A 72,089-nucleotide genomic window follows, 5' to 3' on the forward strand; every position below is an offset into this window, starting at 1 on the left:
GAGATGACAAACTGACAGAAAAGGAGATGGGATTTTCTAAATAGCTTGTGGAGCATTGTAGTAAAGTTTTACACTTTACTTCACTGTCTTTGTACACTGCTGTCATTTTTTTTTTGTAGAGAAATCTTCCCACACAATTTCGATATTCCTATCTTTGATGAAAGGAAAGATGATCTTGTTTTTAATTCAATTCCACAAATTTGTGGAAGATCTTCACTGGTAGATTGTCTCTTCTGAGAATTGTTGATCTATCATTAAACAATTTATATGAACATTGTTTGTCATAAGTTTTCTGTCAGTAAAAAAAAAAAAAAAAGTAAAAATATGATACTCCTTTCTTGTTGCACGGAGAATTGTGATTATATAATCAGCAGCTGTTGTATGATGCTCATGCATAATAGTCCGGGTGGCATGGAGTTAATGTATCTTATTAAGCTCTCAGAGACCATGTCTGAACAGATATAAGGAAAATTTATCTCTTACAGCAGAAGGGTTAGATCCAATTGATGATGAAGAGATGGGAATTTTCATATCATGAGAGACACATGATTTTCTAGTTTCTCTGTTTTTATCAGATACTTAAAAATTATTATTTCTGAGTTCCTCCAAATAGTTTATCTATTTTACATATAGCAACAGATGCTCCTTTTTTTTTTTTCTTTCTGTCCCTAGTAAATGATTCTACTTTTGTTCTTTATTCAAAAGCCTAATTTTTCTCCCCTCACTACTGCCTTTTAATTACTGCAAGCTTGATTGAAAGAAAAACAGAATAAATGGATTTCTTTCTCTTTTTTTTTTTTCCTTCCTTCCTTCCTTCCTTCCTTCCTTCCTTCCTTCCTTCCTTCCTTCCTTCCTTCCTTCCTTCCTTCCTTCCTTCCTTCCTTCCTTCCTTCCTTCCTTCCTTCCTTCCTTCCTTTTTCTCTTTTTTCTCTTTTTTCTTTATAATAAGCTTATTCTACTTCGTCCTTAGTGACACAATGTAGCTAGCTATTAACAGGCTTTATGTGTGTAAACACAATAGCAAGAGAGACAAGGAGTCCGAGGACATTTGATGATAAAATGTATAGCATATGAGAAAAAAGAAAAATGACAAAATAAACAGGTATTATATGAAAAGGGAAAATTAATTGGTCTAGAAAACTAAATTCACTGTTTGTTGTGGACTGTCTTAATGTTTTAATAACTGCCAATTTCATACACAGGCTCTGTGCAGTTGTAATGAGAATTTCATCCTCAGCTCTTACAGAGAAAAGATAAGGAAGCAAATATACTGTGGCCACTGAATGCCCTAGTACTGTGTTTTATTATGTTTACTTTATAATCCCATCATCCCCATGCCACCAGCATGCTTGAGGGGTAGTGGAGGCAGCAGTCGGCACTCCCTGTTGGCTCCCTGTCTTTCACTGCTACCCTAAGGTACTTAAGAATGACAGTATAAAGAATTTCTGTGCAGATGAGCCTGTAGATTTGGGGAATTGGCTGCTTATAGACAGGGATTCTGTTGGTAGACTTAATTCCTTTAGCAAGGGTGAAGAACCATCTGTGGGGATTCTTGTCATGTATAAGGAAGTTAGTCATGCTCTCTGCGGAGTTGAGTTTCTTGAATTTTAATGAAACCCATGTCAATCTGTCTCTTCTATACCCCTGTGCTGAAATCAGTGGTCAGCTAGTCAACAATCACTACAGTAAATCACAGCAGATAAGCCATGCAAGACAACATGAAGAATTTACAGACTTTTCCTTTGTGCTCCTTTTCTTCTCATTCTTTTCTTTTTCTTTATTTTTCTTTTTCTCTCTTTTTTTTTTTTTCTCCTCCCCTCCCCTCCCTCTGTCCTCTCTTTTTTTTTTTTTTCTCCCTTCCTCTTTCTCTCCTCTCCTCTCCTCTCCTCTCCTCTCCTCTCCTCTCCTCTCCTCTCCTCTCCTCTCCATCTGATACTTTTAAATTAAATTAGAGAACTGCAATTAAAAAGTTCCTTTGATACACTTTTGCCCTATTTTGGAAATTTCTAAAGCTAGTGTGGTCTTTTTCCCAAGTATTGGGTATGGAATTAAGGGCTATGCTAACCTTGGAACAATATTATATTAACAGATTTAACATATTGTAATAGTGAATTATCTAAAGTTAAAATCAATCATGCATAATAAGAAATGTAAACAAATTGAGTCCAATAAATACAAACTTATAAAAGAATAGCATATCCAAAATAAATCATTTCAAAACTGACAATAACTTCTCTTCCGTACCCTTCCCTACCCTTATCTCTTCTTCCCTCCTTTTCCCCTTCCTCTTCCCCGTTCCCTTCCCCATGCCCTTTCCCTCTCCATTTTATTTCTTTGCATTTTTTCCCTTCTATTTTCCTCTAAACATTCTTTCTTCCTCCAAAAACTCAAAAATTATATAGAGTCACTTGTATATGTTTTTTGTTTTGTTTTGTTTTGTTTTGTCTTTTTTTTTTTTTTTTTTTTTTTTTTTTGTTTGTTTGTTTGTTTGTCTATGTGGATAAATATTTTGCAGATTAAGTAGAGGGAATATAAAATGAAAAATTTTAGAGAGATTTTATCTTTCCCACTCTAGCTATGCTTTCTATTGTTCCTTTCCATGCTTTTAATTTCTCTCCAGTAGCTGAAATATAGAGACTGGTTTTTACTGTTCTAATTTTAAAAAACTATATATACATATAGATAATTGATAGATGATAATGAATCTATAAGCAAAGCTTATGGTAGGAAAAGAGATAATTGTAAACCACAGTATGATGGAGCAATCTACTCTCAAGTTTTAATGGATATTCACATGAAGCTGTTAGGAAAAGAACACAGTTTAATATGCTGCTTTATTAAAATTGTTTTTCCACTGTCATGAGAGAGAGTTTTCAGATTCCAGCAGTAAATATAACACAGTGACATGTGCCTTTGACATTTTTTTCATTTTATTTTTCCTTTATCTTTTCATGTTGTTTGTCATGGCGATGTTTTTTGTTTGTTTGTTTTTCTGTCCATTTCTTATTTACTTGAAAAAATAAAAGTCTATTTAATGGTTATTTGCAGAGCCTTTGCTAATATTCTTTGAGGGTTATTTATAATTGAGAATACAGATTTACATTTGGGCACCTGTTTGTGCTAAATGGGGGGAATACGTTGAAACAAAAGCAGAAAAGATCATTCTTGAATTGTAGAAACTAATCTTTCCTGCTTTTGACACCATGACACATAATATCTTTCATATTGAGTTCCATTTTAGAAGCCAATAAAAGACATTTAGGGACAAAACATCTCAAATTGTTGAGAGCTCTGTTCTAATTCTGATCTTAAAGCTTTATTTATTTATTATAGTCATTTGGTTTTGTGATAAGTTGGATTTCAACCTATGTGAACTTTTTATTTCCTCTCAGATGTCTACTCCTTAATGTATTTACTGACAGTATATCTAGTGTCAGAGTTGGTTTCATTAGGCTAATCAGCCCATTATCATGTATGTGTTAATCCATATAGCTAGAGAGACTACATATTCTTCAATTTTTTCTCAGTTCATCTAGGTATGGAACTGCTACAGAACAGTGCTTTACTTGTATAGTAAAGACAGTACAAAAATGACATATCAGTGTTCCAACTTAATCTTTTTCAATCAGGAATGACTACGTAGTAAACAATCAAGTGAACAGAGTCCATAGGTATTTTAGTCTAATATTACTATACATGCTCAGCTACAGAATACCTGCTGAATGCAATATTCATAGGACAAGAGTGAAAAATGCTGCAAGATGAGATGAAGAATAATCACTTGCATCTCAACTAATGGATTATTTGCCAAATCATCACCCTGGACATTAAATTGTAGTAATTCCATTTTACTACTGGATTTATGAGTTCTTGAACACATCTGTCTTCAATTTCTGGTCTGTTCATGCTTTAACACGAGGAATGAGCGTTTGTTCAAATTTTTTCATTTTGAAAACATTTTAATCTGCCTTTCAGACAACAGCTCAACAGCTACTGTTCTTTGAGTGAGGTTTTTGTTTTTTTTTTTCCTTGTTTGTTCTGACATTGAGTTTCTACTCTGAAATAGCTAGAAAAAAAAGTCTTAATTTTTAATACATATATTTATATATATATATAAATAACCTGTATTCATATATATATATATATAAACAACCTGAAAGAAGCATTCAGCTTGCAGAAAAATGTTTATATTTCCTAACGTTTATTAAAGCCATAGAATCATAGAATGGTTTTTGTTGGAAGGGACCTTTAAGATCATCTAGTTCCAGCTCCCCCAGTACAGGAAGGGAAACCTTCCCTGAAACCAGGTTGATCAAAATGCCATCCAATCTGGCCTTGAATGCTTCCATGGAGGGGGCATTCACCAGCTCATCGGGCAACCTGTTCCAGTGTCTTGCCACCCTAACAGTAAAGAATTTCTTTCTTGTATCTTGTTTAAATCTACCCACTTCCAGTTTTAAACCAATTTCTCTTCTGCTGCTGCTACCTGCTGTCATAAAAATCCTCCTTCTAGTTTTCCTGTAGGCCCCCTTCAGGTACTGGAAAGTCAGTATAAGGTCTTCTCAGAATCTCCTCTTTTCTAGGCTGAAGAGCCCAAGCTATCTCAGCCTGTCCATATAGGGGAGGTGCTCTAGGTCTCTGATCATCTGTCCCCTCTGGTCCAGCTCCAACAGTTCCATGTCCTTCTTATGTTGGGTGCTCCAGAACTGGATGCATTACTAATGATGGGGTCTTACAAAAGCAGAGTAGAGGGGCAAAATCCCCTTGACCTACTTGCTAGACACGCTTCTCTTGATGAAACCCAGGAAACAGCTGGCCTTCTGAGCTGCAAGCTTACACTGCTGGTTCATGTTGAATCTCCAAATCAACCAGCAGTGTCAAAACCTTCTCCTCAGGGCTGCTCTCAAGCTATTCTCCTCCCAACCTGTATCTGTGCTTAGGATTGCCCTAACTCAGGTGCATTACCTTGCACTTGGCCTTGTTGAATTTCATGAGGTTCACTTAGGCTCTTAGGTTCTGCTCTAAGCTACTTATATTGAACAGAACAACAACAACAAAAAGTGAAGTAAAACTGGCAACTCAATAGAATAAAGCAAACTGTTCAGAAGGCAAAAATTTTATCCTGCTCTTGTTAGTTTCTAAAATAGACCAAGAAAATTGCCACATTTTTATAATGCTAATGATTCATGAGGTGAAACAAATGGTGTTGAACGTGTAGTTTTGTTACTGATGAGAGCAGCTGTCAGGCTGAAATACTTCTCCTATGACCATTCTTTTCAAAGAATTTTCTGTCTTTTACAGAGAGTAAAGCTCATATTGTTCCAGAAGATGAGATGTCCCCTTGAACTTTAATAACTGGTGTAGCAGTCAGAAACTATAATGCTTAACAAATTAAGATCTAGAAAATGTAGACTGAAATCTCATATGCAAAAATACTACCAAATTGAAGTTTTTTGAGAAACAAACCAAAAAAAAAAAGAGCAACCAAAGACTCAGAATATTGATCATGTGTATTTTTATATGCTGTAATTTCTTTGCTGTTGAAATATCTTACCCAGACATGAATTATTGCTGCTTCTGTTCTCAGCCATAGACATATATATATTTCTTTTTTTTTTTCTTTTTTTTTTTCTTTTCTTTTTTTTTTCCTGATATCAGCTTTCCAAAATATTAGCTAGATTATTCACATATACCACATACACTCAGGACCTGTCTGCATCATAGAATCACAACCAATGTCTTGGGTTGGAAGGGACATCAAATATCTCCAAATTCCAACCCCCCCCTGCCACAGGCAGGGCCATCAACCTCCAGATCGAGTGTAGATTTTGTTGTCTGCATCCTGCCAGTTTGTATTTATTTATTGTGCTTAGTATGAAACATTCTAATCTGTAGATAACCTTTGTCAAAACTGATCAAGAATTTCTTCCTTTCCAAAGAATGGTTATTAGAGAAGCACCTTTCTAGTATTGTTTTAAAATCTCTGTAAAAACTAATGGAGCATGTTTTTTTTAAATTGAAGTTGCTGAATTTTTACAACTGAAATATTTCTTGTTTTTTTGAGAAAGTCTTAATCATGGAGGAAAAAAAATAATGTATGGATGTTTTCTACTATAAGGAATTACAAATGTGGTATGTAATCACTTTGTTTAGTTTTAAATTGCATATCTTGCAAATCTTAAGGAAGTATACACTTACACTACTGATCAAGTAATACTAATCAATTCGGTCTTGTTTATAAAATAGACTAAACTCCTAACTTGAGCATCTCCAGTTTCTGCAATCAAATTTGCATCAAGAATGGATGATTTGAAATTATGTCAGCATACTGAGTTAGGAAAAGCACTGAACAAACATGATCTGAACCTTCTATCTGTAAAAGGAGCCACGGTCAAATGCCTTTGCTTATAATCTGATACTTCACCAAAAACAAAGTGGACCAAATTTACATCTGGGAATAAAAAAGAACATTGAATGAAAATGAGGAATTTTTGACTGAAGTTTTAAAAAGGGAATTCTTTTACTCATATGCATGGTAAGCCTTTTTGCTTAGCCTTTTCTTTCTATTGTCATGACCACTGTTTCTGACAGTTGTTAGCCTATTGAATAAATCATTGTGTTCTAAATACTAAGACTTAATTAAATATTTTCTCTCTGCTTTTTAGTTGCTGGTTTTTTTTTTTTCTTTTATTTTTTTCTTTCTTTTTTCTCTTTCCTTTGTTCCTTCCAAATCTGGTTTTACTACAGTCCCATTCTAATGAATGAATGAAAAATAATGTAAAGAAAAGAAGGCATCCATATTGCCATTTAAACATGGTAATATTGAAGGATTTTGCACATAAATTTTAAACTGCTAAATCCATGTACTCTCACTTAGATACTAAAGCACCCAATCTAATGCATATAAAGATGAAAATTTTCAGTGTTGTGGATTTCAGCAGGACACAGCCAAGTTTAAGAACACATTTGAAATTTCATTTCTCTGTTGGACTGAAGATCCTTCACCTGGACTGAGCAAGGTTGTTCCAATGCTGGGATTCCAAACTTCAAATCAGATCTAGGCTAAACTTCACTTTAGTTTAAATGAGTGAAGGTTGGAATATTTGAACTACATGATAAGGGTTCTTATGCAAGAGGATGTTCTAGATTCTTTTATCTATAAGAGCTTAAAATTTCTGTTTACTCTTAAAAAATCTCCTAAGGACTTCTTTATAAACAGTGGTTTTATTCAGCAGTGTGGTGTGACTATAATTAGAGTTAAGATAGATTTTTTTTTTCTTCTTTTTGAGCCATAATGTGGTAAGAATTCTAATATTCACAGGCACAGGGTGTGAACAAGCAAGGATCAGCATGATTAGCATGATTACGCATCATAATAACCTTCCCAGAGATAGGAGGAAAACTAAACATCCTAGTCCAGAGCTGAAATAGAAGACTGTAGAGGAGCAACTGCTTTGTCTGGAAACAAAGAAGTTAAAAGTAAATGGCAATAGAGTCAAGAAAACTGTTTTTCGTATTTACTTGGAAAAGAAAATGACTTCGGAGATGATGGGAGATTCTCCATGTGTTTTCTTTATGCAGAGTAGTCCTTCTCTAAAATGAGTTAGTTATGGAACAGGGTGCTACATTTTGTCCTGCTACCAGAACAAAGCATGATTCAAGAAGGAAGATTTCCTGTCTGACATACCATGGCTTTGGTAGTTTGAACTCTGGTGCAAAAGGTAATATCCATCACCATTTCTGCCCTTATATATGAGAAGTTGGATAGAGAAAACTCTTTTTATTCTATGGTACTGGCTAATAAAATGGTTTTGTTAATTTTGGGGGGCTCTCTTCTAAAGCTTAACTTAGCTTAGGTCACATGACAGAGCAGTAATGGGAAAACAGATGAAATTATATCTGATTAAGACCAATTCAAATATATACTTCTGATTTCAAAATAAATATTCATGCAAAACATGGTATTCAGCATAAATGCTAGCAGAACATATTACTTTAATTACACATAATATTAACAAAGTACATAAGTCCAAAAAAGACAGTGATTTGATAAAAAATTGAAACCATAGATTTCACAGTATATACCATTCTCTGAATAGAGGTATGTGCACATGTGTTTCTTCGGCTGACATAAAAAACAATCTGCTTATTTTTAGGTAACTAGAAATCAATTTGGACATCATACTGAGCAGATCAGTGTGAATATATAGTTTGATTAAAGTGGCAAAGAGAAACACAGTGTGTAAAGAAGTTTACTTGATACATCAAGACATGATAGTGGGCAATATATAATAATCAAACACCAGCTTAAATTTCTTAATAAGGTAGGAAATTTATTTTTCAAAATTTCCTCATTTCACTTTGGAGCCATTGTCACTGTGGTGTTCTTGCACAGGTGTTGTGGAGAGTGATGGTGGATTTTGCATTGGATTGATGTGTTGTTTGAGGGCCACTAAGAGGGCTGGAGCACCTCTCTTATGAAGAAAGCTTGAGGGAACTGGGCTTGTTATCTTGGAGAAGAGAAGGCTCCAGAGAGACCTCATTGTGGCCTTCCAGTACTTGAAAGGAGCGAATAAACAGGAGGGGGAATGGCTGTTTATGAGAGTGGATAGTGATAGGAGAAGAGGGAATGGTTTTAAACTGAGACAGGGGAGGTTTAGATTAGATATTAGGAGGAAGTTCTTCAGTCAGAGGATGGTGACACACAGGAACAGGTTGCCTGAGGAGGTTCTGGATGCTCCACCCCTGGAACATTCAAGACCAGGTTGGATGTGGCTCTGGGCAGCCTTGTCTGGTGGTTAGCAACCCTGAGCATACCAGGGGGATTGAAACTTGATGATCATAATGGTTCTTTTCAACCCAGGCCGTTCTATGATTCTACGATTTCATTAGGACTAGAAAACTATCTTGTTGCCTTAAAATAATAATAATAATCTCCAAATAGAAAATCATTTTCAAATAGAAACCGAAGTTCAGATTCGTTCAAGTGCACCATCACCCTCAGAACCTCAGACAGCCTGCTGTCTTTATTTTATTTTATTTTATTTTATTTTATTTTATTTTATTTTATGATCCATTTGTCTAGTCCCATTGAAAGATCTATAGAGGAAATTACTGGGGCAGAATGTAGATTCAATTGTGCATTGTGCTAAAGGAGCAAATGATTCCTGCTCTCATCATTTGGATCAATAATTTGCTAAAGCACTATTAACAAGAGTAGCAACTTTACCAGGTTAAAGGGTTTTTGTACTGAGTAATGACTGCCTGGAGAAGGGAAGTACAGAGGGAGTAAATCCTAGCAGCCTTTTACTATTGAGGTAGCAACATGCAAGTGAATCAATAGTGGCTGTGGTAAGGTGGTGCAGTAAAGATGCTTTATTTGTTTGACAAAGCAGGTTGGCAAGAAAGCTGCTGAAAGTGTCCATACTAACAGTCAAATCTAGTGCAAACACAGCTGAAAATCATAGAATCACAGAATCACCCGGGTTGGAAGGGACCCCAAGGATCATGTAGTTCCAACCCCCCTGCCTAGCAGGGCCACCAAACATACACATTCAGATCAGGTTGCCCAGGACCCCGTCCAACCTGGCCTTAAACACGTCCAAGGACGTGCAAAACAAGCAGCCTTCACTTTCTTGGAAGCATGAAATGGTGTTTTAGGCATAACATCCCAACTTTTCCTTGCATCTAGGTTGTGAGCTGCCTTGACACTTCAAACATTTGTTTTGTCATCTCTCCTCAGCCATTTATAAAGAAATTTCTCAGAGGACGTCAGTAACTGCCATTAGGCAAGCCCATCTCAAAGGACAAGCACGAGGGAACACTGAAGACCTCAGTTTTGATTCACACCAGATGAGACTTCTTCTTACCCAGCTTTGCACATCTATCTGAGTCAGCTAATGGAAGTCCCAGTGCTTAACTCCCTCTGTAGCTTGAGAGACTCCTGCAGGGGTCTTGCTTAGATCTACATGGCTCTCTGAAGCAATCTCCCTCCATTTAGTATACAGGGAGCCTATTGAGACTAGCCTATCAGTCAAGCCTTTCGCTTAGCTTACTAAATTTGGAACTCCTGAAGCTAAAACCCACAAATGACAAATAGTTAGGTTTTCAGTGGATAGTCTAAAACTTATTAAAGGATGCTGCCTTAATTCTTTGTGTTGTTTTTAAAAGTACTTCAATCACAATTTCACCCAACAAAAATATGGTAGCAAGCATGAATTATAAGATTTTTTCAACAAAGTCTGAATAATAATATAGCCTTCTAGCATCTTTTCAGCATCATAAACTTTGCCCATACAAAGGACACAAGAAGTCTTAAAAGTCCTTTAATTAATAACATTTTTATGCATGTCAGTAGTAGCAGTACACATAGCAGTAATAATAAACAACAATATTATGCACACATAAGAAAAATGCCAACAAAATGGTTTTAAGAATGGCCCTTGGCATGAGGAAAGTTAACAGCATTTATTATTATTATTTTTTATTGTTATTATTATTTACATTTGCATTTGCATTTGAACTTGTATTGTTGTTGAGCTTAAGAAATAGCTGCAGCTGGATTTAGTTTAACTATAAGTTGTACAAGCATAGGACCTGCTTCAATACACTTACAAGCTAAGTATAAAACAAACGCACACAAGTGTACACATGGGTTTTCTTTTTGCTTGTTTGTTTCTTTGTTTGTGTGTGTGAGAGTGGGCATACATGTACTTTCTGTATTAACAAAACAAGGTGATGATCAAACTGCAGTAACCACCTAAACAGAATCAACAAGCCTAGAATCTTAGATTTGTTTAAATCTAAAACTCAGAGCAAACAAAGCTATGAAATTGATAAAATTCCCTGAAATTCACTTGAACTGAGCCAAATGAGATTTACATAAGACTCCTCTAAACGGCAAGAGGTTTATTCCTACTCAAAATCAAAAACAGAAAGGATCTGACCTGCTTTACAGCCAAATGTGGGATGAAATCCCATTGCAAATATTTCATAGGAAAATTGGATCAGAGACCACTCATCACCAACTCTTCTGCTTAGCAACTTTGTTGATTCTAAGACATACATTAAATATTTTGGGGATTTCAGTCCTCAGTGTTTTGTTTATTTATTTATTTTTTTTCCACTGACAGTCAAATGACCTCTACTGCCAAGACGTTGATCTGACATTAAGACACACAACTAACTGTAATTCACAGTTCTGGTGGTGAAAAGTTCCAGACAGATTTTAAATCAGTGTACATTTTAGGAACCAAGGAATGTACATACAAGAATGATTTTATCTAATTCTGGTCTTCTTCCAGGATTTCTGAAAAAGAAGGGAAAGAGAAGGAAAACAAAGGCTTCCCTCCTGATAATCTGCTATGACAGACGTATGCCCATAAATAAAAATGTCCACTGTTGAGTCTGGATACATCTCTGCAAATTAGATATCTAAATTATGAGAAAAACTGTTCTTAACCTCTTCTAATGTCAAAAAAAAAAACCACTTCTGTAGACTTTATGCAGTCTGGAGATGTCTCACTCCTTTTCAGAGGCTGCAGCAAGCCTATGGACACTTGTCACAAAATTCCTCGTTACACATCAAACAGAGAAGTCCTTTTTCCTTTGTAATCATAGCTCTGGTGCAGGCTATTTGAGTTTGAAGATTATCTAACAGCACACTCTTAGTTATATACATAAAATACAGCACTGACTATGGATTAGAAAGTGGCTGCCAAGTGCAGCACTCAAACACCTGGCAATATTGATTTTACACTTTTCCCGTGATTCTACATCATGTTCCTTTAGTTTCTGGCAATCTCTATAACTTTTATACTGACATAAATTGTGATAAAAAAGGAATCAAATAATCCCCTTTTCCCCTCCAGAAATAGTTAGGAAAGCTCTATAGCACCATTAATATTTTTGTTAATGGAGGTGATCTCAAGGAGGACGAAAGTACAGGGAAAGTTAAAGCCAAACTCTCTGTGTGTTTTTGTTGTTGTTTTTTCTTTTTCTGTTTTTGTTTCTGTGTTGTCTTTAGACTTGTCCTCTGTAGTGGCAAATAGAAGAAACATAATCAGATTTTCTTTAATTGTGTCTAACATGAGGTAATTTGGGCATCTTGGGTGAAACTTTAAATTCAGTTGGAGACCAAAGATAGAGACCATATGTATGAAGGTCATCCTCAAGAAAAGAAGTGGGCTTTATTTTTTATTAATGTTGTCTTTGTTGTCTAATGTTGAACTTTGATGAATCTCTGAGAGTATGAATATTGGAATAATGATAAGAACTTGATGCCGTCCTTTGAAATTCTGTTTTATACTGTGTGAGATGGATGGCAGGTGCTCTTAAGAACCACTTACAGTTCAAAAATCTTAAAGTTTTAGACTTGTTTTCATGTTCCTTGAGGAAAGAGTATGAAGAGATATTCTTGGTTTTGAATCTCGAAAGGAAATGTGTATTCTCATAGTTTCTTTATTTACTATTTGCTGAAGTTACAGAATCACAGAATGGCCAGGGTTGGAAAGGACCTCAAGGATCATCAAGATCCAACCTCCTTGCCACATGCAGGGCCACCAACCTCCCCATTTAATACTAGACCAAGCTGCCCAGGGCCCCATCCAATCTGGCCTTGAACACTTTCAGAGATGGGGCATCCACAACCTCTCTGGGCAGCCTGTGCCAGCATCTCACCACTCTCTCTGTAAAGAATTTTCCCCTGACATCCAACTTAAATCTCCCCTCCCTCAGCTTAAACTTCCCCTTGTCTTGCAGTTATCTACCCTTTAAAAGAGTTGATTCCCCTCCTGTTTGTATTCTCCCTTTAGATAATGAAAGGCTGCAGTGAGGTCGGCCTGCAGCCTTCTGCTCTCCAGGCTGAACAAGCCCAGCTCCCTCAACCTGTCTTCATAGGAGAGGTGCTCCAGCCCTCTGATCATCTTTGTGACCCTCTCTGGACCGTCTCTAACAGCTCTCTGTCTTTCTTGTACTGGGGGCTCCAGACCTGGATGTAGTACTCCAGATGGGGCCTCACAAGAGCAGAGTAGAGGGGGACAATCACCTCCCTGTCTCTGCTGGCCACCCCTCTTCTGATGTGGAGTTCAGGATACCATTTGCCTTCTGAGCCGCAAAGGCACACTGATGGCTCATGTTCAGTTTTTCATCCATCAGGACCCCCAGGTCCTCTGCAGGGCTGCTCTCAAGGACCACTCCTTCCAGTCTGTATGGATGCCTGGGATTCCTCTGGCCCAAGTGCAAAACTCCGCACTTTGCTGTGTTGAACCTCATCAGGTTCACCCTGGCCCACCTTTCCAGCCTGTTGAGGTCCCTCTGAATGGCATCCCTTCCTTCCATCATGTCAACTGCACCACTCAGCTTTGTGTCAACAGCTAACTTGGTGAGGGTGCACTCAATTCCATCGCCGATGTCACTGGTAAAGATGTTAAAGAGCACTGGAGTTCCTCTAATTTAACTAATAGTACCATTTGAGATTAAAAATTTTAATATGAAGCCAAAGGCATAGGAGAATATTCAGTGTTTTGACAAAAATCGTTTAGATTATAAACATTGTTTCTTGAGAACTATCATAGAGCAGGGACTTTTTGCCATTCTTCTATCATCAATGGAGATTGTGGAGCACTAGCTAGAGGGGAGCTGTAATAACAATGTCATTCATCCATCTGTGACTCTACAGTGCTATTTTAATAAATGCACCTGATATCTACTGGTGTCACTTATCACTTTTTCCTTAAAATTATTTATTAACCATTCCAGTAAATACTTTGTACAGAAGACATAAAGATTAAAGTGCTGTAAATAAGCTGGTATTAAATAAACTTCAAAGGAAGTAATAATAACAAAAAGAAAAGGGTCAGGGGGAAAGACATAAGTGGCATAGAAATAGAAAGACTTTCATATGATTGGAACCGAGCTCAGTGGTCTGTCTGACACAGAAATGACTTAATTAGAAAATCAGCAGCATCATCAAGATCTGGAAGTGCACAGCTAAGCTTTCTGAGTAGTCTTTCTATCCACCTTCATTGCTTGGATCACAGATTTCTTCGGGGCACATTAGCATTGTTTATTTAAGCAAATCATCATCTGCTCCTTGGGGACCTCTGCCTCTTTGACTTCCACACCCAAAAATCAGACAGATCATCGTATATCACCTGCAGGGGTTGAGACGAATTTTAATAGCAATAATGTTCTATTTTAATTCTTGTACACACACAAATGAGTTTTACAGCTGCAAACCATATGACATTAGAGACCGTAGTGGCAGCTTTGAATTTTAAAAGTCTTAAGTTCCTAAGAAGGTGATTTTTAAAGCAAATCTTAAAGAATTGAGCAAAATAGGCTTTCCAGTGTAAGCATTCTTGAGATTACTTCTGTGAGGTGTTCCACTGAACAAGTAAAATAAAAGTTTGCTTTTGTAAAATACTTTCTTAGGATTCTAGTACTTCCACTGTGACCAAGTCAAAGAAAGAATAAAGTAGACATTTAGGAATGGTTATAAATGGTTATATGCTTCCTCCGAAGGCTTGGAAAATAGTTTATCTCTGGCATAATGTGTGAAAACTCAAATAATTTTTAGGGTAAAAATGATTTAAAAAAATAATAATTGGAGAGTTAAAACTGAAATGTGAGAGGGAAGAAAGCACTGAACATGTTAGACAAGGGACAAATTTGCCAAATAAAGTAAGAAAACTTAATTCAGGCTAAATGTCTTGAAGATGCTATCTAGGCACTTTAAAAGCCAGTTATAAGTGTGATTTTAAACAGAGTCGCAGATTAGATAAAAATTAGAGGGAGAGATCTTGCTTTGTCTCTGACAGTGCCATACACAGTGCCAGAGATACACAAATTGTTAGGAAGACAGTGTCCAGAGAAGAAAAAAAATTACCTGGCATACACAAATCTTAGGAATTGGTATTACCAAGATGTTAATAATATATTATTCAATAGGAATAGCACCTGAATGTAATTAAGTGGAGTGGATATGTCAGGGAGCTGCATTTCAAGAAAAAATATATGCATTTCAATAAAGAACACCAGGTAGGAATTCATGAATTAGCCATGACAAAAATATGTGCAAATTTCTTTACTCGTTTGTTTTCTGGGATTTCCTTCAATCCAACATGACTTTGAAAACAAATGCAATACAATTATTGATAAGAAACTCATGATAAATAATAGATCACTAAAAATGTTCAAACTGGATGTGGGAAATTCAAAGCCAGTGGAGAAGACCAGAAAGAAAAAAGACTTCTAGGTAAACTTTTTTATTTCGTAGTCTTGCCGGGTTTGTTTGTTTGTTTGCTTGCTTTTTAAACTGAACTTTAAGTACTATACATTCTTCATAGCTTATGTTTGCATCTCTGACAAACTTACAGTAAAGCACATTTTAATTTATCTGTTTCTGTACTTGATTTTTGCTCTTGGTTGACTGTCATTTGTTAGAAACCTGCATTGCTGTAATAATTGAAATATAACCTTCATTTTTTTGAGATTCACAGAATGATTGAGGTTGAAAGGGACCTTTGGAAGTCATCTTGATCAACCACTTGCAGAATAGGAGTATAATTGCCATTACTGTAATTTAAATAGCTTATGTTTGCTTTCAACGAACATTCAGCTGTAGGAGAAGAAAGAAGCTGATTAGTTATATTCACTGTCATACTTGGTAAGGAAAGGCACTATGAAAGACAAGAAAAAATATAAACCTGAGAAAGAAAAACTATCTCTTAGCAGAATTTCTAAAGAAGTGAAAGAAAAAACACAAGTGGAAGTTCAAAACTGATACAGTGTGAAGACGAAAAGAAGATCTCATGTAGGGTGGAAAGAACACACAGAAACATAATTGCATATTTGAATGAAATTGAAAATATGGAAATCATGGAAATTAGGTGACTCTTGGTGATGATGAACAAAAAAAATTACAGACATGTCTGCAGATTTTTGTATGTGTGCTGCATTACTCTATATATGTGTATATTCGGTGATTCATTCAGTCAATTTACTTTACCAAAGTCAGGAATTACTTATGCCTCACAATTGTTACACCCACATGCCAGGAGTAAGGCTTGATGAACCAGCTCCTTGTTTACCACAGGAAGGAAACCCTTTGATTTTGTGAAAGCAAGGATTGAATGAAAGGTGCCAGGAAATGAAAGACATGGGCTTTGTTAACTCCCTGTTCGTCCCAGCATGACAATTCAAAAGCAACATTTCAAGCAGAAGCTGTTCAGTGAAAACCTTTTTTTTACCTTGAGAAAACAATGAAAATAAAATTCATGTGCAGCTTCCATCTGTCTTCTTCTGTCAGCTCGAAAGGCAAATGGGATCCTGGGCTCCATCAGGAGAGGGGTGGCCAGCAGGGACAGGGAGGTGATTGTCCCTCTCTACTCGGCTCTTGTGAGGCCCCACCTGGAGTACTGTGTCCAGGTGTGGAGCCCTCAGTACAAGAAAGACATTGAGATTTTGGAAAGGGTCCAGAGGAGGGCGACTAAGATGATCAAGGGGCTGGAGCACCTCCCCTATGAGGACAGGCTGAGGGAGTTGGGCTTGTTCAGCCTGGAGAAGAGAAGGCTGCGGGGTGACCTCATTGCAGCCTATCAATACCTGAAGGGAACCTACACCCAGGAGGGGAGTAAACTCTTCAAAAGGGCTGACAACAGCAGGACTAGGGGAAATGGTTTTAAGTTGAAGGAGGGAAGATTTAGGTTGGATGTTAGGGGGAAGTTCTTTACTAGGAGAGTGGTTAGGCCCTGGAACGGGCTGCCCAGGGAGGTTGTGGATGCCCCGTCCTTGGACGTGTTTAAGGCCAGGTTGGACGGGGTCCTGGGCAACCTGATCTGAATGTGTATGTTTGGTGGCCCTGCTAGGCAGGGGGGTTGGAACTACATGATCCTTGGGGTCCCTTCCAACCCAGGTGATTCTGTGATTCTGTGATCTGTGATTCTTGAGAAACCTTCTCTGATAAGAATAACCCAGTTCATTTAGAAGTCATCTGAAAGAAGAAGAAAATATATTATAGTGTAGTGAAGTAGAAAATGGTTAGATCTTGAACTGTCTTCTGAATATTGTCATTTTAGAAGTAACAGGGCATGGTTGTTGTGCTATCTGTATTGCCAAAATAGGGGAAGAAATTCCCAGGAACCCTTGTTCTCTTTTTATGCCTTACTTCTGAGCATATACGGAATGATTACTCATGGCCATCCTTTTTCTAAAGAGCTATGTGTTTTCTAAATGAAAAGGAGATCTTTTGCCAGATAAATGCTTGAGTTTGGGAAGTGGGAAAATAATAGATTACATTTCCAACATCTGTAAACCAGAGATTTATAACTGGCAAGGTCTGTTTTGTCCTATTTGTCCTATTTAGTATTACAAAAAGTAGTAACTTGCAAAACATAAAGAAAAAGAATTACAAATATAAGAGAGTGATTTATTGACAGCTTCAAATTTCAGAAAATCTCTTCACAAGATATTCCTTCTGTTAGGACTAGTAGACATAGTGTAAGGGCATTTTCCACCTTTTGGCTGTTTTCAGTCACACCGTAACAAGAGAGGAACGCCTCCTGACTATATATGGTCTCCTTTAATTTCTTTACATAGCAAACACTTTGCTACATTTTTAGGCAAGCGCTGATTCCTGTTTTCTAAACTTTGATGCTCCCTTGATTAACAGGCCTGTAATCTGTAAAGACTAACAACACTGGAGAGCATATAAAGAGAGAGATCTATGCTGAAGCAGTGGCTCCACCAGTCTATTCAAAGTTGGAGGATAGATTGTGTTCATAGTCACATTTTTCTAAGAAGAGTAGCTACAGAGATTTCACTCAAACTGCTGAGGTGTAAATCCAGAGGAGAATTTGTCTGCCTGTGACAGCAGCTCTAAACTTAATAGAATTGTGAAGATTGAGGGGTTAAAGTAATGAGTTCCTCAACCGTTCACCTCTTACTGCCAAGTATTCATTATGCTTGTACTGGATGTCTTAGACAGTCACCTCTAAAGTGTCTGACTTTCTGGTGAGGATACAGTCAATCTTCTCCGTAATGTCCTCAAAACTTATATCTATGAAATGTGGTTTCATTAGATTGCTCTACAAATCACCCCTTTAAGACCAATTCTAAATATGCTTTCTGAACTGTAGAGTGATTAGTGCTGAATGCAGTACTTTGGGTAAGGTCCTAACGAAATACACTGTATTTCCTTAACAATAATTGAGTTGAAGGCTTTAATATAAGGGTTTTTTTTTATTATTATTATTATTAAAATAACTCTCATATCTCTCTCCAGGTCAATATGCTGTAGTACCTTCCCATTAAGCAGATATTATGTCCTTTTATTGCATTCTCCGAGACTCATTATTCTGCATTTATCTGCATTGAATTTGCTATCTATTAGCTCAAGCACTTAAATGATCTAAATCCTTCCCTACCTGACTGTATTGTTTCTCACAGATGACCTTTCCTCCCAATTTAGTATCATCTTCACACCAGAAATTTTTCATTTAAATAATATGCTCTGACTCATTTAAGGTACTGAAAAAGCAGTGTTTTCAGCACTGATCCCTTGCAGTGCCCCTGTAGCTTAAAAGCATAACTCACAATGTACAATTGCATCAGCTACAGTTTTACAGTGGCATTCTCATTTTGAATTAAAGCTGAAGTCTTGTTTAATGTGTATCCAATTTATACAAAGGGTTTTAAGGATTTCTTGCAAACAGATGGTTAACATTGCTATGAGACTTCAGAACATGTCTACTCTTCAGCTACAAAATGCACCACGATTGCTAGGCACAAAGCAACATCTGGACATGTGCTCCACTGATGCTAAGCAGATGATCTTCAGCCACTCTGTCCACTCCAGCCTTTATACAACATGTTTAAACCAAAAAAGCTCTATCAAATATTTTGTTACAACATGCGATTGTGCTGCAATCAGAAATGAGTTTGTACCTACTCCTTTTAAGACCTTTACTGCACACGGTCAGTCATGATTCAATGGGCCTGATGGCTCACTCCTTTACCTAGGTGGATGTGCCAAGTTAACTACAGAGGGGAGTTAATGCTAGGATAAAAGCTGGGATACTAGTTCAGTCAGTACTCTCTACCCATGAGTAACACTGAACCTAGACGAAGCAGGCTTCACGTTGTTTTACTTTTAAAATCTGGTTGAGATACTCAAGCTGTCTTGGGCTCCCCTTACGGTTGCTGAGGAAGACAAACTTACTGAACCGTGGCCTCTGCACTTCTCATCCTGGCTGCATATGCATATTTGAAAAGTGCCAGATGAACTCCTTGTTCTTGTACGGGGGGACTTTCGTTTTCTACTGTGACTTGTTCTCTCAAAGCTCACTTATTTTGATAAGCTTTGCTCATCTCTCTTCTATTTGAGGTTCTCAAAACTGATTATTGCATCCAAAAGGCCAAAGTGTGCCTTAGGCATTTCTTAATCTTAACTCTGGGTTACCACTACAGTGATATTTGTGTTCCCTGTGGCTGGGAGATAAAGACCTCGCTGAGGACAGGCAAGGGCACATACAGAGCTAAACCTTATGTTTCCATGAAAAGGAGGGGCAGAGTGGTGCTGGTGAGAAAATCAACACCAATATTTCAAGACCTCTGTTTTACTTTGGCAATTGAAATGTGACTTATCTACCAAACATGTGCTGATATTTTCCACTTACTGCATTTTTTAATTCTTACCAAAAAAAAAAAAAAAAAAAAAAAAAAAAAAAAAGGTTGCTATGACTTATTAGATTTTCCCAAATGAAGAAAAAGAAGCAATTGTATAAACACAACTTTTAGTTATTTAAAATCTGTTTTCTTTCCCTGGGACATTCCAAGAAATTTCATGCAGTCAAGGAAAGCTTAGCTTTTTTTTTTTTTTTTTTTCCAACTCATTCCCCTGAGGGAGTCTGAAAGAGTAACACGAAAGCATGTACAAAGCACTGCTAAATGCAGAATGGAAAAATCATAGGCATTTAATATCATCACAGTACTGGCATGTTGAATAATCTATCATCTCACTTATATGGCATGAATCAGCAAGAAAATTTTTTTCAGAAACCAGTGTTTTTCTGTGTGATTTCACAAAATTAAAAGTTCTCTCTATCCCTTTCCTACAAATACTATCAGATTGTTTAAGATGAAAGAAAAGATAGGAGCTAATAGGTCTCGTAGGGTAGATATTTAGAGCTTTTTAGCATCTCAGTTTTTCAGACACATAATGTTTTGAAAATGTTTAATTCTGAATTTACAGAGCTCTAGAGAATGAAATCTTCCTTTCAATTTATAATATAGGCCACAGATTTCAGCTACTTCATAATATCAAACTAAAGTATTTTCACCTGTTGATGCAGGCCCACCCATACAGATGATGGAGTATTTTATATTTTGTGTCAGTTTACACTCTTGTTCTCCTTTTGAGACTGTATGAAGGAGGACATATTTCATTCACAGTTTTCTGACAAAGTTTCTATCGATTAGAAAGCTAGCAAAAGCATGACACTTTATTTAAAGAACTTAAGATATTATACTACAGAACTTTTCAGGAAGTTAATTGTACTGATACTTCTTAAAGCAACAGCTAAGATTCTTTCATTCTACAGTTGCTCTTAAAATTCTTGTAAGTCTGTAGCTTATCATTTTTCTCCTCTTTCATATAGAAGAGTACGAATAGACTTCAGCATGTTTGATGTAAAATAAATTAATACAAGGGAAAAATCAAAAATAAGTTTTTCTTGTGTTGTTTTAGACCTAGGCTAGGCTAATAAGCAGGCAGACAAATATGATTATTTTTTCTTTTTATTTTTTCTTTTTCCCCTCAAATAGTTGGTTGACTGGTTGACTGATAGATTATTTCTGCTGTAATTTGATGGAATTCTTAGATTCAGAATACTTCTGTTGAAATACTAGATTATTGAAGTAAAGTATAACACTTTCTGTCTTCTGTGGTAGCCATTTGCTTTGTACTGTCACAGGTATTCACAGAATGGCCCGGGTTGGAAAGGACTTCAAGGATCAAGAATCTCCAATCCGCACCCACCACAGGCAAAGCTGCCAATCTCCACATTTAATGCTAGACCAGGCTGCCAGAGCCCCATCCAGCCTGGTCTTGAACACCTCCAGGGGCAGGTCATCCATAACCTCTCTGGGCAAGCTATTGCAGCAGCTCACCACTGTCATAGTAAAGAACTTCTCCCTGATATCCAGCCTAAATCTTCCTTCTTTCATCTTAAAACCATTTCCACTTGTCTTGCTATTATCTAGTCTATAAAAGAGTTGATTCCCCTCCTGTTTATAGGCTCCCTTTAGTTACTGAAAGGCTGCAATGAGGTCACCCCACAGCTTTCTTTTCTCCAGGCTGAACAAGCCCAGCTTTTTCAACCTGTCCTGTATCATAGAAGTTGGAAGGGACTCCCTGCTAAAACATGATCTCTATAGCAGAGTGCACAGGAATGTGTCCAGACAGGTCTTGAATATCTCCAGAGAAGGAAACTCTGCAATCTTTCTGGGAAGTCTGCCACTCTTGTAGTAACTAAGATCTTCCTCATTCATATGGATCTTTCTGTGTTGCAGTTTTTGCCTATTGCTCCTTGTTCTGTTTCTTCACACCACTGAAACGAGTCTGGCCCCATCCACTTGACTCCCACACTTTAGATATAAGCAGTGATGAGATCACCTTTGTCTTCTTGAGGTTGAAGTGACCCAATTCTCTCAGCTTTTCCATATTGGGGATGGGAGATGCTCCAGGCTCCTAATAATCTCTGAGATCCTCCACTGAATTGTCCCTAGAAGATGCCTGTCTTTTTTGAACTGAGGAGCCCAGAACTGGATACAGTATTCCAGATATGGCCTCACAAGGTCAGCATAGGTGAGGAGGATAATCTCCCTTGACCTGCTCGCCACAATCTTTTTAATGCACCCTAGGACTCCAAGTAAGTGTGCTATCCCCTTCTGAACTTAGAGGAGCAGCTACTTACATTCCAGCTGAAAGAAAAAAAAAAAAAACAAGAAACCTAGAGTTTCATAGAATCATAGTCTACTAGAATCATTAAGGTTGGAAAAGACCACTAAGAATATCTAGTCTAATCCTTAATTAATCACCACAATGCCAATTAAACCATGTCCCTAAGTATCACATTTACATGGTTCTTTAACACCTACAGGGACAGGGGTAGTGTCTCTTCCATTTGCTTGGGTATCCCAAAGCAGCCTCCAACCATTCTCTCAGAGAAATTTTTCCTAAAATCCACTCCCTCTTGTCATATTGCTAGTTACCCGGGAGAATAGACTGACTCCACCTTTCCACAACCTCCTTTTCCATTGCCTCCTCTTCTCTAGAATAAATAATAATCCCAGTTTCCTCAGCTTACTGATCTAACTTTAAAGTGCAAATACAATAAGTATTTTAAGAAAAAGAACAATTCAAACAAATAAGAAAATAATCATAAGATTCTATGAATTAAATAGTGTATTTTTTTTCTTAATAAAATGTTTTATTTTCCATCTACATTGTTCTTTAAAATAAATAGGTAGATTTAAATAATATTTTAACAACATCAATCATGACTTCTACTTTTGAAGTAGAAGCTGTTGTCTTTTTAAGGAAAAATAGGTTTCTGATATTGAAGGTCTGAACTAAATCTTGCTGAAGTCACTGCATATGAAGATATTTATATAAAAGAAACTACCTTTTGCATAGATACACTTTGTCCTTGTGATAATACAGATATATGGATTGGTGCCTACCTGAGCAACCCAGTTATAGAGTACCTGCTTTAGCAAGGAGATTGAAATCAATGATCTCATGAGGTTCCTTCCAATGCCTGCAATTCTGTGATTCTGTGATAATACCAGAAAGTAGGAAACTTAGGTTTGGGACCTTTCTTAGCAATTTCACATTAGAATTCCAAACCGGACTTGAAGTGGTGGATTAATGGGTTAGTGTTTGAAGAGAGAGTTCCCCCTGCTTTTGATGAATTACTGAGTAGTTTTGCATACATTGCATAAATGTACAAAAGGAAGCCTGAGTATGCAGTCAAGAAGCTTAGCTCAGATTATGAAATCTGCTTCCTGGAAAGCTCATGACAACTGATCACTTCATTGAGTAACAAGTAGTTGAAAAAAAGGATAAATTCAAGTGTGAACCACAATTGAACAATTCATCTTGATCAATTTCTTCTCTAATTACGCATCTGGAACCAAGATCTCATTGCCTGAAGGATTTCTTGATCCTTGTAGGACCATAGAGGGGAATCAGCAGAATTGCCACCTTGGACTTCCAGAGATCACACTTTAACCTCTTTAGGACCATGGTTGAAAAGGTCCCTTGGAAGGTAGTTTTGGAGAGCCCAGGAAGGCTGGAAATACTTTAAGGAAGTTATTTTAAAGGTTCAGGAGCTGACCTTCCCTAAGCCATGGAAGACAAGCTGACAGACAAGGAAGCTGGATTGGCTGAACAGACATCTTTGGCTGGAACTCAAGAACAAAAGGAAAGTTTATAGTCTCTGGAAGAGTGGACAAGCTACTTATGATGATTACAGGTATGCAGTGAAGATGTGCAGGGAGAAAATTAGAAAAGCCTAGCTAGAAATGAACCTGGCCACTAAGGTAAAGGAAAAGAATAAATATATCTATAAATACATCAACAGGAAGAGGAGAGCTAGGGAGAATCTCCATCCCTTGTTGGATGTGGAGGGCTACTTGGTGACCAAGGATCAGGATAAGTCTAAGGTGCTTAATACCTTCTTTGCCTCAGTCTTTAATAGGAAGACTTGTTATTTTCTGGGAACACAGTCCCCTGTGCTGGTGGATAAGGATGGGGAACAGAATAAGCCCTGCATAATCCATGATGAGATGGTTTTGGACCTGCTTCGAAAGCTGGATGCTCACAAGTCCATGGGTGCTGGCGGATGTGGTTGCCAAGCCACACTCCATCATTCTTTGGCAATCCTGGCTAACTGGGGATGTTCTGGTAGATTGGAGAATGGCAGATCTGATGCCCATCTTCCAAAAGGGCTGGGAAGATGATCCTGGTAGCTACAGACCTATCAATCTCACCTTGGTGCCCGGGAAGGTTATGGAATGGATAATCTCAAGAGCCATCATGGACCAATTAAAGGTCAACCAGGGGATCAGGCCCAGTCAGCATGAGTTTACAAATGGTTAATCCTGTCTGACAAACCTGATTTCATTCTATGATAAGGTGACTAGCTTAGTGGATGAAGGTAAGGCTGTTGATGTGGTCTACCTGGACTTCAGTAAAGCATTTGACACTGTCCCCCACAGCATTCTTGTGGAGAAGCTGGCTACCCATGGTTTAGATGGGCACACTCTCTGCTGTGTGAAACACTGGCTGGATGACTGGGCCCAAAGAGTTGTGGTCAATGGAGGTAAATCCAGTTGGCAGCCGGTCACGAGTAGAGTCCCTCAAGGCTCAGTTCTGGAGCTGCTTTGATTTGACATCTTTATTAGTGATCTTGATGAGGGGATTGAGTGCACCTTCAGTAAGTTTGCAGATGACAACAAGTTTGGAGGGAGTGTTGATCTGCCTGAGGGGAGAAAGGCACTACAAAAAGACCTGGGTAGACTGGAACTATGGACCGGATAAACTGTCTAAGTTTCAATAGAGCCAAGTGGTTGGAGCCAACGGTGGTTGGACTAGATGACCTTGCAGGTCGTTTTGTCAACGGTTTACGGGCTGGTTTGGCCCGGTTCCGTGACGAGCGGGGCGGAGGGATCCGCAGATCCGCGCCTCCGGAAAAAAAGAAACAGGGGACCCCAAAATAATTAAAAACAGCAGCAACGATCTGAGGAGAAACAAACTAATTTACTAAGTATATTATCGGAATGCAAGATAACACACTATAATACAATATAATCAGAATTGAAGCTAATAAATCAAATATAATGAGAGAGAGAATGTCCAAAAGGTGGATAGGCCTCACCACAATGCTGAGGTGAGATGCACAGTCCAGTTGAGCAGCAGGGAGACCGGAGCAGCGCCCATGACGAAGGGCAGGCGAGAAAGAGGAATCAGGTGGCCTTGCCAGGAGTTAAACCTCCTCTCCACAAGGTCCCCTGGGGAATGTAGTTCTTCTTCTCTTCAAGGCAGGTACCCAGGACTTGAGCACTGACAGTTAAAGTCCCAGTGCCCCACATGATGTTACGATGTGGAATACCGAAAGCCAAATATCACAAAACAATGACACGTTTCCAACCTTGTGATTCTGTGAAGTGTCGGGTCCTTCATTTTGGTCACAACAACTGCAGGCAGCCCTACAGGCTTGGGGAAGAGTGGCTGGAAAGCTGCCTGATAGAAAGGGACCTTGGTGTACTGATGGACAGTCAGCTGAATATGAGCCAGCAGTGTGCCCAGGTGGCCAAGAAGGCCAATGGCATTCTAGCTTGTAGCAGGAATGGTATGGTAAGCAGGACTAGGGAAGTAATCCTGTCCCTGTACTTGGCATTGGTGATGCCTCACCTCGAGTACTGTGTTCAGTTTTGGGCACCTCAATACAGAAAGGATATGGAGGTGCTGGAGCAGGTCCAAAGAAGGGTAAGAAGGCTTGTGAAGGGCTTGGAGAATGTGCCCTATGAAGAGAGACTGACGGAACTGGGCTGTTTAATATGGGGAAAAGGAGGCTGAGGGGAGATGTTATTGCTGTTTTCCAATACTTGAAAGGTGCTTACAGCGAGAGCGGGGTTGGTCTCTTCTCACCAGTGACAGGTGACAGGACAAGGGGAAATGGCCTTAAGTTGCGCCAGGGTAAGTTTAGGTTGGATATCAGGAAACACTTCTTTACAGAAAGGGTTGTTAAGCAATGGAATAGGCTCCTCGGGGAGGTGATTGAATCACCATCTCTGTATATGTTTAGAAACCATTTGGACATGGTGCTCAGGGACATGATTAGTAGAGGGCTGTTAGCATTAGGGAAATATGGTTAGGTTGAGTTTGGACTCAATGTTCTTAAAGGTCTTTTCCAACCTGAATGATTCTATAAGAACAGTCATTACTGGTCTCCACTTGGACACTGAATTGTTGGCCACAACTCTGAGTGTGACCATCCAGCCAATTCCTTATCCACCAAGAAGTCTATCCATCAAATCCGTTCTTCTCCAAGTTGGCTATCAGGATGTAAAGTGGGACAGTGTCAAATGCTTTGCAAAAGTCCAGGCAGATTATTTCAGGTTTTTTTTTCCTATATCAGTACACTGATGCTGTACTCCATTATAAAAGGCTACCAAGTTTGTGAGGCATTACTTGACATTGGCAAAGCCATGTTAGTTACCACCAATTATGTCATCTTTATTTTCCATGTGCCTTAGTAGGATCTTCACAAGGATATGCTCCATGATCTTAGCAGGCAAAGAGGAGAGTCTGACTGGCCTACAGTTTCCTGGATATTCTCTTTTTCTCCCTCCTTGAAAATGGGAGTAAAGTTTCCCCTTTTTCAGTCAGTGGGAACTTCACCAGACTGCCATGATCCTTCAAATACGGACAGCAGCTTGGCAACTTCATCTGCCAGCTCCATCAGAACTCACGGATGGATCTTGTCAGATCCCATGGACTTATGTACCTTCAGGTACTTTAAATGGTCTTGAAACTGATCTTCACTTACAGTAGGCGGATATTCCTTCTCCAAGTTCTAATTGCTATCTGCAACTTGGGCAGTGTGGCTAGAGCCCTTGCCAGAGAAGACTCAGACAAATAAGTCACTGACCACCTCATCCTTCTCTGTATTCCTCATGACCAGTTGTCCAGTTTCCCTCCTGAGAGGGCCCACATGTTCCGTGACACCTATATTTATCACTGATACACCTGTATAATTTCTTCTTGTTCCCCCTTATGACCCTTGTTCAAATGTATTACACATTCAGTTACATAAATGTATAACACTGGTTCTCCCAGTGCTTGAGCCTGCCTGAATGTCTCTGGACAACATCTCATGAGAGTTCATTTACCACTTAAGCATACTCAGGGCTGATGCTATGCTTCTATTTTGTCTTGAAGTAACTGCCATTTCAACCGCCTTTTCATCAATCATATTCCACCTCTGGGACACACCTTGGATGATAATTTTCTAGATGTTGAATAATTTATATAGTTGTGTTATACTGAATAGTGCCACCATTGTTGCTAGAAAGGTTAGGCAAAGCCTGAGCATACTTAACATTCCAATATCCTCTGAGGACTTAGCAGTTTAAATCATAAATTTTCATACATAGAAAATAAGTATCTAAGCACCCAATTCAGTAAAGGTTGACATGCTGCTGAAAATCTTCCTAAAATAACCCCGATTATCCCAGAATCATCTTCCGGAAACATTCGGTACATGGGGCGTTTCAGATGTCTAAGCAACGTAAGTATATTCTTTCTAACTTTGTTTCCTGAATGTATGAAATTCCACAGAAATGTCACTTTAAATGTTTGAGTGATTAGTTGAATGGCAGTCTGAGTAAGATATTTAGGTGGATGAGCACATACGTAGCTGTCTGAAGGCACTAAAATTTGGGAATTGCATCTTGCCAGTAACAGAGACTGAAGAGATGTATGAAAAGGCTAAGTATACATCCTACATCTGACTTCGACAGTGCTTTTATACTTTTAGGTTTTTCCTTTTTCAATAAATAAATGTCTGATAATCTCTAAACATGTGATGAATATTATTTACTCACTGACTTAGTTTATTAGTGTAGAAGTACTTGATTAAAATCTTGGCTGTTGACTCATTTTAATAGACCTGGTGTGATCTTATTTACTGGAGATGTTTTTACTTCTCCAGTGTTTTTGTGCGGTGAAAGGAAATTTCAACATGATTTGAGCTGAAACTTGGCAATATATCTTTTGGTCTTCTTTTGTTTTATCTTCTGATTGATCTGTATCTAATGGACTCAAAGAAGGTACAAGCTCAGAAAAATTCTCTGATTTTCTTTAGAAAAACGGTAGCACTGCCTACAGCTTTGTAGATCATCTGAGGCATTATGAACAAGAAACATGATGTAAGGAGAGAGTGAGAGAGAGAACAACAAAATAGAAGAAAGAAAACATTTCCTTTCAATGGGTCTTTTCAGTGATGAAACCTCTAAACTTAGAAGGATAACTTCAGAGAGTATATTGTATAGATAGATATGATATACCATATTGTACAGATACATGTACCATATTCTGACTATGGAATAAAAGTAGTCAATTGAGAAATGGAATACAGTAGAGATTTGGAATTGATGGACGCGAAGAATTTGAAATCAGAAGCATTATTGCTGACACAATAATATACTTTTTTCCTTTCCCCTTTTGTTCAATATTACACTGTATCTGTTATCCTTTCTTAATTGATGCAATATTGTGTGCTTAATGAATATAGGATTTGAAGAACGAATATTGAGAAAGTAAATATCTTTTGTGATATTAGGAATCGAGCCAGTTTCTATGGCAGCACCACATATTACCATGTACTCATTTCATGGTCAAAGTATGTGTGATTTCTTTCTGAAGCAGACCAGTCAAAAACAAACAAAGAAAAAGCACAAAATAATCAAAAGGAATAGAAAACAAAACAAAACCATATTAAATAAAAGGTAGAAGATAATTATCTCACATATAATTGTGGAAGGATTTTATCTCTAAAAAACACAAGAATGTCCATCTTGAAAGATACAGGTTGCTGATACCTACGTTTTATGTGTTTGAATTTGGGTAAACATTTATTTCCCATAAAAAAAGCACATGTATGTAGGAGAGAGGAAGTTTTAAAGATGATCTGAAACATTTCTAGCTACTGTCATTGACAGTGAACAGGCTGATAAAGACTTCTCTTGATGTGACTTAAACACAGAATGTAATATTTCAATGAATAGATGTATTCTATGTGGAAGCCATTTCAAAATGTTTTCTAGTCTATGAAAGATTTCATCACTTTATACCCCTTGACAGCTTTTTTATGACATTAGTGAAATGACTACGAAACTTCTTTGTCATCTGATATATATTTTCTGCTTTATTTTTGCTTAGGACACACTTCTGTTTATAAAAATATCACTTTTAAGATCATCATGATCTAGTAGTAGTCATCATTAGATGTTGATCTGTCCTTATAGGCCAGTCACCCTCACCTCTGTCCCTGGAAAGGTGATGGAACAGCTTGTGCTGGATGTCATCTCCAGACAACTGGAAGAAAAGGAGGTTATCAAGAGTAGTCAGCATGGGTTCACCAGGGGGAAGTCATGCTTGACCAACCTGGTAGCCTTCTGTGATGTTGTCTCTGGATGGGTAGATGGGGGGAGAGCAGTGGATGTAGTCTACCTTGATTTCAGCAAGGCATTTGATACTGTCCCCCATTACATCCTTACAACAAAGCTGAGCAAGTGTGGGATAGATGAGTGGACAGTGAGGTGGGTTGAGAACTGGCTGACTGGCAGAGCACAGAGGGTCGTTGTTGGTGGTGCAGAGTCCGGTTGGAGGCCTGTAACCAGCGGTGTTCCTCAGGGGTCGATGCTGGGTCCGGTCTTGTTCAACATCTTCATCAGTGACCTTGATGAGGGGATAGTGGCCACCCTCAGCAAGTTGAAGCAATACGAAGTTGGGAGGATTGGCTGACACGCCTGAAGGCCGTGCTGCCATTCAGCGAGACCTGGACAGGCTGGAGAGCTGGGCAAAAAAAAAAAACAAACGGATGAGGTTTAACAAAAGCAAGCGTAGAGTCTTGCATCTGGGGAGGAATAATTGCATGCACCAGTACAGGCTGGGTGATGACCTGCTGGAGAGGAGCTCTGCAGAGAGGGACCTGAGTGTCCTGAGTGTCCTGGTGGACAACAGGTTGGCCATGAGCCAGCAGTGTGCCCTTGTGGCCAAGAGAGCCAATGGCATTCCGGGGTGCATTAAAAAGAATGTGACCAGCAGGTCGAGGGAGGTGATCCTCCCCCTCTACTCTGCCCTGGTAAGGCCTCATCTGGAGTACTGCGTCCAGTTCTGGGCTCCCCAGTACAAAAAAGACAGGGATCTCTTGGAAAGAGTCCAGCCACAAAGAGGGCCACGAAGATGGTGAGGGGCCTGGAGCGTCTCTCCTATGAAGAAAGGCTGAATGAACTGGTTCTGTTTAGCCTTGAGAAAAGAAGACTGAGAGGGGACCTGATCCAGGTCTATAAATATCTAAGGTGTGGGGGACAGAATGGCGAGGCCAGACTCTTTTCAGTGGTTAGCGAAGACAGGACAAGGGGAAACGGCTGGAAACTGCAGCATAGGAAGTTCCGCACAAACATGCACAAGAACTTCTTTACAGTGAGGTGACGGAGCACTGGAACAGGCTGCCCAGGGAGGTTGTGGAGTCTCCTTCTCTGGAGATGTTCAAGACCTGCCTGGATGCCTACCTGCGCGACCTGGTGTAGGGAACCTGCTTTGGCAGGGGGGTTGGACTCGATGATCTCTGGAGGTCCCTTCCAACCCCTAGGAGTCTGTGATTCTGTGATTCTTTCAGATTTCACAATAAAGGGAATTCTGTTCTGTTCAGTGTTGTAGTATTATGGCACTCCTAAATATCGGAAAGATTCTGGCACTGGAGCAGTTAAGTCAATTCAACACAGGCTAAACTAGACACTAAGGTAAAATGTAAAATACAACGAACTGAAACACATCTCATCAGCACTCAGTATTATTTGTGGAGAATGCCTAGGCATTCTGGTGGATAATAATTCTGTTGTTTGGTTAAGTTAAATTACTAGTTTGTCTCTTTAATAAGAACATTATAGATATACTGTAAATTTGTATGTCATTAACACTTTGAAAAGATAGTGTGGGTATAGACATACTGTCTGAGAATAAACTACTGAGAGCTTTACTCAGTAGCTAGAAAGATGAACCTGAGGGTAAAATATTTCAGAACTATTTTGACAACAATGCAAGTTCATGAAATGTTTGTGTTGGGAGAAAAAATAAAATAAAATGAAATGAAATGAAATGAAATGAAATGAAATAAAATAAAATAAAATAAAATAAAATAAAATAAAATAAAATAAAATAAAATAAAAAGATTATAATAATACACTGTGGGAGTTGCACTCTTCACATGGGAAACCTAAAGTATTTTTCAGACATCAGCACTCCCAAGACTAAGGTCTTGTGTTTTTCTACAGATGGATGAACCAAAGTGCAAGGGCATCTATCACCTTTCCAGCTCCCTCTGGAGTAAAGAATTTTCCACAGGGCAGTAAATGATGCCTTTCATTCTACAATAATTAAAAAGAAAGAAAGAAGAGTAAAGATAGGTAGAAATATTTTTTAACATTTCAGTGAGCAGAACACAACTTACCAATACTAATTTTAAGAAAAATGATAGAAATTGTTTGCTTTTTAAGAAAGTATTAGTATAATTTGATCTTGATTTTTTTTCCTAAAACTTAGCATACATCTTGTATTCTCATTGCCATTCTTGTGAGAGGGTTTTTTTTTTTAATAGGTGACTTTCAGAGAACTGTATGCACATATTTGTTAACAAAATCAGGAATAAATGGGCTAATATCTGACAACTTTCTCCCATCTCCTACTAATAACAAGAGACTTTTTTTTTTTTTTTTTTTACATTACTATTAATGAAACATTTATTAATTTCAAATCATCTAAGATTTTTATTTGGAAACTAAGAAACCTATTAACCAATCAAGTGTAATTAATTTCTATGCATTATTCAGATTTAATTCATTCTGCCAATATATCAGTAATATAAGACTTTATCAGGAGGAGATAAAGCAGACAAACCAGAAGACAGGCTGAGTAAAAATTACATGCTTTAAAATCATATTTCTTGAAGTACATCTGGAAGTTCAATTACTGCAGACATTAATTCTGAATTGATCAACAGGTACGTAATCTAGTCCTTCTAACTTTCCACGTTCATTCTGTTTGCTTTCATGGTTTGTGATTGTATGAGAACTGCTGAATCACGGCCTAAACCTCTGATTGAGCACCTGAGGTGAGCAATGAATCAGCCCTGGGAGCACAGTTGAAGGCTCCACCCCTCCTAGACCCATTTAAGAGCTGACTACTAGTAGGGAAGGATCTTTTTCTGGAGATCTTTCCTGTGGATTTTTACAGCAAGCTCAGGACAAGGTTAAGCACTCTATGTATTCTCTTTTTGGTATAATAATCTCCTTAGCCAAAGCTCTCTTATTTCATAATTATAACATCTGCATATTCATTGATTATACAGCAATAGAGGTTGATTTATAGAAAAAGTTGCAGCTGTAGAATTTTGAAGATTAGTAGTCTTTTTAAAAAACATTTGGAATTTTATTACTTGTTTAATTATTTATTATTTTGTTGGAGAAACTGGTGCAATGATTGACAAGATATAATTCACATCAAACAAAATCTTGAGTTGAAGTATCTTTGGGACAAAGCCCTCCTCTGTAATATTTACTATTAAAAATGTAATAAAGTCAAGTAGTACCAAGAATCTTTTGCTTCTGCAGGTTTGTAAACTCTTTAATTTAAGGAAATCAAGATCACTTCAACTTAGTCAAACATATTAGATAATATAACTGAGGAGTAATAATCCCCTGCAAGTGCACATATCTTTTATCTTGATTTTACAAGCTCAAAAGCCCAGTTACAACATTCCCATCTCAAAACATATTTTATGTGGTCTCTTTTAGGTCTCCTCACCTCTTTTTCAGATTGAAGTGACAGAGAAATCTCTGTCAACCAGTTTTCCTGTGACCTATTCACATGTGCAAACATACCTATGTAGGTCCCATCTGGGTCCAAGATGGCTGGTTGCTCTTCTAGAAGGAAATCTTGAAGGTGCAGGAGCAGGCTGTCCCCCTGAACCACAATATGAGCCGGAGGGGAGCAAGACCAATGTGGATGAATAGGGAGCTATTCTTGAGGCTCCAGGAGAAAAAGAGAATCTACCTCCTGTGGAAGAAGGGATGGGCAACTCAGAAAGAGTGCAGAGAAGTTGTTAAGATATGCAGAAAGAAAGTCAGAAAGGCAAAAGCCCAACTTGAACTCAACATGGCTGCTGGGGTAAAAAGGAACAAAAAACTCTTTTACAGATATATCAAGACTAAGAGGAAGACTAAGGAGAATCTCCATTCTTTACTGAATGAGACTGGGAATATGATCACTGAGGATAAGGAAAAGGCAGAGGTTCTGCATGTCTTCTTTACGTTGGTCTTTAAAAGTCACATCAGTTATCTTCAGGGTACTCCACTCTCTGACCTGGTAATCTCAAATGGGGAACAGACTAAACCCTCCACGATTCAGGAGGACACAGTCAAAAAACTACTACTCCAACTGGACTGTCACAAGTCCATGGGGCCGGATGGGACTCACCCAAGAATACTGAGGGAACTGGTGGAGGTGATAGCCGAGCCGCTTTCAACCATCTATCAGCGCTCCTTATTGACTGGTGATGTCCCAGAAGACTGGAGGCTTGCCAATGTGACTCCCATCTACAAGAAGGGTTGTAAGGAGGACCCAGGGAACTACAGGCCTGTTAGTCTGACCTCAGTGCCAGGGAAGGTTATGGAGAAGATTGCCTTGAGGGAGATCATGCGACATGTGTGGGACAGGCCTAGCCAGCACGGTTTGATGAAGGGCAGGTCCTGCTTGACCAATCTGATCTTCTATGATCTAGTGACCCGTCTGGTGGATGAGGGAAAGTTTGTTGATGTAGTCTACCCAGATTTCAGCAAAACCTTTGACACTGTCTCTCACAGCATTCTCCTGCAGAAGCTGGCAGCCTGTGGCTTGGATAGGTGCACTCTTGGCTGGGTAAGGAACTGTCTGGAAGGCCAGGCCCAGAGAGTGGTAGTGAATGGAGCTAAATCTAGCTGGCAACCGGTCACGAGTGGTGTTCCCCAAGGGTCGATGCTTGGGCCTGTCCTCTTCAATATCTTTACTGATGACCTGAATAAGGGCATTGAGTGCACCCTCAGTAAGTTTGTGGATGATACCAAGTTGGCTGGAAGTGTCAGTCTGCCTGGGGGTAGCAAAGCACTACAGAGGGATCTGGACAGGCTGGATAGCTGGGCTGAAGCCAATGGGATGAGTTTCAACAAGATCAAATGCTGGGTCCTGCACTTTGGCCCCAACAACCCCAGGCAACAATACAGGCTTGGGGCGGAGTAGCTGGACGACTGCGTAGAGAAAGTGGACCTGGGGGTATTGCTTGATGCTCAGCTGAACATGAGCCAGCAGTGTGCTCGGGTGGCCAAGAAGACCAATGGCATCCTGGCTTGCATCAGGAACAGTGTTGCTGGCAGGAACGGGGAAGTGATTGTCCCCCTGTACTCAGCACTGGTGAGGCTGCACCTCGAGTACTGTGTCCAGTTTTGGGCCCCTCACTGCAAGAAAGATATTGAGGCCCTGGAGCATGTTCAGAGAAGGGCAACAAAGCTGGTGAGTGGTCTGGAGCACAGGCCTTATGAGGAACAACTGAAGGAGCTGGGATTGTTCAGTCTGGAGAAGAGGAGTCTCAGGGGAGACCTCATTGCTCTCCATAACTACCTGAAGGGAGGTTGTAGTGAGCTGAGAGTCGGCCTCTTCTCTCGTGTAACCAGTGATAGGGCTAGGGTGAATGGCTTCAAACTGTGCCAGGGAAGATTTAGGCTGGACATTAGGAAATACTACTTCTTTGAAAGAGTGGTCAGGCACTGGAATGGGCTGCCCAGGAAGGTGGTGGACTCAACAACCCTCGAGGTGTTCAAGGAATGTTTGGATTTTGTGTTGAGGGACATGGTTTAGTGAGAACTATTGGTGATATGTGGATGGTTGGACTGGGTGATCTTGTAGGTCTTTTCCAACCTTGGTGAATTGGTGATTCTGTGATTGTCATCTACCAGAACTCCTAAATCCTTCTGTGCAGGACTGTTCTCAAGGAAATATTCCCCCAGTTTGTATAAATACCTGGGATTGCCTCAGCCAAAGTGCAGCACCTTGCACTTGGAATCTTCCCTCCTTCAACTTAAAACCATTTCCACTTGTCCTGCTGTTATCTACCCTTGCATAGAGTTGACTTCCTTCCTATTTGAATGCTCTCTTTAGATACTGGAAGTTTGCAATGGGGCCACCCTGCAGCCTTCTTTTCTCCAGGCTGAACAGGCTCCCTTAGCCTGTCTTCTTCGTCGGGGAGGTGCTCCAGACCTCGAATCACCTTTGTAGCTGTCTGGACCCTCTCAAACAGCTCCCTGTCTTTCTTATACTGGAGGCTCCAGACCTGGATTCAGTACTCCAAATGGGGCCTCACGAGGACAGAGTAGAGAGGGACAATCACCTCACTCTCCCGGCTGGCCACCTGTCTTCTGATGGAGACCAGGATACTATTTGCTTTCTAAACTGCAAGAGCACACTGTTGGCTCATATTCAGTTTTTCATCCACCAGGCCCTTCTCTGCAGGGCTGCTCTCAAGGACTGCTCCTTCCAGTCTGTATAAATGCCTGGGATTCCTCCAGCCCAAGTGCAAAACCCTGCATTTTGCTTTGTTGAACCTCATCAGATTCATCTGGGCTCACTTTCAAGTCTGTTGAGGTCCCTCTGAATGACACTCCTTCCTTCAATTGTGTCCATTGCACCACTCAGCGTGGTGTCATCAGCAAATTTGATGAGGGTGCACTCAATTCCATCATCAATGTCATTGATAAAGATGTTAAAGAGCACCAGTCCCAAGACAGACCCCTAGGAGACACTACTCATTACCAGCCCTTCACCTGACCATCATTCTTTGTCTGTGGCTTCCAACCAATTCCACATCCATCAGATAGTCCATTCACCAAATGCACATCTGTCCAATTTGGAGATAAGGATGTGGTGGGGGACCATATCAAAGGCCTTGCTCAAGTCGAGGTAAATGACATTGGTTGCCTTCTCCTTGTCTACCAATACCATCACCCCATCATAGAAGGCCACCAGATCAGTTAGGCATGATCTTCCTCTGGGGAAGCCATGCTGGCTGTCTTGGATCACACACTCATTCCTTATGTGATCCAGCATGTAATCCAGGAATATCTGCTCCATGATCTTCCCAGACACAGAGGTGAGACTCAGCACCCTGTAGTTCTCTTGGTCCTCCTTGCTCCCTTTCTTGTAAATGAGAGTGATGTAACCCTTTTTCCAGTCACCTGGGACCTCAACTGACAGTCAAGACTTTTCAAATATGATGGAACATTCTGGGACATCACTGGAGCAGGGTTAACTTTAGAGTTAGGACACTACACAAAACGACATCCTGAGTTGAGTGCAGTCTAGATAGGGACAGTAAGGCTTGTAGATACTCTGGAATCTGGAAACAAGGAAAATCCTTCTGTGAGTTACAGTTGTTCTAGATTTAGATCTCTAAATGGAGAGATATGAGCATCATCTAATCCCAGTGTATCTTAGTTTCACAGCCAAAATGGGATGGTCTTTTAATCTGTCATGTCTTTGCCTTTGAAGTTGAGAGAGGAAAAGTTATACAGGAAAGAAAATGAAAATGTTTCAGGAGCAGTATGTACCAATATATAACCATACTTAAGCTGCTTCATTTTCATGAGGTTTTACTTTGATTCATTTATCCATTTTCTTTGCCAGTGAGGGAGAGTAAGTGTGGCTCCTTGATTTTCTCTCTGTGAAATTAAAAGACAATAAATTTTAAACTAATAAAAGCAAATGGTTTTTTGTTGTTGTAGTAGTAGTTGTCTTGTTCTGTTAGTTTGTTTGTTTTTTAATATAGTTGATAGCCAGACTGAATAATTCACTGTCAGATGAGATCAACAAACGTAAATGCAACATCAGAGTTTTAGAAAAGGTGCTAGTACAAAAGAAAGAAAAAAAAAAAAAAAAAGGAACAAAAACTTAGTACGGCAGTGTGCACATCTGGACATAAATACACCATTTTATTATTGTGCTCTTGGCAAATTTTGTTGTTAACAGATTATTTCTTGCATTAGTGATTGAATGAAATCTCAGTACTAAGCCAAAAAGGAAGAGTCAAATCTTAATATAGCGAATTGGCAAAGAAGAGCTGTTCAAGTGTGTCTGAGGTTAGGTAGAATCTCTTATCACCAAAGATGTTCATTTCCACCACGTGATCAAGTCTATTGTAGTTCAAGAAGGAAAATCTAGATTATATCATCTTTGTAAAATCAAATCTACAAAAAGTACTTCCAAGCATCTAAGGTTAATTACATGACACAACACATATTTGGTGGAAGATAGCTTAGACATATTGCTCATACTTAACTTCATTCCTTCCTTTAGCGCTACAAGTATGAAACTGTCAGATTTCAGGAAACCACAGTTATGATTTCTTAGCATGGTGAGAATTAGAATAGTTCCATTGGAATACACATACAAAGATAGTTAATTTCACCTGTCTAACCACTTTAGGGCTAAACAAAAAGAGAAGCATGTCATTATGAGCATTATGCAAATGCCTCTTAAAACTGACTATCCAGAGGCATTAACTATCTTGTTCCAGTATTCCAATGTTTGACCACTCTCACAGTAAAGAGGCTTTTTTGTTCTAATAAGCAGTTATGCATGTGCCTCCCAAGGCACAGCTTTCTGATGTTTTCATACATCCTATCATCAGTTATTAAACATAAGTGGTTGGCACCTCCTTATCCCCTTCCTTTCCTCAGGAAGTTGAAGAGAGCAATGAGGTCTGCTGTCAGCTACCTTTTCTCCACATTAGTCAAAACAAGTATCTACAGTCAGTCTTCAAGGACGTGTCTTGTTACCAGCTGTGATCACCCTTAACATCCTTTCATATTTTGGAGCCCACTACTTCACATAATATTCAAAGTAAGACCTCACCAACATTAAATATAGCAGGAGAATCACCTCTTTTGATTAGCTGGCTATGCTATGTGTAATGCATCTTAAAATGCTTTTTGCTCTCTTGAATGCTATGGCATACTCTGGCTCATATGGAGCCTGCTGTCAATTGGATTTCAGCTGCCATCCACATCCATTTCTGCAGAGTTGCTCTTCAGCCACTGTTCTCCTGATCTATAGCCATATACAGCACTACTCCATCCCAGGTTACTTAGCATTTACCTTTGCTGACTTTTGTGACATCACTGATTCAGTGGCACTTTATCTATCTAGACCCCTCTGCAAGGCCTCTCATTTCTCAGAAGAGACATCAGCACCTCACAATTTACTCATCATCAAACTTGTGAAATGCGTGTTTAACTCTTGCATTCAGTTCATTGATAGAAAAGTTCATTAAGGCTTGACTCAGAATTGACCCTTGGGGAGCACCACTACAACTAACCTCCAGCTAGATGGCCTTACTTGCTATAAGCACTATCTTTCAGTCAGTTCATCACACAGCAGAGACTGAAACCATTTATTCCACAGTTAAACAGCTTGTCCAGAGGGATATTGTAAGGGACAGTATTGAATTTCTTACTAACATCTAGAAAGATTACATTCACAGCCTTCCCTTTATCCACTAAGCAGGTGGACATAGGATATCAAATCACTATAGAAGGACTTTCCTGTTAAACACCTATGAGAACTATATAATAGTTTTGTTAAATGCCTTTCAATAATACTGAGGTTATTCTTCACCTTGATTTTACCAGGTACTGAGGTTAGATTAATATGTATGTCATTTCCTCATACCCTTTTTTGTAGATTGGTATAATGTTAGCTTCCAATCAGTGAGGACCTCTGACTCCCCAGATTCAGTACTCTTAGAGGGAATCCAGTAAGACCCCATGGACTTAAGAATATTCAAGTGATATAACAGGTCCCTTGCAATTTTTGTTGCCACAAATGGAAAATCACTGCTCCCTTGGTCATGAAGCTCCAGTTCAGAAATTCATGGTCTTTGAACTCAGAGATGGAGCAACTCAAGATCTATAAATAGATCTTAAAAATTATTTTTATAATAATAACTTTTATAAAATTATATTTGCCTCAGATTAAAATCTGAGGCAAAAAATACATTAAATTCCTCCATTTTTTCATCATTCCTAACTGTTAAGTGATCATCAAGGATCAGTCTAATTATTCTAATATTTTCCTTAGATTATATCTTTTTGTTGACAAATGTAAGAAAGCAATTTTCGTAGTCCAACAACACACTGACCAGTGTCAATTCAAATCGAAATTTGGCTTGTTTTCTCCATGAAAATTCCAAGTGCAACTCTGCAATATCTAAGTGAAGCCTGACATCTCTTGCAGAAGTCATATACATATTTACTTTTTCTGCCCAAGTTCAGAAAGAAATTTTGCATTCAAACACGTCAATCTTCTGCTCTGCTTGTTTGAGTTATGATACAGTGAAATTACCTGCTCCTTGGCCTTTAAAAGTTCACCTTGAAAAAAGATCAGCTGTCATGAACATCTAAACCCTTGAAAGAAGATTTCCAGAAGATGTTGCTAACTATGTCTCTGATCAGTTAAAGTTTGCTTTCTTAGAATGCAAGATGGCAAATATCCTTTTTTAAATTTTATTTATTTATTTATTTATTTATTCATACATTAAAACAGAAATTTTGAATTCAACTCTCTCATAATCTCCATGGCTAAGACAACCTCCTTTGTCACATCTTCCAAAATACCTTCTCTTCTCTAAAAAAAGAAAAGCACCGTTTCTAGCTGGCTCACTAAGTGCTTGTGACAAGAAATTATATTCAACAAACTTTAGGAATTTCCCAGACGTGTTTGTTGTGACAGTATGTGTATGGGAACTGCTGAGTCACGGCCTGAACCTCTGACTGATCACCTAAGGTGAGCAATGAGTCAGTCAGAGGAGCACAGGTGAAGGCAATTCACCTGTGCTGCTGGAAGGCGTGGAGACTGGCTCCGAGACCTATTTATGATCTGGCTACCAGTAGTGAAGGATCTCTTCTTGAGTCTGCTTTGCTGGACATTTGTAAGTGAGCCTGGGATATGGGTAAGCTTTCTATCTAGTCTCTTTTTATTATAATCTGCCTTGCCAAACTCTCTTGTTTATTTTGTAATTATAACATCTTAATATTCATTGATTATACAGTATGATATTCCTGGTGGTTTTTTTTTTTTTTTGTTTTTTTTTTTTTTTGTTTGTTTGTTTGTTTGTTTGTTTTCCTTTTTTTTCTTTTTTCCTGGGAAATTGAAATCTATGATGATGACGGCAACTGATCCTGAGGTTTCTCCTCATTGTCTATAGAACAGATAATGTGCCTGGGAAGATCATAGAATGGATCCTCCTGGAAGACAGGTTAAGGCACATGACGGACACGTGGGTGATCCAAGACAGCCAGCATGGTTTTACCAAAGGAAGCCTGACCAATCTGGTACTCTCCTATGATAGAGTGATGGTATCAGTAGACAAATGGAATGCAACTGATGTCATCTATCTGGATTTCTGCAAGGCTTTTGATTTGATCCCCCCACCACATCCTTTTTCCTGGAGAGATATGGATTTGAAGGTGGAGAGGGTGGATAAGGAATTGGTAGGAAATTCTCAACCAGATGGCTGTGGCCAATGATTTCATGTCCAGCTGGGGGCCAGTAATAAGTGGTGTCCTTCAGTGTCTCCTCTTAAGACCAATACTCTTTAAAATCTTTATCACTGACATACGCAGTGGGATTGAATACACTCTCAACAAGATGAGTGGTGCTAAAGGAAGGGATGCCATCCAGAAGGACCTTGATGTTTATCAGACATCAAAATGTGGGCCCTTGTGAAGATGATGAGGTTCAGCAAAGTAAAGTTAAAGGTTTTGCACTTGGATTGGGCTAATCCCAGGTATATATAGACTGGAAGAACTCTTTGAAACTAGACTTGCTGGAAAAGACTTAGGAATCCTAGTTTATGAAAAGATTAACATAAGCCAGCAGTGTGTGCTTGCAGCCTGGAAGGTCAATGATACCCTGGTTCCATCAGAAGAGGTGTGGCCATCAGTTTGAGGGATTTTCTTGTCCTCTACACTGCTCTCATGAGGCACCAGCTGGAGTTTGTGTCTGGGAACCCCAACATAGAAAAAGATGTGGGGCTTTTGGAGAGGGTCCCCAGGAAGGCAATGAGGAAGATCCAAGGGCTGGAGCCCTCCCCTAAAGAGACAGGCTGAAGTAACTAGTCTTCTTCAGCCTAAAAAACAGAAGGCTGTGAGGACACCTTACTGCAGACTTCCAATCTTTAAAGGGAGAATATAAACTTTTTACACAGTTACACAGTGATAGGACAAGGGAGGATGGTTTTAAAGTAAAGGAGAGGATGTCAGAGGAAAGTTTTTTGGGTAGTTAAAGTTTCTGGGTGATGAAATGCTGGGACAGACTGCCCAGAGAGATTGTGGATGCCCTGTCCCTGGAGGTGTTTGGGAACAGCTTGGATGGGGCCCTGGGCAACATGATCTAGTATTTGATCTAGTGGATGACATCCTTACCTGTGGTAGGGGAGCTAGAACTTGTTGATGCTTAAGATTCCTTTCAACTCAAGCCACTCTGTAATTCTATGAATACTTGTGCTTGCAACCTGTGTGGTTTATCAGCAGACACTCAGGATGACATCAACTTAGCTATTCATCTCCTTAATCCTCACTCAACTGCTCTCTACCACATCGTCCATCATGGAAAGGTCTGTACAGTCTATCTGTACCTTACTTATAGCATGTATAAATAAGTATAGTGACTTTATCCTGTCTGCCCTGCTTATTCATTCTGAAAAACCAACAATCCCTTTATCCCAGCACTTAAGTCATAGAACTTGTTCCACCAAGTCTAACCAATATGTGATATTATAATAATCTTACATATAATAGTCTCACAATATAATAATAATATAATAATATGATAATATAAATTAGGGAATGTATCAAAACTTCCAGTTGATGATCTTCTATAACCAATTCTATATTGTGTTTTATTGGCTTCCTACAGAGCAACAAGACAAGTTCCAGAGTGACGTGCTCAGTCTTTCTGATCTCAGCTTCCAGGAGAATGTTCACTTTTCCAGTCTGAGGATCTTGGTCATTAGCTCACACATACTGTAACTGGATGTAAAAGGAGGGAAAATTCTGTTTGCCTTTTTCAGACATCAGGGCAAAATCAAAACACAAATATAAATGAAAAATGAAGGGAGGTAAACTGTTTATTGATAATGTCCCTCTTTTACTTATTCATTTATACATTTATCTGAAGATGTAGATTTTCAACTTCAAAAGCTCCAGTGAACTCCAGTCACTTTCTCACTCTCCAGAAACCTCTGGACAGGTGTATTTCTAGTAGATGCACAGTGTGGTAATTAACATAGGCAAACTGGCTATGTTTCATAACCTGTGATAAACAAAACCTTTATCTGGACCACTTATTTATCCTTTTTTATCTTATTCCTATGGTGTTGATTTTTTTTTTTTTTAATTGTTGTGGGTTTTGTTTTAATCTATAATTTCTTTGTTCATAGCATTTTTTCCTTCAAAATCCTCACAGTTCTTCACATACATACATATCTACAGAGCACATCAGACATTGAATAGAAAGTGAATATTTTGCAGTGGGAGAAACAGGAAAAAAAACTAAACAAAAAAAAAAAGCAATTGTATAGATAGATCCTCCTCACATCATTTCACATACTCAAAGAAGGTGCTCAAGGAGAGAAATGTAGCATAACAATCAGTGTAGGAAGGAAAGGAATAACAATAAAATGTCTGTTAAAGAACTAGAGTAGTCTCAGAATTTGCGAAGGAGACTAAAATGACTAAACAAGATACTATTCATTCTTGTTTTATTTGAAAGTAAGGAGAATTTATTACATTGATGAACCTGCAATATGTTGCTTTGGACTGATACACTAAATTGACACTTTGCTATATATAGAAAACAACTTGCAGAAAAATGACATTCTCTTCTATTTTCCTCTGATATATCTGAGATTAAAATTACTGAGACATCATACACATAAAATCCTAGAAAGTAAAAGTGCTTTATTTCAATGCAAATAGTATTGCTGGATGGGATTGATCAAAGAGATAGAAAGTGTAATACCAATCTGACTAAATGTAGTGGAGTTTCAAAACCTGAATCAGACATCCTTGGATCTCCTTAATAGTTAGTGGAGAGAGAACAGAACATGGAAAGTGCGATTTCTCCCATGCTAAAATTTTTGTTGTCTTTTAAATAAATTTTGTGATATTTTATTGGAAAAAAAAAAAAAAAAAAAAAAAAAAAAAAAACTATGTAGGTGCTGGAATCTAATTTAATCACATTTAAAATACATTTTATATTTATATTCTTTGCTGACTAATTGTGTATTTATAAGACTCCCTCAAATGCACACTCTCCTACTTTCCCTCCCATCCATCAGCAGTATCTTTTTATACAGTTGGACAATTTCACCCAAATTTGAACAATAAAGGTATGAAAGACATTGCCATATGCTACAACTGTGCTGCTTATACTAGGAGAAAATACAGACTGAATATGCACTATTGTCATACTCCTCTTCAAGGTGCTCATACTTTAAGCATGAGAAATGTTGTGGTGAAAGTAAAGGAGATAGGAAGACAAAAAACCTAGAATCAGGTACTTACTAGGTCTAGTACTCAGAACCAATTATTCAGACATTGTGATTGTCTTTCACTGTGGTTTAATGGAAGGGTAGCTGCTCCCTTTCAAAATGAGCTGCCAAACTAATTACTAATCCACAGGTTTCTGAAGGGTATGAATTGTCTTTTAAATTTGGAATAGGTATCTTCTCATCAGTATTGAAGCACTAATTGCAAGAAATAAATTTTACTATGTTTATTTTTTATATTATTATGTTATATACATTATATATAATGTATGTAATATATATTATATACATAATAATGTAAAATATACATTATATATAAAATATATTATTTATTATTTCTGTTTAAAAAACCTTAATTCTGCATAACAATGCATCCATCCTGCTTCACTCTGAAGTGTGCTTTTTGAATACAATACACAAAAAAATCTTTCTACTTGAGAAAGTAAAGAAGAAAAACTGAGGCATAGTATACAAATTTTCCTGAGCTTTTTTAGATGACCATATTAAAAGAAAATGTAATTTGCAATAAAGTCCTTGTGTGTTCCTGCATGGAAGACACATATATCTGTCATGTGTCATAAGATAAGCTACCTTACAGTGTAACTTGTATCTGAGAGTACAAAGAACATATCCAATATGTCACATATTAAAATTGATTACAATAAAATGAAGATCCAACTCCAAAGCATAACATTTTTTTAGCTGGTCCTAGGAAAACTCTATAGTTTAAGTTGCAATCAAATCTCTCGAAGGGATTAGGCAAACACCATTTCAATTTATCCATTCCAGAATTCAGTGCCAAGAAGCGCAACAAAGATGAAAATAAAGAAACCGCCGACTGTGCATTTTTGTTGTTGGAGCTGCTGTGGCAGCAGTCTCTCAGAAAAAGGAGAGAACTGCTGTGCTACCTCGATCCCACACATAATGAAAGCTCATAAGAAGCTGGATTCTCACATTCTTTTGCCAAATAACTGGGTAGCAGCTGAAATCCACCAAGTACAGCTTTGTATAAAGAAAAGACGAAAAAGAAAAAAAAAAAAAAAAAAATAGCAGATGTTGGGAATAGTGACTGTATTGCAGATTACTCTAGCTCAGGGAGCCTAAGAATGGAGTTGGCTATTTTTGGAATGCCTTACAAGAAATAAATAATGATGTAGTTCTTGGCAAAGAACTAAACAGAGTACTATATTTGTAAATACTCCTTCCGTCTTTGTAGACACAGATGCAATGTTAAGGACTAAAAAGCAAAATGCATTTTAAATCTATCTTTAAAATCTATCTTTAACTAATTTTGCTGAGATGAGCAGAAAAAAATGTCACTGCCAGATAGTAGAAAGGGAAAAAAAAATTAAGACTCTCACCAGCCTTCAGCCATGACCCAATCCAGGACTTTGTAATATTTGTTATTTCTGAGTTCTCTGCAAAATGGATGCAGTCTGCTGCCATTTTACTCAGATGATATATTACATTGACATAACGTTCATTTTGCACTTGCACTGTTAATGTAAATCTACAGTAAAAAGCTAGGCCTATGGTCATTAGAGTGGTCAAGAGCATGATAAAATTTATTTTGGGTGATGGTTAAGGAATTTGGAAGCTACTGAGACAGCTGGCTTGTTATCTCTCTGTGGACCAGCCTTACTATGTTTAATTGAATGGTTAGCCTGTTGTTAAGGTGACACAAAATTAGTTATGCTGCTTATTCAATGCATCACAGTAATGCTTTTCCACATGGGGAAACATACAATTACAACAAAAATGACCATGATTAGCAACTTAAAGCAGGAAGCACAATTTGCATACAAATATATTTGCGTATGTTTGTCTATATTTGAAGGTTGCATTTAACAAATCACTTGCAGATATCTATAATTTAAAGTTTGGAGGTAATCCCCTCGATTGTGTCTGCCCATATTCCTGTAGTTGTTCATTTGATTGAATGATCCTCTAGAGATTAGAATTTCTATGCAATCCATTGAAATCAGGAGTCCAGTTGTCTATAAGTTTTTTCACTCTTAAATCAGTTGAACTTTCACCAAGTAAACGATATGTTTTATAGTTCTAATTATATGATCCTTTGAACCTCCTAATAATTAGGCAGGAATTATATATATGGCATATAAATATTTGCATACGTTATCTATCATTTCTTTCCTATTGTATGAGTTCCTATTCTAGAATAACTTCTAGAATTTGGAAATACATAGTTTACAAGTTGATTTTCTTTAAAAATATTCAGTCACTACTATATGTTTACTTTCTGCGTCTCACATGAAAAATATGTATGCATGAATAACATCTATATGTTTGCCTACCTCTATGCATACATATATTTATTTATGTTTATGGATATAAACATAAAAATGCTCTAAAACAAAGCAAAACTAAAAAGCCCAACTCAATAACTTAAAAAGTGCTGAGAGATGAAAATGACTTAAATAAAATGAAACTTGCAAAAGTGCAAGCAGCTGCCACGAGTGTTCTGCTATAATTCATATATTTTATTGTTCTGTTTTGTTTTTTAGATAATTAGTTGGTGGCAAAGGAATAATCGTGTTGCATGAAACATTGTGAATTTAATTTCACATTGAAAGCTGTAAACTGTATCTACTGTGAGTTAGAAGGACAAACAAAATCTGTTAAAGGGCCAGACTCAAATTTCATGCCCGCAGTAGACTGCTGCTTTTACTCCCATATTTTTTTTTCTGTCTAAAGGTTAGCATAATTTTTTTGTTTGTTTCAAATGCAACAATGTATTTTTTTCCTATTAATTTAAATCTTAATTGTAAGGCTTTATCTAATGTTGTTTTAATGAGTGAGGTAATCAGCAAATGAAACAATATTTTAAAAAACTGTATTTCAATGGATTTTATGATTGAGTAATAAATACTCTCATTGCCTTCAGTAAAACTAGTAGTCTAAGTATTAAAGTTCTTGCAAATATTTCCAAGTTCAGACCCTTTGTTCTGAAAGAAAGAAGGGCAGCCTGCTGATAAAAGAGAAAAAAAAAAAAAATCAGAAAAGAAATTTTAAAAATCTGTTAGTTACAGGCAGTAATGGAAAATCAAACAAAAAACACGTTCACATAAGAGCTACATGAGTCCTTGATGATAACAGTTAAGCTGAATTTTTATATTACTTTCTTTTCCTATTTGTGGCTTTAACTGTAACTACAGCCTTTCTGTCTTGATGTCACCATTATTTTAAACAGCGTCTATCAGCAGGCAGTTCATAGTGAGCTCCACAAAGAAAGTTGCACTAAAACCCACCAGCTACTGAAGCACATTAGTTTTATTAAGTGGTGATGTATGCTCTGGCAATAGGGATCTCACACCCAGGGAGGCAGCTTCAACAATTGTCACGGTGTTATTTCCTATGGATGGCTTGCTTGTTCAAGTTAAAATGTCAAGTCTCTGTAGTTTTAAGGGAGGGCAGGGGGCACATGTCTGACCAATGTGCTGCAGCAGGGTGGAAGTCTCATTTGCCTGAAGCCTAGGATGCATGCTGTTAACTCTTCAAATGCCACTGTAGGCTCCACAAGGCAGATAATTCCTGGGCTTACTTTGCATGCTCCAGAGCTGTGCCATCTCTCAGTTATGTCTCTGTTTTCAGGTGTGTGGCTTCATTAGGTTATTCTTCTTTTTGCAGTGCTTTAAAAACTGGTCAGTCCTTTCACCAACCAAATTATTGTTTTTGTTTTGTTTTGTGTTTTTTTTAATCTGAATGTGACTTAGAAGGTCTTATTTATTTATTATTTTTAAATAATGCTTGATGCCATAAAATAATTTAAGTATAACTTATTTTTATACATAAATGTATATGTATACATGAATGCTCTTTTGAAGTAGAACTATCAAAATTTGCAGGTCTAAGTTGTGTCCCCATACCAGTACCTCACTTGAGAATTGTTTTGTTCAAATTGTTTTACACATTCAGTGTAAAGACAAGATAGCTTCCCTCTAGTTGACAGATATCAGTTCTACTTAACAGCTTAGAAAGGTCACCAACAGCTTGGGGTCTTTGTTATATAGACTTTTCTGAATAATACAACCACATGTTCATCAGGAGGAAAGAGTATGGCTGTTGGGCTGAACAAGAAGAAAAGAAGGTGAAACACTTTTTAAAAAATTATTATTTATTATTTTCTGAGACTCCAGATGCACCTGATGGAATCCTCTTGAAATCACAGAATCAGACTGATTATTTCTTACCAACTCCCCCCCCCCCCCCCCCCCCCCTCCAAGCGTTACTCTTTTTTTCATACAGATTATTATTTTAAACACAATTTCCCTAATAGAAAATCTCTATATAAAAATCCTAAACTAAAATCCTTTGAGTATTATACAGACCTTTCTATTAAAACAAATAACTGATACATCTAACGGGTATAAGCAGGGAACAGAGGAGTAGGTGGTCTCATTAAGAACCCTTCTTCCACAAGAAAGGCATTTCTCATTGTCTTTACCCAATGATATAAATGACCTTTGCCATGGAATTGATGAATGTATAAATCTTTCATAATATATTTTAATGTCCTGCTGGTACTAATCATTAATATAAAACAAAACAAAAAGATTTGCAAACAAGAGCTCTATTATTATTAAAGGGACATTCCTTGCAATTTTGTGAACGAGAATTTGAAATGCTTTTTATTCCCATATCTCATGCAGTGATAGAAATTCTCTTTCTCTTCTCTTTCTCTTCTCTTTCTCTTCTCTTTCTCTTCTCTTTCTCTTCTCTTTCTCTTCTCTTTCTTTTTAATTATCCCAACAGTAGGATATTTCCTTGTCCTACATAGCTTTCTGACTCCAATTTGAGATGTTATATTACTTTTCACTTGAATGTGTCTGTCAAGGGAGAGGAAAGGGAAGGCAAAGAAAAGCAAGGCAAGGCAAAGCAATAAGAAGGAAGGGAAGGGGCAGTGTAGGAAGATGAAGACATTGCCTCTATGTTTTAGGTAGCAACTTCATAAAGAATCCATGAACTCATATTCAAGTCCCATGATGCAATGAGGAAATTAAGCATTTCAGGGAGCTTTTTCATTGTGCTGTGACAAGCAGAAAGAAGTAGCATACTCTTATTTTGCCTAACTGAGGCAAGGTGAATTCCATCTTCTATCTCAATAGTACCACTATTCAAGTCTTTTTGTATCAAGAGAAATAAATTCTTCTATCTCTAGGAGAGTTTCTAATTTTCAGGGTAAACATGACCTATTTTAGAGGAGGAATGGGAAAGATATGTGCTATTTTCTCATGCCTTTGAAGATTTGTCACTGAGCAGCAAATAACTGAAACATTATGGGAGAACTAATATTGCTTATCAATCTTAATATATAGTTAGAACACATAACCTGGTAGAAGGTAATTTAGAATTCAGAAATCTTTTTTTTTATTTGTTCATGTTTAATAGATAACTTTTTTTTTTTCTCTCGTAAGTATCTTATTTTATTTTCTGTACTTTAATTTTCAGTATTTCTCCTGCCTTTTAACAATCTTTCATGGAAAAACACATCAGATTCAATAAAATGCCTTATTTTTATCTAAAATTGCTGCATATTATAGTGTTCCATTTTGTTGTTCTCTCTTTTTTATTTATGTGACTTGAGAGCTTTTTTGTTATTTGTTTTAATATACTTTGAAAGGCCTAACTCAGCTTGGCTTTTCACAATTCTTACATTATTTCAGCACTTCTTAACCTCTAAGGTGTCCCTTTATTTGCTGATCAATCTTTTTTTCTCCATATTTCTTGTAGGCTTTATGCTTACTCTTACTGTCTTTTTCTAGATGGCTATACATCCAAATACATCTGGAAACTTTTCCTGAAAGTTCTGTTCTTGCTTGCTTGATATGCAAGTTTCAGATAACTTTCATTGCTGACTTAAATAGTTTGAAGGAATCTGTTACACTGCAAGCCCCTGAACTTCTTGCTTCCACTGACTTTGCTTGCTTTTTCACATGATTTATCAAAGTTTTCCATTTTGAAATTGGGTAACTCAGCTGGGGAACTTGTTTTTTCTTATTTTCCATTTAATTTATATTCAGTCAGCTTACAATTGCTGATTTCAAGGGTATCTCACTATTAGTGTTATGTTCAGTAAGTTCATGAAATTAAAGAAATATGTGGCAGGCTAGTTGAAATAGGAGCAGTAATTTTAGTAGGGTATCTGGAAATCACTGTTATGTCTCTTGAACATGTGGAGGTCAGTGCAACTTCATAAGCCTGTCAAATGTTTTTCTTTGTAGAGATAGTTGAAATTGTGCAAATGCCACACTGCCTTGTTATGAATACAGAATCAATGTGTTTATGATACTGCTGCTTGATTATGAATAGATACAATTATGATTTTAAGATGGTCTAGATTTTTTCATGAGTGACTTACAGTTATACTGTGCGCGTGTGTAGTCAATACAGGGAGAAAAAATTGAATTCAATGCAAAGTTATTTAGGGCAAATGTGCAACAGATTTTGGAGGACTTTATTTCCAAATCCTGCACTTCATGATACACACACATGTATATCCACTTTGTCTTTTTATTCAACATTATGTTTACATTGTCTGGTATAATGTAATTGGTATGGTGTGAAGAGAGAAGAATACTAACTGGATATGCTGCTACAATAGAATCATAGAATCGTAGAATCACAGAATAACTTAAATTGGAAGAGAACTTAAAGTTTATGTAGTTCCAAACCTCCTGACACGGGCATGGTTTCCTGCTACCAAATTAGGCTTTCCAGGGTCCCATCCAACCTGGCCTTGAACATATCGAGAGATGAGGCATCAATAGCTTCTCTGAGTAACCTGTTCCAGTGCTTCATTAAATTGAATAAAAAAAATCTTCCTAAGATCTAACTTAAATCTCCTCTCTTAATTTAGATCCATTTCCCCTTGTTCTATCACTATCAAAACCTGTTAACAAGTCCCATCTCCCCTTTGCTTAGAAGCTCCCTGCAAGAACTGTAGAGCTTCAAATGAGGCCTTGCCTGAGCCTTCTCTTCTCTAAACCAGCTCTCAGCCTTTCTTCGTAAGAGAGGTACTCCAGCACTCTGGTTATCTTCGTGACCTTTTTTGGAGCTTATTCAACAACTCCATGTCTTTCTTGTGCTGGGGTCCCTAGGGCCAGCCACAGTACTCCAGATGGGACTTCATAGATGTAAAACGGAGTCACAGAACTATGGAAGTTGTAAGGGACCTCTGGAAATCATCTAGTTCAACCCTTCTGCTTAAGAATTTTCTCTAAAGTAGGTTATACAGGAAAGTGTCCAGGCAGGTTTTGAGTATGTCCAGAGAAGGAGACTCCTTTCTAGTCATCCTGTTCCAGTGCTCTCTAACCTTCAAGTCAAGAAGTTTTTCATCTTGTTTGTATGGACACTTCTGGGTTTCAGTTTGAGCCCCCTGTCCCTTGTTCTGACACTGGATGCTATTTGAAAGTTTGGTCAAATCCACTTGATCACTGTCCTTTAGATATTTATAAGCATAGCAAAATACCCTGCCAATTTTCTGCAGGTTAAATAGTTTCATGTCTCCCAGACTTTCCTCATAAAGGCAATGCTCCAGTTCCCTAGCTACTTTGTGGCGCTCTGCTGGACTGTCTAGAAAAGCCCTGGCTCACTTGAACTAAGGAGCTCAGAACCAGACACAGTGCTTCAGACGTGACCTCCCCAGGGCAGAGCAGAGAGCACCATAATCTCCTCCACCTGCTGGCCACGCCCTTAGTAATGCACGCCAGGATACCATCAACCTTCTTGGCCACAAGGGCACACTACTCACTCATAGTCAACCTGTTTCGCGCCAGGATACTCATGTCCTTCTTTGCAGAACTTGCTAGGTCAGCCTCTAACCAGTACTCATGCACATGATTATTCCTCCCCAAGAGTAGTACTCTACACTTGTTCTTGTTGATCCTTGTATTGTTTCTCTCTACCCAACTCTCCCCCACTGATGTCCACAAGGGCTTACCAGAGGTCTCTGCCTGTGAGATAGAGATGTTGTGAGGCAAGATAACTCCTCTCCTGAGCATCTCAATGATGTGCTGAGGCCATGTGTATGACATGTTATCTAATGTCTTACTGATATCAAACAGCAAACCAGCTCTCAAGCCAACAGAGAATATGCATCAGAAATATGGAGGAGAAATCCAATAAAAAGATGTGGATCGAGTGGGAAATCCATTAGCTTAGCCATGGAAAAAAGTTCAAAGTTCTGAATGCTAAAGGAAAAATGTACTCTTTGGGCACCACATTACACAGATTTTGTAGCACCTGTAGTCTTTGTTTCATTGAATGTCAGACTGAAAATCTTCAACAGAGCTTTTGAGATCTGTATCTATTCTGCATAAGTTCTGGATGTGTCTTAGGGCAGCCTGGTATAGTGGTTGGCAACCCTGCCTGCAGCAGGTGGATTGAAACTAGATGTTCCTTAAGATCCTTTTCAACCCAGGCCATTCTACAATTTTACAATTCTATGACATAGGGAGAAATCCATCAAAAAGGTGAGAACAAAAAAAAAGAGCTGGCCTCACCCCATTCAGATGCCACGCAAACACACAGTCATGCCAGACTGTCTGTATGTAAAGGACAGTTCCCTTCCCATGTTGTCTAGCAGCTTCTAGTGCTTTGAGAAGGCTTTGAGGATCACCTTGTTCTTCTTGATTCTCTTGGGTTGGTCATTACTCTGTGCCTTAACTATGGGGACTTACAGTGACATGGGGTGGCCCACAGCATGGGTGTGTCTGCAGGCGGATGGTTCCCAACTAGACAGGATGCACCAAGGTTTCACTTCACAACAAATGGGGGCAAGGATGAAACAAGAAATAAAATTGGAAGATTAGAACAAATATAATCTAAGAAATCCACTAGCGTTGGTTTATGGTTTGTTATATTCAAGCCAGACTAAAAATTCTATATGTTTGTAATATGTGGTATAATATATTCATGAACAATTAGAGGAAAATAAATTTGTCAGAGTCTTTAATTGGGTGAGTTTGTCTGTTCCTGGGCTTCTTTGCAAAATATATGCAACAAAAGAATATGGAAAATTGCCTTGGAAGGGCCAAAATAAAATTCCTATTTTCTCAGCTCACTCTTCACATCTTGCATCTTCATAAACAGCATGATTTCAATGCAAAAGTATAGATATTTCCCACTGAATCAAGAAAGATTTTTTTTTTTCTCCTTATCCTTTCCCATCTATTTTGTTCCTCTTTTTGTTTGTGTAGTTGTTTTTCTTTGCTCACCTGAGATCTGCACCACACGGTTATCAGCATGATGAGAGGAGACAGGCTGTCTAACTCTGCCCAGTCTTAAAAAGACTGGTAAAGAAAAAGGTCTGACTAGATAAGCCAGATGACATCCCAGACCTGGGAAGTGAGCCAGGGTCCAGATCAACATCTGCTGTGGTCAGGCTGCCAGCCCAAAGCATTCATCCGTGACTGACCAGTTGCCTTGGATCCTGAGAACATCAACAACACTTTATTTCCCCCACCTTTACTGTCCCTTCTTTTTTATCCTTCTGTTGTCTGGCATTTTGAAAAAGGCAAAGGGAATGTCCACACTTCACAGCTCAAGATTAAATGAGAAAGGTAACCCTTTTCTCTGCACCAAGAAGGAGTACTTGACAAAATAAAACAATATAATTGTATGCTTTAGTTTAAGCGAAGACGTTTGGCATCTTTTGAGTCCATACATTTTTCATATCCACTCCGGTTTTGGTGTGAGAGTTGTGTATTTGCAGCTAATCCATCCTACTCAAGGACAGATGCAGGTTGGATCGAAATATAAGGATCTTGTCTTAAGGCATGTTTGAAAATGTTGCATAATACCATCTACTATACTAAACAGAACCAGAACCCATGCAACAAAATGTTGCAATACCATCTACTATACTAAACAGAACCAGTATTGCTGATCTAAGACCCATTCTTCAGCTGGTAAGTAAACACTTACTGCTCACACAGTATGTGAAAATGAGGATGAATTTTTTAACATATTTTCCATCAGCTGAAATCTATAAGTCATGCTTCACTGTTTCTGTGACAGAAGCATCTTAAGATATTTTTCTGTCTTGAGATAATTTATTCTAGCTAAACTAGGCAAATATAAGAATCCATCACAAACTTCTTTCTGTCATTTGTTCTTATGACACAAAATGCATAAACTAAATTTTATCCCTGAGGGAATGTTTGCAGAGAATATATGAAGAAAAAAAGGAAGATAGGATGTGAGTAGAGGTGGAATTACTTTGATGCACTGACGATTTATTTGTCTTATGTAATAGATCTAATTTGGAATGCTACTCTTCACATGAGGACTTTATTTAAGCTTGAACCTGTGCTGCTAGGACATCTGGTTGTGAACTGTCTCCTTGCCCTGTTTTATTCAAGGAGAAGAATAAGTCACAGATGAAGCCATGCAGCTCTGTAGTGTGGGTGATCAGGGAAAGAGGACTGTGAGACACCAACCACAAATAGTATCTTCATGGGGCTTCAGCCCGACTGTCCAGCCAAGACAAGAAGGACAAGAGAGGTAGACTTGTCCCTTAATCACAGTCAAGGCACACCTTGCAAAGAGCCCAGATAGAATGTGAGTCTACTTCTGATAGTACTTGAAGGTTTGATGTAAGTTGTCCTGAGGCCAATATAAATACTGAAATTGTTCTCAGGGTGTTCTTCTAGTCGTATGAACTTACCACACCACTGAAATAAATGGGATTAAATAAGTTATAGGAACTTGAGAGGTGAGAGAAGGGAATCCTATGGGCCTTGAAAATATTGAGAATAATCGAAAGGATGGGGACAGAAGGGCAGGAGTTGGGTGGCAGGTGTTTGCTTGCTCTGAAGAATAAAAGTAGCAATTGCAAAAATCGATAGCAAGCCTTATTAAAGGTGAACTAGGTGCTTTCACTCTGAGATTTTGTTTGGTTGTATCAGTTTTAGATACCTCACGGGTCAGGTATTTCAGACCCAACATCTCTAGAGATCACCCTCATACATTATAAAGCATTCCCTCCAGAAATTTCCCACTGTTTCAAATGTAGTTTCTAGTGCTGGTGTACTTTCTGGTGTCTGAATGAAAAAGAAGGGAAATGAAAAAGAAAGGGAAAAGAAAAGGAATAAGAAAATGAAAGAGTGAGAGAGGAGGAGGAAATCAAAGAAGAAAAGGAGGAGGGGAAATGGGGAAGGAGGCTGAGAAGGAGACAGAAAAGCAGAGAGGAATGGGAGAAGAGCATGTCTTCTGGTGCCATGGTGGTGTACATCTGCTAATTTTCAATGTTCAGATTAATTCATTTTTTTCTCTCAGGCAGTGTGTCTCTGAGCAATTTGTACAATTTCCTTAGGGTGAAAACTTCCTCTTACAGGACTGCAGCAAGTATTATCCCAGGGTCTCAAAAAATGCCAATAAGAGAATGAATATTTGTTCATAATGGCATTCAGTGTAAACCATGACTGATCAGTATTATGTGTGACATCAACAGAGACAGTAATCAAAGTTGTTTTAGCATTGATTTTTTTTTTACAGACGTGAAGCCTCTTTGATGTATTACTCCATCAACACCTTCAGAGCCAAACTTTGCACATGAAATTAATCCCAATTAATTGGACTTATTTGTAGATAGTGCCAGGCTCTCTTATGTTGCGAAATAAATATTAATTCAGTGCCATTTTTTTCACCTTGTTCACTTTGTGTGGTTAGGAAGAGTAGAAGAGCCACATTGATCAGTGTACTGAAATAGGATAGAAATTTTAGGTGCCTAGGGTGGTCTGAGAGACTGCTTACCTGGAATCAGCTCAAGACCTGGCAGAGAAACTCAGGAAGACAGGCTCAAACTGTCCCAACTTTACTGATAGACTTAGTCATGGAATAAGTACTGCCTCTAATGGAAAAAGTTGCCCTTGAGCTTTTTACGAAATGTACATAAACTAGTACCCTGCAGGGAAGATGTTCACTGATGGTGCTGATTCAGTGATAGCTTTCCAATTCAGAAACATATTCAGGGACAGAGTTATAATGATTTCATTTTTTATCTTAATGATTTATTATTATTATTATTATTGCTATTGTACTAGTCAGTGTGATGAGTAAATTCCTGTAAATTCCTTTTGTTGGTCAAATAACCTCCTCTGAAGGGGAAGAAGCCACACAGAACACCACTGCTCCTTCACATAAAGATCTCAAATCTTATTTTCTTGTGAAGCATCATTTTCTTGTGATTTCCCAAGTCTGTAATGAAGACTGTTTTCAGAAGAAAGTGATATGTGACTAGAAGGAGAAAAGGATGACTATTTTATATTTTAATACATAAGTGTTTAGTATCTACTGTTTTATTTGCTTCCTCACTTTCTCATACATGATTCCTCCCAGTGAATGTGTAGAGAACTTAGTTTGGGAAGTTTCATGTGCTACACTGTATAAATCCCAATCTTATCCTTAAATCTAAGCTGCTGTCTTCGTTATTTAGTACTGAGGGGGGCATCAGGAAACTGCATAAATATTTTAGCATGTAGCTATAATCAGTTTCATTGTTTACTATGTCAAAACTGCAAATGAAGAACCAAACAAATAGTTAAAAACATTCGGCCTTAAACATCAAATAAGTTGTCAAAATTCTGACTAGGAAAAGTAACATTAAAGAGTCTCTAACTTGATTAGGCTCTTAGGAACCTCATCAAAGGATAAATAAATGAGTGTTTGCATTATTACAGTAATGCTTGGATGGCCATTTCCTCACTAAATTTAGTCATCACATATCATTATCCCAGGAACAATAAACCCTTTTCTACAGCCCATTATTTTCTGAAAGGAAGAATTGGAGACCATTCTGTGCTTACAACCCGGGCTGTGCAATCTGAGTGGCATTGGAGAGGTGAAAAAGCTGTTCCACTTGGGAAGGAAATGCAGGAGTGCAAAGTGGTGCAGAAAAGTGCAAGAGAAGGTGGCTTCAATGAGGCCATGCTTCCACTTAAAATGGAGAGTAAGCTTCCAGTGACTGCAGTGAGCATGGGAACCTGGCAGATGTCTGCTCAGGCCCCTGCTGTTGTGCAGTGACAGCTGTGGCAAGAGCTCCGCAGGAGTCTGTGCTGCTGGAGGCACATAGTCAACACTGTTAGTATTAGCTTGAAGCAGTAGTAACTCCTGTTGAGATGTCTGTCCCTATATGCCAGCCACGATAATGATGGCAAGGATCCTGGCTGATTACAACACCAACTTAGTGTTTCATTTTCACCCTTCATGGAATTCCAGATGCAGAGATACTGCAAGCACTGATCTCCAGAAAATCATCCATCCTTTCTTACTGTCAGCGAGTTTCCTTAGCAAGTTGAGATGCTAACTTTAGTTGGAGATGGGGATCACAGGGCCCACTCCTATTGCTGAGTAGGGGCCAATTATTCCTGAATCCAGAAGGAATCCACCATGGATTATTTGGATTTGGATTTCTATCCTTTGCCACTAACTATCCCAAGATAAATAGGGTGGAATAAGGGATCTACTACAACATTCATGGAGTTGATTATATTCTTGTGTATACCACTGGAATACGTTGTCAAGTCAAACTGATATAGAATGAATGTGAGAGTAAATCTGGATAGTTAGAAAGATGATGGATAGTGTGTCTGTCTGTTTGTTTGTATATGAGTGAGCTTTCCTAGTAAAAGTTTCTGACCCTGGTTATGTGTTCGCATTGTATCCAAAACAACAGAGATCTATACTATATTCAGGTTTCTAGCCACAACAAAACACAGCACGTAAGTTACTGCTGATAATAAGGATAATGAAAGACAGAGATTAATGGTCTGAATTTCTTTAGTGTCATAGAAGTTTTACGTTTTAGACCTCTTGTTAATTTACCTCTGTTTCACAGTGGTGCAAACAAGAGAAAAACAGAACAACAAAAAAACACTTTCTATGCACAAACATTGCATTAGTATTTTGAGTGTATCTGTGACTTTGGATTTGCATGTGAATATGAAATAATTCTATGCAAGTATGGGATGGGATTTGATTGTTTTCTCCAACAATGTGTCCTTATCTTTCTGGAAGCAGTTCAGGCCATCAAAGAGTTGTTGCTGATGAACTGACTAATTAGTTTCCAATACTTAACGTTGTATTTCTCTTCATTACTGGTACTCTGTTCTCTCTAGTTTTACATTTAGTATCAGGAAATTCATTTAAATCCAGTCAATCTTCCAGTGCCAACTCTTCACTTTAAATTTTTCATTCAGTGAGGACACAATGGGAATAATATTTGTATCTCTCAAGGAGATGCATGAAAACTTTTGAGTTGTATCATCTAGAGGAAAACACACACACACACACAAAACAGAAAGATGAGACTTGCAAAAGAATAAAGGAGAATTAAGTCACCAAGAATGCTGTGGCAAGTAACATATAGGCAGCCAATGTGTTGGACAGCTGAAATGCTAAGATTAACATTTTATTTAAAATTTGATACAATCAAATAGTTGTTCTTCTTATATATTATGCCTTGTAGTGTTTCTTTATTTGTATTATAATCTTAGAACCTAGGAGATAAATGTAATCAGAGAGAAGAGACAAATTCAGTGATTAAATATCATCTGCCTGTGCATGACATGCAGGGCATATGGATTTCTTTCTGAGTTAAACAGGGCTTGGGATCTTTTGGACAGGCTTGAAGGGGAAACGGTACAGAAATGCAAACATCTTCCATGCTGGTTAATCCTCTGCTGCCTAGTTTGTGTAAATTCATTCTTTAAAACCTAATCACGTAAGAAACAGAATCTAAAAATGCACAATGAGACTAATTAATCAACAGAACAGCTTACTTAAAGTTCTGGTGAATTATTTCTTTTCACGGTAGAGATCTTTATGTGGAGATTAGGTGTTTTCTGTTTTGGCTACAGAAGGAGATATTCTTGAACTTGTGTCTTGGTTTCAGTCAAGGCAGTATTAATAGCAGAAAAATAATTTTGTTGTTGTTGAGTGATGAGAGAGCACTCAGGTCCAGGCTAGGCCTGAACCTGGTCAGGGAAGAGCCATTGCCTTTTGTGGCTATTCAGCAGGGTTGTAGGACAGAGCCAGGACAGATGGCCTGAATTAGGCAAATGTGTTGTTACATACCATGCAGCATCATGAAGAAGACTGTGAAGCTGTGGGGAGTTAGTGGGGGTGGCTCACGGAGATTGGCTGTGCATCAGTTGGTGTGTAGTAAGAGTTTGCTGCAATAGTGGCTGTCAGTCAGTTAGCTCTTGGATTGTTTGCTGGGTAGAGAGTTGTTGCATTGTGGATATATGTATATATCGTTATAATCACATTTTCATTTCCATTTCCATTTTCTATCTTACTAAATAGTTTTTATCGTGAGCCATATGTTCAATTTCATCTTCAGTTCTCTCTCATTTCACCTGGAGGAAGCATGTGATCGGCTGTGTGATGCTGAGCTGCTTCTGGGTAAGACCACAACTTAGAACTGGATGGAAGACAGCTATTATTATCCTAGGGATTATAATACCATCCACTGTCCTTACATTTTATGTATTCTTATTTTATCAGAATCTATCAAGCACTATTACAAGCACTATTGTTTAAAATGATATTCAGCCTCCTTAAATGAGCAATATATTTGGTACAAACAGATTCTGTTTCTGCAAGGTTTCCTGAGAGCTTTCCAGAGCTCAGGTAAGGATATACATCTTGGCTATATTTTGCCTCTCTGTTGGAAGATAACATGAATTTGTCCCAGTTCTTTCACTTTGTCTCTTCTCTTTTGTGCACTGATTTTCACAGAGAGAAAGAGGGACTGAATCATGGTGGGCCTGGCTGTCTTTTCAGTCCAGATGACTGGAATTTGGAGCACCTGGAGGCACTACAGTGGGTATGCCACAAATACTTTTGTTACAGTCTATACCCAAGCAGAATCTTTTTATTATTATTATTGCTTTATTATTATTATTATTTTCCAAATATTTCCTTTTCTAGGTGGGAGAGCAACTGTACCTCCCAGATCTGACTGTGAAGGGCTTGATGCAAATATGTAAGAAATGCTATAAAAATTTTACAGCATTCTGTGATTCCTAGGCAAGTGAGAAAAGAACTGAAATGACAGGTGAGCTGGACAAAATAGAGGAAGAATGAAGGATATGAAATGCAGCATTAAGATTTTGACTAACAGACCCACAAATTCATGAAGACAGTCTTAGTGACTAACCAGTACTGAATGAGATGATTTAGGTACAGTCAGCAAGTTTCTGAACATTTTTTAATATAGAGATATCAATAAGAAATTATTATGAAGCAAACATTTCTCTTGGATCCATTCTTATACAGAAGAGAAAAAAAAATACTATCATAATGTTAATAACTCCCTAGGCAGTTTCTCTATGAGAACAACTTATTGGACGTGACTTTGGGACTTTATTAGCACCTCTGTGCTTTCAGGAGGCTTTGTACTTGAATTCATTCCATCTTTTCAACCATGTATAATGTATTTCAGCTATATTTATTTAGTTGGTTAGTTAGTTAGTCTCAGTGTTTGTATGTTCTGAGAGAAGAAGTATCTTGTGACTTACTTTCTACTATACTGACTTGTGAATTTGATAGGTTGGATGCTACATGTTCATGGTCTACCAGGGACTGTGAAAGATTCTTCTACAGATCAGATATTCTAACATCTTGCTGTATATAGTGTAGAGAAGAAGGCATTAACTACATTTAGGAAAGAGAAATAATCTCCTACTGAGCCAGAAATTCCCTGATTTCATCAGTAGTGCTTAGGATATTCCCTTCAACCACTGAATTTGGAGAGAATTTTTTTATTTCTGATTTTTATAGTGAATGCAAAGTCATGTATATTATATTCTCAAGGAACAAATATTCACTGGTGAAATGCCAGTCTTCACTTTTGTTCATTTTTCCATTATATAAATTCATTTTTATATAGATCAGAAAGTAAAATTTTGGATTTGTCCTAGAACACTTAGTATTCTAGGACTTGTCTTAACCAGACTGGGAAGATTCTAATATCACCTTTTTCAAACTGAAATCCATCTTTTCAAGAAGAGAAACTCTGTTAGAGCCATAAAACCTGATGCATGATCAGACACAGCTGTCACTGAGGATTGCAAAATAAAATGCTCCAATCAGTTGGATGAATTGAAGAAATACCCTTTTTGTCTTCACTTTTTCTGAGCATTCAGATATGATCTTTATTGGCATGGATGTAAAAGCATAATATAAACTTGGATGCTTGAAGTTGCACAAAGTGAATTTGAAATTGCATATTCATTTAGAATAATCTGAATTTGCAAATCATACTTACATAGCTTACATGCAAATCATAGCTTACAAAAGCGAATGATATGGCAGGAGGGATGTAATTATCCAAAGCAAACAACCAAATGAACAAGCACAGATTCAAAGTAAAAGCAAATTACCATGGACTCTGCAAGATCCTCATATAGACAAACAAGTTTCACAAAAATAAAGAAATACAAATGCCAACCATTTGAAATAATCAAGAGAAAGAGGCCAAACTCAATAAATTAGTTTTTTGGGGGAATTAGATAAATATAATTCTACTTCTTTATAGTTTCCCATCACATACTGACTACAGTTATCATCCAGGACTATTTATTTGTGCCTAATGAACTACTGTTGTCCAAGAATCACAGATTTACTAATGCGGACATAACTTAGCTATTTCTTTCTCAGTCAAAGATGCTGTACTTTACTTTTGTGTTTAGCTTTAAAACTATTCAGGAATAACAATTCTAGACATCTTATTCCAGTGCTTCACTGATTGCCTAGGAAAATTTTGTAATTGCTGCCATAACATAAGCAACAACTTAGGAGTTATGTATAACTAAGTTAGCCAGAAAACAGCATGTCAGGTCTGGAGCTGTAATCAGTGTCTCTCGCTGTTGTATGCATATCCTGCTTGAATTGTGGTGTAGTACACATCATCTATTTAGCTCTGGATTTATGAGTAAATTGCCACAGTACTCACTGGAGGAAAGAAAGAAAATCCTTTTTAGTTTAGTTAGTATGCATGCTGTTTTGTATATTGATAAATGGTTTGTAAGAAGAGCTAAGAGTGAAAGAATTTCACAATACGCAAAAATCCCTAATTAGGAGTGTTGGACTGTAGCTGCCTCTAAGGAACTGTAGGAACATCTCACAGTGCTTGATGGCCAGGCAACCAACTGGCAGATAAAATTCAGTAGTAATTAGTGCTCATGGGTAGTACCAGGCACTCAGGGTCAGCTATATGCATCTCATTCATACAGACTCTAAAGAATGTTATATCATCAAATTCTTGGAGAATCCAGGCCAAAATAAATTGCCCAGGGTCACAGAGAAAGCCTGTGGTGAAATGGGAGAGAAAGCCTAGTTCTGCTGTGGCTTCCTTCAGCAAACTTAAGAATAAGGCCATCTTTCTTCTCCTTCAGACTGCTAAGTTTGGGGGCGCCGTGCAATTATTTTTATACAACCAATAAAGTTCCATTACAACATTCCAAACACAACATTGAAGAAAATCTATTTCTATTTGTCCTCACTCCAAATAAAGTAAAATATTTCCCACAACTTTTTTCTTGCTAGCAGGGTTCTCCCTTTCAGCAGCACATTTCAGACTCCGTATTTAATTCTATTGATGCAGTAGAATTTCCGTACTGTTGAATTTTCATAATTCAACAGTTCATTTAAGGGCCTCCACCTTTTAAAATATGCAAATCATAAAAATAAAAATTAAATAAACAATAATTTAAAAAAGCATGCAACCTCTGCTGACTGATTTAAAATTCCTAAAGAAACTTTCCATGCTATGAGCACTGTGAAGAATTTGGCAGAAATGGTGCTAACAATTAAAGCAGCCAGAGACAGATTAAATTTGTTGATGACAGCTCATTTCCGAGATGTCTACAGCAAAAGTCTGATAGAAGCTTATCTGAAATTCACAGTTTTGATGAGGCTTTTGTACCAAGAGAAAAAATAGCATGTGATCCTAAGGAAAGGTTTGCTTGATATTACAGTGGAAAGTTAGGCATTCCTGCTGCATTTAAGGTTGTGAAGTATTATGAACCTTTGTTTTCACAGCAGAAAAGGTACATCTGAACTGAGTATTATATGTGAAATCAAGGACAATTTTCATCTCCATAAAATATATTTAAACACTTAAGAACGAAGGAAGGCAAATGAGTGTTTGAACCAAAAAGAAAACAAATGTTTTTACTCACCTTGGAGGGAAAAGAATTGGCCGGAGCACTGTGTTGTAAATTCCTTTAAGTCAGACAAGTTCACATATGTAGTGAAACAGCCATGACACTCTGGTGTGAAGTACACGTGCAAAGCTTAGAAATGTAAAGTGGAAAGTGGAAATGGCTAAACTCTGAACTGCATACTCTGCTTATGTTAAATTGAAGGGGGCTGTGTTAGTTTTGCACCAGCTCTGCAATTCTCTGCAGGGTGTGCTGGAAGATAACTTAGCAGAACACTGAAATCTCTGTGTCTGGTCCCTGTGGAGAGAATAAATACAAGGTTTTAATCACTTAGTGTTTCTTATGCTGTTTTCATAGGTGAAATTCTAGGATACTGTAGAGCAGAAACAACTGTCTGAAAATGCCAGAAATATGCAAACAGATGTTATTCCAGGTAGTAATCAAGACCATGCAGACATTAAATGCAACAGTGCTAACTAGAAACAAACTGATGAAGAAAGACACATCTACCTAAAGTGTGAATACACACTGGGATTCAATATCATGGGACCAAGAGTTTAGTTCTCAAAGTTATTACGTATTTAAATGGATAACATGAACTCTGGAGGCTGTATTTAAAGGACTACCAGCAAAATATTAAACGCTGGTGACAGAAATTTGTAAGAAGGATTTTAAAATGTGCATTTTTTTTTTTTCAAATCAGAACAATCTCTAACTTAGAGGCATTAGGTAGACAATATGTATGGTGAAAAAAAAAAAAAAAAAAAAAAAAAAAAGTGTTTTTTTTTGTTTTCTTTTTAATCTTTCTCCGCTTGGCCTGGTTTGGTTCTTGTCAGATTAGTCTGAGCTCTGATTCAGGAAATCAAAAGTTGTCCTTATTAAGTTCTGTCCAAAAGGATTTAAGGAAGGAAGAAGAAGAAGAAAAGGAGACAATGATCTTTTCTAACTTAAAGCTGTAGAGCACAGGCTCATTTCTTTCTTATACTGTGTTTTATATATCAGATCACTCACATAGGGGTTTAACTAGAAACATATCTTTTATTAAAATCATATAAATAAAAACATGTCCTTCTGCCCTCCAGCATGTTTACAAATGCATTTATTTATTTTAAAATATTCTATTTAATTAAAGATTTGCTTTTAGAGGAATAAAACTTTCTGTGATGCTTACACTTCCATGATGAAACCAGGCAGGTTCACAGCAGCCTCACTGACAATGAAAGCCAGTCTGCATGTGAAATTTGTGCAGAAATAACCTCTCCAAGGAGGTAAGAGCAGCCAAAGAACAACTTACAACATCAGCATTAAGCAAATATGGATGTATCAATAATATTGGGCTAACAATCAGGTTTAATATTGGAGATAGTTTAGATCACTTTCTAAATTTGGAATTTAGGTCCTGTGGAAATAGAAGGATCTTTATTTGTTCAGAAGAGATTAACTTTATACGCTGTGATTCAGCCAGAATTTCAAAAGGAAAAATCAAATGCAGATGTAAATTACAGTTTATTTGGCCCTTTGCTTCCACATGAGGAGAAAAATGTGAATGTGTCACATTTTGTCAAAGCTCATGACATTCAGCTTGTTTGGCTTTGCACTAGGACTGCTTTCAATTCTTATGTTTACATAGCCATTAGAAAAATATCTTACCCACACTCCTGTGGCCATTTACTTCTCTGCAATTCTGACACATTTGGATCAAGAACTTCATGATATGTAGCTCCCAACAAGATATTCAGACATTTTTCTTTTGTGTGAACCACTGTCCAGTTCTGACTCTTCTGTCCTTGCAAAGTGATTTTCCACTGTAATGCTGTTAGTTTGTTTCATTATTAATTATATTTCTTGTAAATGCACATTGGTTTCAGATTTCTGTTTGAAGCATTTTAGACTAGTTTGATGCCAAAAACATTTGTTTTTGACTTTTTTTTTTTTTAATGTACAATTATATACAGGGATTTATTTTTGTTTAACATAGATCTGCTGCTACATTATGTAATCACAATTAAAAACAATTATTGTTTCCAATCCTATTTACTCGATCCTTGCTTTTTTGATAAGTTATAATTCAGCTTTTTGTTTGATTATTTATATGCATGAAAGCAATATCAAGATTACAGTTTAATAATACTAGAGTAGTAGAAAAGTAAATAAACGTTCTCTATGTTGCTCTAGTCAAATGCTATATTTTGTAATCCACACTCTATTTTTAATTACATTACATTGTTTGTTTGTTTATTTTCAAATTCTATGGGATGAAGAGAATATAACTTTCTCCATTTCTTTCCCAAACCAGCTAAATGAATCATTTCTGAAAATGTGATGGAAAAATATAAAACGAAATGCATTAGCCTGAGAAGTCATCTAGAAATAGCAGTACAATGCAGGTTTATAAAATGCTAAAAGCTCCTCAGATGTTCATATTTTAATAGACATTTATCCATTCAACTCTAATTATAAAGTTATGTTATAATGTTATAATGTAGCAGTTTTTTAAAAAACTTTGTCAGGGTTTTGTAGAAAAGTGTTATCAGAACAATAAATCACTGGTTTAGCTTTCCATGTATATTTTCTACAGAAAATCATAAATGATAAATTCTACTTGCAAACTGGAATTGTTTATTTATTTATTTGTTTGTTTGTTTGATCTCACAGAAATTCAGATACAGATTGATTTTTTATTAACTTTTGCTTTTCATTCTTTTACTAGAAAAGAGAAAGAGAACAAAACCTGAAATAATTACTTATGATTCGTTTACTTCCACTTCACAAGTTTTGTTTGTTTGTTTGTTTGTTTTTTAAGAAACATACTTATAATAACATGATGGGCATGCTCCACCTATTGCTATTTCTTTGTACATCAGCAATAGTCTGTTCTCATAAGCATGGTAAGCATGATATCTGTACACAAATCTAAGAAGTTAATATTTTGAAAAAGCAAATGATCTGGTTGCATCAAGATGTTTTTCGTTTCTCGTTATTTGCTGCTCTTTATGAGGGGGCAGACAGCACTTCAACAGTCCAGTGATCAAACAAATTCATATGAATTTAATAGTGTAATTGTCATTAGTTGATTAAGTAAGTATTTGCACAGGAAAGTGCAACAAAAATACAGCTAGTATTCTGTTTTCAACTTTGGTTTTCTATTTATCATAGATTCAGTAGCCTTTATAAAATCACAACATCCTGCAGTCAAACTTTATCATTACTACATGAAATAATGATTGGAATGATTATCTTGCTGACAATTATGAAATAGTGTAATAGAAGTGGAAGTTTACTGACACTGAGGAAAACATAATAGTGAAAATAAAGCCTGCTGAAAGTTTTCTTGGGGTCCTAGCCCAGATATAATCAGATTCATTTGAAATATTCCATTTATCTATTTCCTTGGGACTTATTTATTGCCAAGTAAAATGATTATTTTTTTTTTTTTGTCCTGAAACAGTCATATAGACATGACATCATTTAAACGTCTGTAGTCTGAGTTTGATAATAGGCATATATTTCCTGTTTTTTTGTAATACTTTTCCAAATTGAACTGATTGACCCTAATTTCATTCTAAAAAATAATTTTACTAGAGACAGCTACTGGCAAAATTATATTTGCTCATAGAATCACAGAATCAGAGAATGGACTGGGTTGAAAAGGACCATAATGATCATCTAGTTTCAACCCCTCTGCCATGAGCATAGTTGCCAACCACTAGACCAGGCTGTCCAAAGTTACATCCAGCCTGGCCTTGAATGCCTCCAAGAATGAGACATCCAAGCCTCCTTGGGCAGGTTCCAGTGTGTCACCACCCTCTGTGTGAAAAACTTCCTCCTAATGTTGAACTTGAACGTCTCCTGTCTCAATTTAAAACCATTCCCCCTTGTGTTATCACTATCCACCCTTGTAAACAGCTGTTCCCCCTCCTGTTTTGTTTTATTTAAAATTTTTATTTTATTAAATCTTATAATAATATTTACCTTTTAGATAAAACAATCAAGATGTCTCTATTGTTTTCTTCCTTTTTCTAGTTTTACACTGTATATGTGCATTTCACCTCTTTGTTTCCCCTCTTTGTCTTTTACATTTTAATTCTCTATCAATTTATCATTTGTTTCCAATTTTAGAACAGCAAATGAGAAATAAAAACACAAGGATTTTGACACTTTTTATTTTCTGGTAACAGAAGAGATTTTGAACAATTCAAATTATTAAGATTGTAATTCAGCTAGGTTTTGTTACTGTACCTTTTCTCACCAAATGAAGAAATTTTAAGAAGTAGTAAAGACAAAGAAAATAAACATACATGCACCAAAAGAAAACAAAACACAAAACATGAACAAACGTCAAATATGTACATTTTTATATATTCTGTATTCATAACAAATAAAACAGGAATGAAACATTAAATTGATTATCTGAAGCACAAAAATAGCATTTAACTTTTAAGCTGTGGCTCCAAAATTATATAGGACAAATAAATGAGTTTCCTTCTGAAAAATTCTGGGGAGTAGAAGTAGAATTCTGCATTTGTTCTGCGCACATAGAAAAACTAATAGAGATCTATGTTTATGTATTTCAGAGAGTGAGAAGGGAAAGAGTTGTAGCCCTTTTTTACCTATTATATAATAAAACTGCTGTTATGAGTATCAGTTGCTGTGAATTTTTTTTATGTTATGTTGGGGTGTAAATCCACATCTCATTTGCTGCACTTACCAAATCTCTTTCAGGGTTGCCTCATGTTCTAGGGTATAAATTACTGATGTGATATTATAGAACCATACTTTCCCAGATAACTCAGATTTTTTTTTTTCTTTTCCCAACTCAAACCTCATGTAATTTATATTCTTTTCATATACTATGATTTCTTTAATTACAACCTACACTCTAATCTTCCAAAAATCTGTTGAATAAAAAAGAATGCTGACTGGACATTGAAAATAATTACACATATAAAGATTTCATTTAGTGTTTTCATCATCTATTTATTTTATTTGTATATTCTACTGGGATAATTTCTTCCACCTGTCAAGTTACCTCTGTAGCTTTTGTGTAGTCATACACAACATGGATTTGCAGTTGTTATTTCCTCTGTATGAGAAACAATTTTCTTCTGTAACAGTATTTCTGTGCTAATAAACTAGTTTTTAAAATCCACTGAGCTTGTAGCTTCCTCTTTCTCAGTTGCATATGTTCACAATTTCTTTTTCATATGGTCAGTGTATATAGAAGTATGGAGAGTCAATAATATATCTATAGTAAATAACGTCTAATGTTAAGAATCTTTACAGTGCTTTGATCCATTAGTAGGTTGTACCTTATTTGGGCAATTGGCAGCAAATACTACCTTTCTCTTGATTTTCACAGCTGATACAATAGAAGACTGGATCTCATATAATACCTGATTTCCCAGGCTTACAACCTTACAGATAATTGTTGCCCAGAGGGAAAATGTCTTACCAGCCTACGTCAGCAAATGGGCTTATATCACAAAACATGAGGATTTATGCTCCAATCTATTCCATAGCACTATCACACTCAGAAAAAAACTGAATTTGAGGACCTGAGTTAATGTGCAGTTAGTAGTTTTACTGTACTTCACTTATAGGTCCAGAATTTAGTGAGATTTGAAAACGTGGGTAAGAATGCAGCAAGCAGGTATTCAACATTGTTGAAGGCAAGGAAAGGATGACTTACTGCAACAGTAATAAGATCTTATCAGGTTACTTCTTATATCTTATGAAGATTTATTTGCCAGTTGCTGGTCATATTAACAGTGTGGATCAATATATATTAAAAATAAGAGAGCAAAAACCTATGAACTTTTTTTGCTGATATGAGAGCTGTGAAAAGATTACTTGTTCACAGAAATGTTCATGCTAAATTAGGGATCACTAGGATTTATATGTATGCATGTATTCTTGGTGGTTGAGTGGGGGGATATACCAACTTATACAGGCTCACCAGTGAGAGCAGTATGAATGCGCAAGGCTGCTACTTAGGCTGCTTTGCATCTTTAGTAGCTTTATATCTGTTATAGCAGTGACTTCAGGTACTTTTCTGCAGTAGTCTGCAGTGATTATAACAGTCACTACAAGTGAGCCATCTCTGCCATGTTTAACAAACTGTAAGTGTCTGTTTTGAATGAGCCATGTGTACTACCTATGCAATCATGGGAAAGACATAATTTATTTCTAAGTACTGAGTGTCGTACTAGATTCTTCTGGAGGTAACTATGTCTTTACATCTGCTACAGGGTTATCAATTAATAATAGAGGACTAGTGTTTTAGTTAGTCAAACTTACTTGAAGTGAATCCTTACACATACAATATATTCTGTTAAACAGCTGAAAATGTTTTTGTAGATCTCAGATACTTCCAGAATTCCATCACAGTTAACATTTGCAAACTGCTGCCTAACAAAGTTGGTAATACAGGAGTCTAAACTCAGATGAACACAACAGCTTTAAGTTTAATCCTTCTTGGTATCTGGTTTTAATAAGAGCAAAGCCAGTGCGATTTTGTTCATTTTCTTCATTTCACCGCTGTGAAGATGGCACCCAGCCATTTGTAATACTACTGAGTTGGAAAGTAACCAATTCAAGGCTAACTGAACAAGATAGATCTGGTAAGAAGCTACCACAGAAGGATTTTTGTCACCTTTTGAGCACTTCTGACTTTGTGGTCTTTGACTTTACTATATAACAATGATGTCAAAAAAAAGTTCTAAAAAAAGATTAGAGGTAACATCAGGTTTGTGGAAAAACTACATTACTTGTAAGACATTGACTGATTTTTATTGGCCCACGTCTCTGACAGTTAGAAGAATCCAGAAGGTGAACCACGACCTTCCCTGCTAGAATAAGAAATAGTTGCCAGAAAATTTCAACATTTTGAAAATCTGCTTATTATTTTTGAAAGTTGATGTCAGAGTGAAAGTTAAGACTCATACGCTGCCCACCCAGAAAGCTCTCCCATTGCCCCCCTTCTACCTCCCAAAACAGGCTGACTCCTTGTCCATTGCACAGCTTCTTCTATTGCAGATTCTTTATAGAGTATGACTGAAACAAAATTTTCTTTTAAGTTTTGCTGCAAACCAACACACCAAGCCTATATAGCCCCTTTTACACAGCTGCTATAGCAAAGGTTTCCTTGTAGCATCAAATTATTTAGCTCTTCCAATCTAAGGAGAAGGATAGATTCATTTAAGAAATCTGTCTTGAAGCAGCAGACTGAATCTCAGAAAACTTTTTCCTCCTATTAACAGCATCCTATTGCTATTTCAAGCTTTCAATCTTGGCAACTCTGCTTGCCTCAGAAATACTGATGTATTTAAAAAACCAATCAAGCAAACAAACAAAAAAACACCTGAATTGATATGTGATTGCTGCTTGATTATCAACTTGTCACCAGAGGTGCTATACTGAAAAATTCCTATTGAATCTGCTGACATCACGTTTATTTTTTTGTAACATATGAATTCTCATTAAAAAAAAAAAAAAAAAAGTCATTATGTCAAAAAAATCAAATGTTTTCACCTATAAATGTTGAGTTTTAAAACCTAATGGCTACTAGTACAGATGCTGCAAAGACAAGATGTAATAGTAAAAAGGTTTTATTCTGTTTGCTTTTGGTGTTAATTGCAGCTTCCAATAATACTGTTGTATTTGTATCAGCAAGTGCAACATCATCCAGAGACCCCAGTGAAGAGCAACCTTTGAAGTGCACCCTGCTTGCAACTGCCCTGAAGTCTAATGAAAGGCAGGATGTTTGTATCTTCATTTTGATGAGATAATGAGTAGTGTGACCACGAACATGCAATGTGTCAGGTAAGAGTTGCTTACCCTCTAGGAGAGAGCTCTCACAAAATCGCCGTCAGCTCTACCCCAAGTCAAGGAAATGTACAAGAGCCGCATATTTCTTGCTTGTTATTAACTTGCATTAAGTAAACTCTGGCAGAGCTGGGGAACCTCCCACGAGATAAGAGTGCTCAGATTGCTCATCTGCAAAGGGAATGATCAAGTTTAGATTTTTCTAAGTAATTTAGTTCTAGAAGTGATATGAAAGGCAGTTAATATAATGTTTTCCACTGTCTATCCTGCATACAGATCTTTTTTTCAATAGGGTGACAATGAATTTCTTTATCTGCGCAAATGGTTGTCTCTCCTTAGCAAGAGTAACAGCAACAGAACAATCATACTCACATGTGGCCTCAGTTCCTAATCACCAAGTAATATATATCAGTCACTTCAGAAGAAGTGTTCTAACATCTACATTTAGTTAGAACCTAGGCCCAGCCATTATTATATGGTTCCTTTCCCTAAAGAAATTACAAAATTTTGCTATGCAAAATGCTATGCTGGGAGGTCTCTGATCTTCATTTTGATTAATTTGTTGTCTGTTTTGAGTGAAAAGGAAGTTAAAAAGAATAAAATAAAGGAATAAAATGGAAAGGGTCTCCTCAAGCAAGAATGCTCATTTTATATATAACATTATGCCACCAACAGTCATTATTTGCATGGAACGTTAATATTTTGAAGACAGGTAGAGAGGATAAAGACATATTCTTGATGCTTTTCTCCTTATACTGGGGCTTCTGGAGATGTTTTTGTACCTGGACTAGGGACAGTATCTTTCAAGAAAATTTATTCCCTGGAGGTTCATTTATGTTGGATAATTTTGCTTACAGTTATTTTAAGATAATGTTCATAAAGGAATACTGTCTTCTTGTAAATCTACACTGACATCTTCATTATCTCAAACCTCAAAAATAGATTTGGAAGAAGATCTTCACAGGCATTGGAGAGTTGTGTTTGTTAGACTCTCAATAAAGATGTCTAATTTCAATCTATAATGTTTTTTCAAATTTTCTACAGGTGGATTACAGACTTTTTTCTTTAAGAGCATTTTGTAGGTATATGAATGAGGAAACAGGGAAATAAAGTCATTGAACTTAGATACAACATAGATAGCTCTTAACTGCAAAAGTTAAAGACAACTTTCATAAGTGAATAATCTTTAAATGTGTAACTTGTTTATAATATCTCAGTTGTATTGTACCTGTTAACCGATAAACATAAGGACAGGAAGATCAGCCCTGTGATTTTATGTTTAAAGTGTAGTTTGGAATCTCAAAGCATGGAATTTTTTTATTATCAGTTCTCCCACAGACTTGTTAGATGACCTTGGTAAACGAATTTTTTTTTTTTTTTTTTTTTTTTTTCCCCCTCAATATCCTTTGTGCTAAACACTTAACTACAAGAGGAGGAAATTAAGAAAATAATTTTGTGTATACCTGTTAACTATGTACAAACCAGAAACTATGGCACTGAATATTGTGAAGAGTCCTCACAAACAGAAATACAACTAATAGCAAAAGTATAGTAACCTGTTGCCGTTATGAATGTGATGCAAATGACTAGCACA

This window comes from Lagopus muta, chromosome Z (assembly GCF_023343835.1).
Source record: "Lagopus muta isolate bLagMut1 chromosome Z, bLagMut1 primary, whole genome shotgun sequence".
In the NCBI taxonomy this organism is placed as follows: Eukaryota; Metazoa; Chordata; class Aves; order Galliformes; family Phasianidae; genus Lagopus; species Lagopus muta.